Source organism: Pinus tabuliformis, chromosome J (genome assembly GCF_031772625.1).
Source record: "Pinus tabuliformis cultivar Carrire ecotype Pingquan chromosome J, CPIR1, whole genome shotgun sequence".
Classification (NCBI taxonomy): Eukaryota; Viridiplantae; Streptophyta; class Pinopsida; order Pinales; family Pinaceae; genus Pinus; species Pinus tabuliformis.
The window spans coordinates 1,288,909,015-1,288,981,103 of record NC_142295.1 but is presented as its reverse complement, the minus strand read 5'-3'; the positions used below and the strand labels follow the sequence as shown (position 1 = coordinate 1,288,981,103).

The following is a 72,089-nucleotide window of genomic DNA, read 5'->3' as shown; positions in this document are numbered from 1 at the left end:
ATCAACAACTCAAGCAAGAACATGAAGCTACACATACAAACGAATGAGTTGCAGTAGGACCAGGAACAACAGTGGGTGCAACATGCACTCACGGATGAAACTACACTCGTACATGTTAAAGATCCATTCCAGTAGCTGGCACAGAGTAGACATGGTGAGTAGTGTTGTTGATCACATGCAAGGGATTCAACAACATGCATGTCATTGTGCCCAAGCATGCGATCCAATCCATTCAGTACACTCACCAAGGTGAAGACAAGAAGCAATTTCTACTAGAGCTAAACATGTACTTTGGAAATTTTATGCGCATGACCACAAGCACACACTTGAAGATCAGCATAGACACTATGCATCAGTATGTTTTCGGTTCACCCACACCTAAGAAGACCATGTGCATGTTAGTAGACAAGTTGGATGAAGGAGCCATACCAATGCACCAGATGCAATGGAGGCAAGAGTTAGATTCAACGAGATGTCACCATGGGGTGCATGCACACCATCATGGATGACCAAGCTTGGCATCGACTCACCACCTTCGCCATCACAAGCGTGTCAAAGAGTTGGTCTCATCATAACAGACCGAGTGCAAGCGATGTCTTATATGGCTTGCTCAAGCCATGTTGTCTCACATGAGTACATGTGCATTGTAATGAGATGTCTTGTCAAGTGTCGATAATTGGATGTAATAGTCATAGACTAGATGAAGAGTCATGAGGATAAATGAATTGTCACAAAGGGGAATGTCAAGGGTCACCCCATCCTTTGCTATAAATAGCCCCTCATAACTCATTGTAAAGGCTTTTGGTCAGCCAATCTTTCAATAAGACTATCTTGTAGAGAGCTTGGACAGTGTTGTAATGAGCCTTGGCTTCTCCACTACACAGAGCTAGTACATCTCTTTAGAGGAGCAGGCGGTTGTGGCTGTAACATTCCACTACTGGAGCTAGTGGTTGGACATGGATGTATTGTATGACTGGAATATACATTTCTTTATATAATAAGAGCCAACATGTTTCATGCATATGTTGTATTGTATTCCAACTATCTTGTTTACTCTGAATGAAATATGTATTTTCTTTCTTACGCATGCACGTATGGACTATTATGTATGGGTATGTATGAATCTTTTTGACATGTGTTGTTGGTTTAACCATCACTTTGGATTGCCAGCTAAATTTCTTTCCAACTTTTGATGTATCTTTGCTCATGTGTTCCCTTCCCATCCGAGCTCTATTACAGGATGCCAAGGGGTGCACTCATCTCAACCCACATCTGTTAAAACCTCTCATGCACCTTCCTTGACCCATTGCAGTTGTCACACCCTTGCGACCAACAGAGTTATCTTACTTGCCTCTATGCGAAATCACGGTCAAGGCATTACCATATGATCTAATGCTGGGACTCCTACACCAAAGGGTATGAGGTATATATGGGACTTATTACTGTGGAGATCCCCTTACATGTTGGTAGGTCTAGCATTGTCAATAGAACCATTGACACAAGTACATTAGCATTCACCAAGCACGCGAACCTCACTTCTTGAAGGCAAAGCAGACCACTCTCCTGTGCTGACAAGTAAGAGTTGAGGCAAATCCTTAAGACAATGGCAACTGGTCCATTATGCTGGATGGGACTCCCACACCAAATGATGTGAGGTCTAGTTGGGACTTCATACCGAGGTAATCCCCTGAATGTTGGAGGGTCCAACACCGTCATCACCACCATATTCTCAATATTTTTCTCGCTATCATCAATACCAATCGCAATTCTCTCCATACCATTCGCATACACCACAACATCAATTTCACCCTCAATTGACCTCAATTCAACCTTTCCCATTACCAATCACACAAGCACCCAAAATATCCATTCCCACTCAATTACCTGCACACCCATTTCTAATCCCCAATAATAAAACACCTCATTCCACTTATAATGTCGAGGTATTGCAAAATGATTCTCCAGCTGCCATTGAACAACAACGACCGGAAGAAGAAGATTCAGATTAGGTCCCAGAATCATGGATGACTATTGAAGAAGAGAAGTTGTTGGAACTTGAGATTGAAAAGTTTCATGCATGCCTATCACCAGATTATATGAATGGGGATCACATCTCTCAAGAATTGCATGGCATTATAGTAGGAAGCCAAGGAAGAGAAGATTACAGTGAATCTTGGTTCAAGACAATCATTGGATCCCAGTGCTCAATTCTTCAATATTTTTCGACATCGTCTCAATCAAGGCAGTTGGTCTCCCATATATTGGTACATATCAAAGTGTACCTTTCAAACCTGCATATGAGTTTATCTACCATATTTTTACACACATGGTTCCATTGGAAGTATTCATATGCTTGAACGAGATTTATTTTTCAAGTAGAGTAGGACATAAAAAATAAAAAATAAAAAAAGTAAATAGAAAAATAAGTCCTGTTGTGAAAACCATCTTACTGGTGTAATTGGACATGATATTTGCTTGAAAACCAGGAAAATGACGAGCAACGTTCACAATAAGTTCTACAATTTTATGATTGTTTCAACCTTTTATTATGGTTCTTCAAATCACTTTTGGTTCTATGCTCGAGTTGGTTGATGTGGGATTCCTTAAGGCCCACCTTCCAACAGTTATTGCCCCATCGACCTCAATACCTTATTTGGGATCAAGATCAGAGATTATTTGGAGTGCCTTGGAACTTGCATACATCAATGGCAAGCCTCCTCGTTGAAAACAATGGAAATACAACAATGTATCTTGATTGTCAGATCTTGCAAGTGATTCGATTTCAACACATTCATTTGTACCTGTCAAGATGCACTCATATACCTTAACAATCATTTACATTATCAGTGAGTTGTCTCGCATTGGTTAATTATTTTCATCATTGATCGATGATCCAATGATTTCTTTCCATGCTCAACTTCAGCACATTCATTTGCGCCGTAAGAATTGGACCATGAATTTTGGTTTTGATGAAAACTATGGAATCAACAACAACTTGCATCAGTATATTTTATTAGTTTCTTGTAGCAGCATGTTCATCTTTTTGACATTCAACAACAACATAATGGAACCACTACAAATTTTCTTCATTCATTTCCTTTTCAAGCAAATCAATAAAATTGGATCTATTTTTAGTCAACATGCATCATGCTTCATGATTTCTACTTCAACTTGCAGCACACAATCTAAATCAGTGGTTCAGACTCAGATAAAACAAATTTAAGAAGAAGAATAGAAATAGCCATGAAAATTTACATTTTCTGCAACAACTACAAAAAGTTGCAGTTTCTGCAACTATCGTTGTAGCAACATGTTTTAATTTGTAGCAACTTGTTCAGGCCAATTTTGGCACAAATATTGCAAGAAATTGGAGCAGAAATAAAAAATTCTGAGATATTGGGTTTTATCAGAGTATGATAAGTTGAGTAAGATGTAGGCAAATTTCAAAAAAAGAGCAATTTTGAAGTGCATTTCAAGTGAGTTTTTAAGGCAGATTTTCAATTTTTATCACTGTGCACAAATTAAGACAAAATTTGGTATTTTTGAATAGCCACTCCTTTTCTTAATCAAAAGTGGAATTTGAAGGCATGTGGTAGACAAAGTAAAAATACGTTGTTCCCTTTTGAAGCACTCAATTTTGCCTTAAATTGAATTCGTGGCATATGTTCTTGTTGCAACATTGAGCAGTGTGAAGGGTGAAACATGACATAAATTGATTCTACCATATCATGCAAACTGTGCATCCATTTGTCCTGAAAATTTTATGGTAAATGCGTTGTGGTAGGGTAAATAAACACACAAAATTTCAAGAAATTTCAGTATGTATTTTTCGAGAAATTAATCGATTTCACATACAATCATTTCTTACTTTTCTCGAGATCTGAGCAACTGTTGGCTATTTTTTTTGTGGAAAGATGCATAATATTAACAGTAACAACCTCAAAAAAAAATCTGGAGAATCTGATTCACCATTTGAGAGAAATTGGAAAAACAAGTTTGCTACAAGAAGGGAACAATTTCTGGGTAACAAGGTCAAAGTAATGGTCAACACATCATGGAGCAGAGTACCTAAGCCAAATCAACACCAAATTAGGCATCAGATCATGTTCTCTTCTTCAATTCCAACAAGAAAACTTGAGGTAAAACTAGCCTTAAACTTTTTAATTTGTTAAAATTTTTGGAAATTGTAATAAGAAAGCTATTATAAAACATGTGATTTACGTATTTCACCCTATAATGTCCACCTTATCCAAACCATTTTCTCAATCCTTCATTCCTATTCTACTTTGCATGCATAATCATCCCATATAACGATTTCCAGCCCACATTCCTTATTGGATACTCTACAAACCTTGTTATGATTGAATCCCATACCGTGATTGCATAATCTTTTCCTTCATAAGATCTTATGTTTGTCTTGGTAATAATGTTGTCTCCCACCATTCTCCTGTTTAACTTTCTCTTCTCGCTGAAATATAAATTTATTCAAACCTCCTTGATGAACAATTTTACCTTTTTGGCCTTCATATGAGGCTAATTTAAAATATGGAGATGCTTTTCTTAATGAACCTTCATAGTACATGGTTGTAGCACATGATCAAAAAGTACATGCGGCATTGGGATTATGTGTCATATTGTTCATCTTTGGATTTTTAATGGAAGCCAAGAGATGATGAGTACAAAGCCACAAGAAGAAGAAGGTTGCAACAAGTCTTTGTTCACACACTCTTGAAATCACTTGGAAGTATATTTTCTCTTTAATAAATTGTACAACCCTCACCTACAACTCTTATTTTGTGTTATGTGAGACTCATCTTGTCAGAGATTCACAATGGGAAGTTTTTTTGCATTAACAAATAAATCACTCATGTTTCACATGAATATCATTCATTAGTTGGCGAGCTCGTGAAGAAACTATTTGACCACATTATTGAAGTAGGATTGGCTGCTATGAAAAATGTTTCTATGCATGGATGATAAGAAGACAAGCATTATGGGATGCAATTTATGATCATTTCTAGCCATGCTAATGGGATGAATTTCACAAGGATGGACAACAAATTCTATGGAAGTAGTAAGATTCTTGATGTGTTCTTGACAATATGGAATTCTACCAAGGATTGAACAAATTGTGCATAATTAAGTAGTGACAAGAACCTCAGAAATAGTTTCCAATTTATTAAAAAATCTATATTTTAAAAAAGAATGAATTTGTAAAGGCTTTGACAACAATGAAAAAGTACTTTGATGTGCTACTTGTGGGAATCCTTTCCCTTCACACAAGTTGTATATGATAATGTGCAAGGGGATAATAAGTAATGCATGGATGTTTGTTTATTAAGAAAAGAACAATTCAATAGACACCACTTCTACCTCTATAGCATCCATGAGCAACCTCGTATGTGAAGACTTCAAGTTGTTTGACTTTCAAAGGAGGATGGTTATGTCTTCTTTATTACTCTAATTACACAACAAGAAAATATGGAAACAAATAGTTATGCTACCAAATCTATAATTTTGAAAAATAAAGAGAAACAAAAGTGTATCTTATTGAGATAGATGGTCAATATTGATCTCTTGGAGCTTTGGTCAAAGATTTAGTTGAAATGAAAAAATAAAGGAATACCAACAATTGGTTGGATTGTGAAAAATCTTTATTTGCATGAGGAAATGCCAAATCTCCTGTGTGAGGGAATGTTGGGCCTCCAACTTGTCATGATTTTGTTGATGAAAGCATCCATTTTCATATCATTCCATTCACCCATTGTCAGCATTTTTAACCATATTTCTCCATAAACGGACCAAATTCCTGCATACATGTTTACATGGTTTATTATTATTATTTCCAATATTTTTAATGAATTAAGAAGATATTTTCTTAGTTTTACTAATGACAGTTTGGCCAGTTCAAGTTTCTATAGTTTAGTCAAGTTTCCATAGCTATCTCCATGGTTTAGGTAGTAGCACCACTATAGAAGGAAATCCGACACTTGGAATTAGTTTCTAGAAGCTTCAATATGGATTTGTATTGGTCAAATTCCACCCATCTCGCATGTGTAGACCTCTAGCAAAAGATCAAAGGAAAAACGTAGCATTTTTTACCAGTCAACTCTAAATGTGTTTTATGCGCAAATGAAAACGAATTTTGGAAAATGAAAACATGGGTTATTTTTTGAACAGGCCCAATTACATTCCTGGAGAGAAATTTTCTCAAATTCATTACCATTTCAGATATTTTCAGGGTTATTTGGAGATCTATTTTGTAGATTATGTGGATAAACGATTTTCCAATTCATCATTCAACGCACAATCACCAAAAAGATTGAACCAAGCTGTTCTTTAGAAAATACGTGGTAGTGAGATCATTCTTATCATATCTGGGAAATTATTTGATCCAAGGATCCATCAAATAAGATTGAATTTTATTTTCAAAACTAATCTATAAAGATCTCATGACTAGAACTCAAGCAAGAAAATAATGAGTTTGTTAATTGCCTCAAAACTCTATAAATTGCAATCTCTTTGATGAGAAGAGAGATCACATGTCAATGATGAATATTAAATTGTAATTGTTGCTTCTATTTGAAGAAGAAGGACTATTGGTGGAGCTATGAATGAAATTAGTGATTTAAATCAAGTGATCTGAGTTTAATATTCCTCACCCTCATCAGGAGGTACCCTTGTGGAGTTTTGAGATAGTATATTTGTCATTTTAATTTCATTTTTTTAGTATTTTCTTCGATTTAATTTTCAATCTCTTTAGATGTTTGAATTCTCTGTTTTCAATATAGTTTTCTTACTTTCTTTTTTCTCTGACTATTACAGGTTGAGTGCTCAATATAAACTTAAAAATCTGAAAACACTTTCCTTAAAATATTTTCCAAGAATTTATTTCATTTTCATGTTTGTTCTAGTCATCATTTTGATAAGACAGGGAGGCTCATGCACTTGAATTTTTTTTCAACATATCATTGTTTTTCACTCCTTTCTAGAATAGTTTCCAGTTCAAAGTTCTTTAGAATAGTTGTGCTTTTAATTTGATAGTTAGATTTCCTTTCATTGTTTAATATAATAGATTTCAATTTTTGTTTAGTATCTCAATTTCTTTTCCAATTAGAATAGACCTTGAAGTTTTGATAGTATAGTTTGCTTTAAAAGTTCATTTAAATTTCAAAATTTTGAGTTTGAATTCATTGGCCTTTTAAGACAAAACATGCACATATGCTTATCAAAACTTAGTGATAAACAAGTTTAAATCTTGATTTGCAATTAGATTAGTTTCTTTGAATCAAAATTAAATTGTGTAGCACATGCATTGCATGTATACTTCACAATCTCACGTACCCAGATTGACATATAAATGAAAGTAATTTAACAGTCAATTAAATTACCCAATAGCTTATAAGGACCACTCCTTCCATACATCATCAACATGTAGTGCACTATACTCTCCTCCTCGGCTTGGCTTGGCGCTGGGCCCCTCGATGCTTGGTCTCGTGCACTGGCTTGTTATTGCTCGATATCAAACTTGTTATTGGTTCTCAGTCTTGTGGGCTTGTGGTTGTGGTGTGGAGATTAGCCCAAGGGAAATATATTTTCTTTTTAATAAAAACTTGTAAAACTCTGTCATAGGAGGCCCGAGAATGTAAAATTGGCTTATAAAACCAATTTTATTTGCCAAATTTATAAATTTTGCCCCATCATTTTCACATTTTTGTCATTGATTAAACTGGCATTGACAAGTATTTGCGCGATGCTACGAAATCATTAAATCCACAAGCGTTACGAAATTTCCAAACAAGCTCATGATTTGGCACGAAATTATAGGGTTCCAACAAGAACTTGATAGGAGGAGTGGGGAATGTGGAAGGCAATAATCAAATGAAATATATGGAAAATGAAATACAATGTGAGGTGTGAAGGATTTGGATGAGGACGAGAACAAAGATCAGGAGGAGTTCGTGTGGGATTTTGAAATGATCAGCCACATGTCAGGGTTCAATTTTTCCATGTGTTAGATTCTAATCTGAGGGAGGTAGACGAAAATGAGGCTGTACTATTTGTTGGGGTGGACAATGCTTTCCCACCCCAACCCCGTAGAGCAAACCCTATCAACATAATTGCAACATTAACATGATATGATATTGAAATTAACCATAAATGATAATATTAATTGTTGTTAAATTTAGATAGGAAATATATTTGTGAAGAAAGGTGCATGATACATCATTCGGCGAGCTATTGTTTCAAAAAAAGGCTCAGCCAAACATTTTTCTTTGGGTAGACTAAAAATTGAACTGGGGTAAGGAAAGTGACTTGTTGCTTAAGAAAACATCACGGTCAGGTACTTATTTAGTTGAGAGTGGGGTAAAAGTAGCATTCCAACATTTGAAGCTAATGTAATAAGATCACTAATAACACCAATATGATAATATGAATAAATGTGAGTTTCGAAGAGAGTCCCTGTAATATTTGGGCTTTTTGGTTTGCAAAATAACTTACATTCATCAAAAACATCTTGAATTGTTTAAACCCTATAGAATTGGCTCGAGCTGAGAGGATTTATGGATTGGTACATGTTTTAACAAACCGTGGAATGCTTTCCGAAATGATACAAGGCTTATTAACATATGCACTAGCGTGGTGGCCCACAATTTTCACAAATGCTTCAGTAATTGTTCTTTGTATTTAGGAATTCCAAATTTCATTGAAGAAGTCATATTTTGCTTTTATTTTTTATATATTTTAAAGCATATATGTTTTTGTTTTAACCTGAATATTTTTTTTTATATATTGGAGAAATTTATAACAACATAACATTTAGATGATTCCACTAAAACCTAAATTTATTAACTATTTCATAAGATGAATATCAGTTAAATTTGCGAATTCCAAGAGTATTTTTGAGCTATTCTTAAATAAAAAACATAACAAGCCACTACTTAAAAATGGAAGAATATCAGGTTTTGACGTGAAAGACTATTTTTTTCTTTGTTAAGATTGGATACTACTATGCAATCACTCTTTTGGCATTTCTAATAAAATAATGGAAAGAGTTCCTTTTTCCAAAGAGAAAAAGCATTACCTTTCCATTAAAATAATAAAAAGATTGCATTTTTCATGTTCAAAAGATCATACGTTCAGTCCAAAACAAAAACAACAACACTAGTAATTTAAGAGGATGGTGGTTCTTCAATCACACATTAAGACAAGACATCAAAATATAGTCATTACCAAAAACAAATTTATGGGTGTAGTCTAATAAGGTGATTTTTTGCCTTTTCATTGGAATTGGGTGACATGGTTCTTACTGGGATAACATTTTGTCTTTTAAATGGTATTTTTGAATGTAGAAATAGATTCAACATCTTGGAAAATCGCTGGAGCACTCAGTATATACAAACTGTTCAACAACCTAAAACTACAAATTTCTAAATTTCTTGCCCGATATTGGGCAAAAAACAGAATAAAATATACTTGGAAAACGGACAAAAATCCACCTCATTAGGTTGCTTCCTTATCATCAAGAAAGTTCTGACAGAGTAGAATTCTGCATTTAAACAATCTACAATGTGTGTACTCTCTTTGGTGGCAGCATGCTTTCCACCTCATCCCTGGAAATCCCTGCAAATTCTTATCATTAATAAGCCTAAATCCACAAAGACAACCTGCTTTGACATGTGGTCAACGTTTGATTGAACTCTGTAAAGATGTTAAAAATGTGTTTCAACTCCTTTGCCTTTTGAATTTAATGGAAAGATATTTTAATGGAGTTTAAAAGGAGTACTTTTCCTCAATTAACAAGGTAATGAAGTTATTCAAGATAGAATGATCTCTATGTATTTCTGTTTGTTGCAATCATTTGACACTCTACATAGTGAAATTAAGAATTTTTTGTGATCCTAATCCTTGACCATGTCACATATTAAAAAAAAAAATCTTTGTGATAAAAGTGAGTTATGTAACTAGATGCTAAAGCTCTTTGTGTTGGTTCCCATACTCTTGAAATGAAAAATAATAGCCCTAATTACAATGATAACACATGTACGATGCACAACCTTCTCTTTATAAATTTCAGTTTGGACCAATGGAAAAGACACAAATTTCACTATCATAACATGTACAATACTCAACACTCTCCTCTTAAATGTAAGTTTGGACCAAGTGGAAAAGACAAAAATTTCACAAACATGTACAATACTCAACCCTCCCTTCATAGCTGTAAAATTTTGGACAAGTGACAAAGAAATTTTTTTCACTAACATGTACAATACTAAACCCTCCCTTCATAAATGTGAGTCGGACTAGTGGCAAAGACAAAAACTTCACCACCATGACATTTACAATACTCAATCCTCACTTCATAAATGTAAGTTTGGACTGACAAAATTTTCATGAGGATCACAAAAAGTTCATACCTCTAATTCATTATAATAAGGAATGAAGCTTGGGTATGGTATTTCAGACTTAAGCCCCATAATCATGCAAAATATCTTGATTTTAAAAACCACAAATCATAACTAAAGATTCTTTATCCAAATAAGACCAAATAGAACATTGTCTTCTTTAAGGTATATACAACAACACAATACACGATGGACAAACTATGAGCTTGCTAATATTAGGCAGGAAATATATTGTCGAAGGTTATAAATAAACTCATTATAATTATCGAGTAAAATAATAGCAAGTATAAACTTGGAACTAAGGAACTCGAGAAATTTTGAAAAATTAACAACTTGAAGAACTTTAGAAAAAAAAATTCACTAAAATATGGGAAATAATAGAGAGAAATTAGATTTATTTACATCGTTGATTAGTATAATGCAAGACCCAAAGGTCACTAACAATCTACACATTCCAAAAGACAAATTTCAAGAAAACATGAATAAGAAAAGCATCAATATGTTGCTGTTTCAATCAGGCAAATGCAATGTCAGCATTGTTTTGGTGCTAAACAACAACCCATAACAAAAAATCACGTGATCCTAATATGTCCTCTATTCCTGTTACGATCAATAGAAACATTATATACACGGAAGAAAACAGTTGCAACCACTTACCTGATGGATTGATTTACTTGTTATTTAGGTTCCTTGTTTTCTTAAATAGATGGATTGAATGTCTTGAATGACGTAGGTAAGAAAAAAATATTAGGATTTAAACATATGTTTCAAGAATTCATTTTGCAAATCACAAATAACATAGTGATTTTTGCATGATGTATCACCAAATGCAAGGAGTGTACATAAATTTGTCTCGATTCAAAGTATAATTAGAATGCAATACAAATTATTTGTTTGAATTTAATTGTTAAAGAGACAAATTTCATGAAATATTGGGTCACTTATTTCTTATACAAACATGAATTAAAATATATGAGGAGAATGCCTCCAGATTCGAGTATCTATGTTTCATCTGAAGGAAAGATTAAGAGTAGCCAAAATAGTCGCCTCCAATATATGTTGCAGTGGTACAATCATAGCCGGGAAATGGAAGCCATAAAGGAAGGCACACACTAGTTACACTCAGCTTAGAATTCCACCAAATTATCACAAATTGTATTTTTAGGGAAAAGTACAACTATTTGCACTAGTAAAAATAAACTCCGTGCCCCTCCCCCCCCAATTTTGGAACACATCAAAACGCCCCAACTTAGCTCAAAATATCAAAATATAAACTTGTTTGAGAAGTACACCAAATGATCACAACTTCTCTATTTTGGAAAAAGTACAACTGTTTCAACCACTTAACCCAAAATCTTCCAAATTTTGGATGACATCACATGCCTCTAGCTTAGCTCAAAAGCTCAAAAAATTATTTAAAAAATCCACACAACCATCTCATAACATAGATGGAATGAGCTCCTTGAAATGGGTTTGAGAGTTGCCTTGAACCATGTTGTTCAAGTTCTGCTAAGGCTCCAAACATGCCCTACATTGGCTCTTCAATTCCTCCATAGGGTATAAAGTCAGCTGAAACCAAAGCATGATCTTCAGTCCTTTTTTATTGTCATACACATTCTCACTAAGGCTAGGATGCACTCTTCTGCTCAAAAGCTTCTGTAGAGAGTCCTAAATGTTGATTTTGTACTAGTCCAACTATTTTTTTATACCCTCATTTCCACTTACAAGGTCTTCAATTATACCCCTATGGTATTTGATTTTTTTATCAAGACCTTGGCATAGTTCGACATGATTGAGATTACGATCAAAATATTTGGTTTGACAAGAAACTATGGATTTATTCCTGCAGTAAAGACCTGCAATAGCCTCCTGTTGTGGTAAAAACACAACCGCCCCATTATTGATGTGCTCACTTCAAACAATGGGGACCCTTTCTATAAAATTTTGACTAAACACCTTCTAACAATTTTATTTAGTTGATTATCCTATGCTTTTGTTAATTTTTCATTTTTTTGGATTCTTGTTTTGATTGATTTGTTAGAATCAATTTTTTATAAGCTTCCCATTGACATTTGTTTTGTTTCATTTGGTCAACTGGTTTGAAAATGGTACTCCTTTGAAGTCCCATCATTTATCTAGTCTGGGTTAAAAATGCTATTTTTATTCTTTTTATTTATTTTCGGAATGGTTGTAGTTTAGATAATTTCATAACTAATTTCATTAAAATAAAACATTTATATTTAATACTAAATCTTAAATTAATTAAATTAATTATTATATAAAATATAATTAAATTAATTAAATTAAAATGTGATATAAAAAATATATATAAAATAAAAAAGAATTTTATTACATCGCATCGGAGAATTCTTATCGCAACATTTTTAACAAAACCCCGATCCAAAATTTCTTGCGATTGCGAAAAGGATAAAGATTAAAGGACTTGGAGCATTAACTTTAGTTTTCATAAAACTTACGTTTTGTTTTGTTTTAAATTAAGATTCTTACAAATAAGTGAAATGGTAATGGAATGTTAAGAGAAAATGATTTAATATTAAAATAAAAATTAACAATACAAACGATGCATCACATCGCAAATTTCTCATCGCAAATTTCTTATCGGAACATTCTTAAAAAAACTGCGATAACCCTCATTCACCGATATGCGATCACCGAAGTCATAAGGCAATGGGACATTAATTTTGGTGCATGATTCATTTAGTTTTGAGTTTCCAAATTCACTCATACGAGTGGAATAGGAATGAATAAAGAGGTAGGATAGTGGTGGGTTGAAATTAAAATAATTATTTAAGATTTAAATAATTAATTTTAATTTAATTAATATATAAAATTTAATTAAATTAAAAATTAAATATTATTTAAATTAATTAATTTATAAATAGTCAATTATAATAGTTAATTAGATTAATAATTAATTTAGTTTATAATTAATAATTAAATTAGAATTCTAACTTAGGATTAGATTTTAATTAAAATTCTGAATTTTAGCCCAGCAACAAAATTTCTAGATTTATGCCAGATTTGACTTATCAATTTTGGAAGCTCATAGAATGAGTTTTACTTGGCCAAATGAGGTCCAGGATGGCTCATTGGAAAGATAAAATCAAGGAGAACATTTCTGAGGAGGTTTTGTTAATATATTTGGTAATTAATTGGGTCAAAAATCATGCAGAAGATCAAGCTCTGAATTTCTAAAACAAAATCAATTTTCTGAGTTATTTTCTGCATTTTCATTTGTCCAAGCCTCTTCTAATTACGAATCCATTCGCCAATAATATCCTTGGCCAATTAAACCATCCCATGCATCAATAGAGAACTTATATTTTATTTTCAATTATTTATTTAAATAGAATTTGATTGAATTTGTTTTAAATGCCAGAAATGATATTTTGATTTTATTGATTGCATCTTAATTTATTTTGATTTCTTTTTGCAAGAAAACAGTGGAAAAAATATTGAGAAAAGATCTTAATCAATGAGAATGCTCCAACAATTAAAAGATTGGAATTTTGAGCAAATAAAAGTGATTGGGCAGATTTTCTTCAACAAAATTTCATCTCAAGAATTCCTTTGCAAATATTATAAATAGCAGATTGCAGAATGTAATAGGGGTTGCTCTCCTCTGCAATTCTGGAATTCTAAAAGCACTTTTGTAATAGGGATTTGGAGTTGTAGGTGGGAGGAGTGGAATCTCAGATCTGGGGATTATTGAGGTTTTTCTTCTACATCCTGAGTTATGTATAATGAACAGAGTTTGCACTATTGTAGCTTTGGTTTTGAAAGCAGAAGCTTAGACATTGTAAAGGACTATTAGAGACCAGAGTTGGAGAAATGGATTCAATAAATTGGTATTTCGAATACTATTGTTTTAAATGCTGGTTTTATTTTATGATAACAAGAATGGTGTCAATTTACTTACATATTTGTGCACTTTTGTCGATATGGGTAATTTGCTTCTATTTTATGTTGTTATTTATCTCTGCTCTTATGGGCAGAATTCTGATTTCTGAGTAACTATTTACTCATAAGTCTGTCTTTTAATATTGGATGAATATATAGTGATATGTCGTGAACTTCTTCTGCATATTATTGTTTAATAATTCAAGTTATTGATTAAATGATCAATATCATTTTGTTAACTTCTTCCTGAGTGTTGTTGATTGATTATTTCAGTTAAAAGGTCCCAATAGGATGTGTTTGGTATCCATAATGTCAGTTAATTGAACTACTTCATTAACTTGATATTCATTATAAACGAGACATTTAAATTTCAATATTTTAAATATCTGCTCTTGGTTGGGTTAGATCTATATCTGCCTAATTGAGATAGGATTAAGATAGTTTCTTTTGCTTGCATCTTTGGACAAGTTTGCATTTAGAATAATTTCTACATTCTTTTAAGTCATTTTCCCAAAGAGGCAAACTTTAGTAGTGGATTGGTTGAACCCCAAATCAGCTTAAGGATCACTTTCTTGCCTGATCAGCAAGAAGGTTGATCTGATGTCTCTTTTCCATTGGTGAATGAAAGTCATATTTTAAAGCCATTGGAGATTGAGAGAAAGTAACTGGACCTAGTTGAACTAGTCAGAACCACCATTCCAAACAGAAAGGGAGCTGCTTTAAGGTCCGGACTGGGTGGTCATCCCCCATATCGTTGCAGTGATTTTCGAGGCTTCAACACCTCCTCAGTGCGCTGTTAAGGGCCAATGGCATAGATACTCTTTGGGTGATTTACACTAAAATACCTTAGTGCAAGGTCATTTCCAATATATACACATTCAACATAATGATCAATGCTTTATGAAAATAAGGGAAACATAAGAAAGAAAACAAAGTTTTGGAGGACATGGAGGCGATTGAATGTAGACCGAATGTCATATTGTATAATGCCATCATTGATGGGTTTTGTAAAAGAGGTAAGGTGGAAGTTGGTCTTGAGCTACTGGAAATAATTCCTGAGAAGAATACTCTTATCGATGGTTTTTGTTATATTGTGGTTATCAGTGGACTGTGTAAAGATGGAAGGAAGCATTTAAGAGGCAACTAGGGTTTTTCATGACATGTTGGAAAAGGGTTTGGCACCAAATAGTTCCATTTACAATACATTGATAGATGGGTACTACAACAAGGGTGACATGAAAAAATATTTTGAACTGTGAGACACAATTATCCAAAAAGGATTACAACCTAGTGTTTTCACCTATAATCCTCTTATTCATGGGCTTTCCATACAGGGAAAAATTATGAAAGCAAAAACGTTTTTTTGAAATAAATGTCTAATATGGGATTGGCTCATGATGGTATCACTTACAACATAATGATTAATGTTTATTTCAAATAATGGGAGCTAGAGGAGGCATTCAAAATCCATGCCAAAATTCTTAGTAGAGACATCGTTCCCGTTGTTGTCACATACATCTCTCTCATCTATGGAATTTGCAAGGAAGGTAAGACGAAGGACAAAGATTGGTTGTTTAAGAAAATTTCTAAAAATCTTGTGACTCCTAATGTGATTACATACAATACCATGATTGATGGTCGTTACAACAAAGGGAACCTGGAACAGGCCTTTAAGTTCCTAGATGGGATGGACAAGAAAGATATTTTTGTTAACAATGTTACTTACAACACACTTATTCATGAGCTTTGTCAGATCAGACTAATAGAAGAGGCATGAGTGTTTCTACAAAAGATGCGTAGAAAGGGTATAGAATCAAATCATGTTATCTCTAACATTCTTATTACTGGTTACAACAAAGGGGTTAATATGCCAGAGACTTTCTAGGTACGAGAAGAAAAATCAACCAAAGGTCTTAATCAGATTGTTCTCACTTACAATGCCCTCATCCATGGGCTCTACAAGAAAAAATATGGAGAACATGCAACAAAACTCTCGAAAGAAATGGTTAAGAAAAGTTTACCTACAAACGACAATACTTACATTCCAATGATTCAGGAATTCTGTGATGAGAGCTACTGTAATGAGGTTCTTAATAATAAAAAATTGTAGAATAAAGTAAGATGAAGTTATACTTGCCAACAGTGACTCTAGCTTCAAAGTCCATATGTAAGAGGTTTCAACTCAGATGGATCTCCATAACAGTTTAACACATCATACATGATATAATAAAACGAAAATGGAAGTGGAACTAACGGTAAAATAATTTATAATCTCTTTCCATGCAAAATTAGCATTACAAAAATATTTAAATCTTTCTTTGTTGTATGCCATAGCTTCAAGATTAATTGAGAGGGTTCTTTTTGTCTTTTTGTTTGTAGTCTCTAATTAAGAAATATTGCATTGCACATGGGCATTTAGTAAAAGATAAGGGTCCATTGGATATTTTATAGTTTAATCAAAGTTTTATTAGTGACGTATTGTATGCTTGGTTTAAATACTTAGCCGCAAATACACTCAAACATATTTCAAGCAAAGGGCAGGGGTATTTTATACTCAATAAACCCCCAAGGGGGGAATTATATTCAATTATTCATACCTTTGTATGTTTCAATCGTATAATAGGCCCTTTTATATAGAATAGGTAACTATAATGTAATGTCATAATTTAGTTCAACCATATGCATAACTATCTCCCATAATCTCTCCATGAATCTTACAATTAATTCCATAAAATCCTCATTCCTAAATTCTATCCTTGTCCTCATATTTCATTCATATATAGAAATTATGTGTGGTATACTTATATAATTTAGACATATTAATAAAAACTAGGAGTTAATCCTTCATATCCACCCTTGAATATTGAAATTACAAGTATTTATGAAGGGGATGTAAGGTTAACTTGTATTTGTGATTAAGAATGTCTAAATTATGTGAATTTGAGCACACTAATTTGTACATTTATCTATGAAATATGAGGTCAACAAGAGAACATAGGAATGATGATTTTATGGAATCAGTCAAAGACTTTAGGGATAGGTTATGGGAGATATTTATGCATACGGTTGAAACATGAATAACAACTTGATGCATGTTTATTTATGATGTGGTACATGAGATTTTATTAATGAAGTTATCTTGATATACCTCATTTAAATGAGTGCACTGTCCCATATATTTGGAATTGATATGAGAAGGAATAAAATCATTCAAATAAATAAGAAAGGGTTTAAATCTCTATGAGCAATCTCAGTTGAGGGAAATAGAGATCGGAAACTCAATTGGCTCAATATTGTAAAACATGTCAGGTCCTTGTCCCTTATGGTCCCAAAAGGAGCCTCATCTCCTTTATAATTTTTATCCCTGGCCTGAAGTTGATTCTCGAAGTGACGAATAATTTAATTACACAAAGAGATTGTATTACCAACACATTGTTACTCTTGTTCTACTAGTTACATATTTCAAGGGGGATTTTTTGCAGCTCAAATTAAAGAAGTAGGGAAGAGAATTGATTCTAAAGTTCAGTGTACCATAATTGTGCTTTTAAAATAGGCTTGGGGAATGAGTGAGCCTCTCCAGTAATTATTGCATTTCAAAGTAAGCTCAATTAGTGTTCGAGCAAAGAAAACTACTGGAAGAGGCAAGATAAGCCTTTGATGAGAGTGGAATTGATGACCTTGGGCTTTTTTTGTACCAAATTAGTTTGGATGAATTTATGTTGTTTTGTTAATGTCATCATTTCAATCATGTTATATTGATTTCAATCACACATAATTATACTTCCCTTAGTCATTGGATTGGTGAAAGGAAAACTCTGAATCATGGGTCTTGATAGAAACATCAAAATCTAAAATATTTGAGAATAATAGCTTAAATTTTGATCCACTCAAGCTCCACATCTGTAATTGCCAAGACTCTTTGATTATAATCACATGATCTAAAATCTTTGAGAATAGTAGCTTAAATTTTGACCCACTGAAGCTCCATATCTACAATTTCAAAGACTCTTTTATTATAATCACATTTGTTAAATTTCCTAACCCCAGTACTTAGGAAAATTACATCCTAGTAATTTTCCTTTTTAAAATCAATTTAAATTACAACTTACTAAAATAAAATGCGCTACTATAATTTTAAACTAGTAAAAATAAAAAATTTAGTGAAAGAAAATAAAACAATCTCCACGCATACAAACAAAATAATTTTTTCCTTCGAATATTTTTTTATTAAAAAAATATTAAAACATATAAGGGCTTCATTTCTAAGAAAATGTCCCACCAAAGAATTAACTGGAAATATTTACAACAATTAAAAGCCTTTGCAAATCTGCCCCTAAAGAAACCCAATTTGAATTTCTACCTCTTGTACAACCCTCTATACTAAAAAATAAATAACGTAATTTTTAGGCTTTTGAAGAGTGGTCTTCAAAAGAACTTGAACCCTTCTAGAGCATAGCTTATAAATTCAAAATAAAAAATAGCAAGGTTAATAAAGCATCCAACATGAAAACCATGCTTGTTCCTTAGATTCTAAGGTCCTTGGATCATTTTTCCTCAGTAGGAAACTATGGCACTCCAAAGCCCAAAATTTCAAAGAATCTTTGAGAGATTGAAAAAACCGTGAAAATTACCAAACTAAGAGAGGAAATCCCCTTTCATTCATCTAAACATGATGCAGTGTGAATATATAACTTTAGGAGGCTTAGGTTTGCACAAACATCAATCTAATTTACAACTTACTAAAATAAAATGCACTATTGCAATTTTTAACTCGTAAAAATAAAAAAATTAATGGAAGCAAATTAAACAATCTCCACACATGAAAAAAACAGTTTTTTCCTTCAAATATGTTTTCATTAAAATATTTGTCAAAACATATAAGGGCATCCTTCTTGAGAAAATAGCCCACTAAAGAATTCACTAGAAATAATTACAAAAATTAAAAACCTCCCAAATTTGCCCCTGAAGAAACCCAATCTGCATTTTTTCAGCCTTCAAAGCCCCTGATACTAAAAAATAAACATCGTAATTTTTAGGCTTCTGAAGAGTGGTATTCAAAGGCACTTGAACCCTTTTGCAACATAGCTTAACATTATTTTATTTTTTTCTATAAATTCAAGATAAATAATAGCAAGGTTAAATAAGTAGCCAACATGTAAGTGATGCTTGTTCCTAAAACTCTAAGGTCCTTGGATTATTTTTCCTCTATAGAAAAATCTGGCACTCAAAAGCCCAAAATTACCAAGAATAATTGAGAGACTGAACAAACCATGAAAATTACAAAAATAAGAGAATAAATCCCTTTTCATTCATCTAAAAATGTTGCAATGTGAATATACAACATCTAGGAGGCTTCAATTTTCACAAAAACCTCAACAACACACAAGGCACCTTATGAGCCCATTTTCATTAAATTGGTGACACTTAATGAAAATACCCTAACCTTCCTCTTCTGTAAAAATCTTGCAGCTACCATCATAGTCATAGTTTTGGCAAGGAATGAACCGAATGTCACAGTAATTAGGGTTTGGAATGAGCCTACATTGGGAAGCATTCTAGATACTTAGCTAACTCCCCTATTTCATGCAATTTTTTAATTTCCTCAACCCCACCGATGTATTTCCCCCCAATAAGAAAACTAGGCATCGACATAGGCTTCCCCAAAAGATCCTTCAATTCCTCCCAAAAAGGAGAATGCATGGAAATATCCCTTTCATTGACCAATATCTTGAAACCTAGAAGAATCAATTTCACTGTGCAATAATCCTAAATTTTGTTCCTTATTCCTCTCAAGCTCATGAAATACAAAACCACCTTATCTTCTCCCCTTGGTGGAACTATCAATTTAACGTTTTTCAGAGAGGATTCTTTTTGATATGGCCAGTCGTTTAGTTGAGCTCTTGTATGTTATCTACTGGAAAATATTCACCCTCACCTGATTGGACCCTAAAAGATTTTCCTCAGGTACCCTTATCATCTTCTCGACCCTTGCTTGTCGTACTACCCCATACAAACTTTTGAAACGATTATGAAACAAGATTCATCGAATCTATTACAAAAACATGACCACATGCCCGTTTCTAATTGGAAGAAGGACGATGAAAATTGAAGCTTCTGATTGGATGGGGTGAATAATGTTTTCCCACCCCAACCCCACAAAGAAGCGCCTATCTGCATAAATATACTTATATTGAGGTGAATTATAAATTAAGTGGAGCTGGAGATAAACCAACTTAGACTCATCTTAATTCGGGATTTATAAAGGGCCGAGAGTGATAACATAACATGACATTATAAAATATCTTCCATAATAAGCTGGAGAGCGCTTCTCAAGGCAACTGACCTAGGTTCATCTTAAGTTCGGATATACCAAGAGCGGTGAGGGATCAAATCTATTTTCACTCTAAAAGAGGTGTGCATCTCAAGAAATTTGATCCCTCTCGAAGATTAGAGATCAAAAGTTAAAATGGATCTAAGCTGATTTAATTATTAGTTATAATTATAAATATATTTATTAATTTTATTTTATTTTAAATTTTATTTTTGTTTTTATTTAATTTGATTGAGTCAAAATATTTACATAGTATAATAGTACATGACATTACAACATCTCCCATATTACGATAGAGAACGTCTATTTAAACAATAATGAATAAAATATAATATTAATTATATTTCGCATAATTTATTAAAGAAAAATACATTAAAAACTAAAAAAATGAAAATACAATATATTTTAAATCACAATAAAATACATTGTTAATATGTGTATTATTAATATCTGAACTCTATTTAGACTCATTTTCCTAACAAATCAATTATCATTTAATATTGTAAACCAATCACAAATATGTTTACTATTTAAAAAAATAATATAAACATTTTAAATATAAACATTTTCCAAAATTTGAACGTTTAATTTGACACAAATAAAATAAATTATTTGAAAACTATTTTAAATATTAATAATTTGTTAATATGTGTATTATTAATATCTGAACTCTATTTAGACTCATTTTCCTAACAAATCAATTATCATTTAATATTGTAAACCAATCACAAATATGTTTACTATTTAAAAAAATAATATAAACATTTTAAATATAAACATTTTCCAAAATTTGAACGTTTAATTTGACACAAATAAAATAAATTATTTGAAAACTATTTTAAATATTAATAATTCTAAATACTTATAACTATCGCAAAAATTAGTAACTATAAATCTATTTAACTATTCCAAAAATTAATAAATATAAATCCCTATGAAAATTGAATGTAATTTATGAAGTTGTGTAATAATGTAAGAACAACAAAGAAGAGAAGAAAAGTAAAAAATGTTAAAGTCTCATGAAAACTCAATATAATTTATCTACCTGATGCAATTAACATTTTCCAAAATTACGTTTAATTTCACACAAAAAGAGATAAGTTATATTTGAAAACTATTCAAAATATTAATAATTATAAATATCAGTAACTATCTTAATATTAATAATTATAAATCTATTTAACTATCCCAAAAGTTAATAACTATAAATCACTATAAAATGAAATGTAATTTATGAAATTGTATAATATTGTAAAATAAAAATAAAAATTGCACGTCTCATTGAAAAATCAATATAATTTATCAACCATGTAAGAACAATGAAGAATAAAAGTAACCAATGTTATTTTCACAAAAATATTAAAAGGTTTTAGAAATCATACATGCATTTATCAAAATACTAAAATGGTTTAATTTGCAAAATTAAAATACTTAAGATGATTTTTTTAGGAGTTAAATTAAGTGATATAATCAAAAATACATTTTGAACCTATTAAATTAAAAAAACAATTAATCTAACATTTAACTGCATGAAAGAGGGATTATGCTGTGATATTATAGATTAGTGATCTATATAAGTTTAGTTTTAATGGGAAATGTTCATTAAATATAACTTTTATATTTTCACATAAATAGGTTATATTGTTTTTATGTGGGAATTTTTTTTGACTCTTCAATTTGGTAAAACATTTTATGAAGTTTTATAAAGTTTTTTGGAAATTGTTATATTAAAATTCACTTTATTTTTTTTAAATTATAAAACTTTATACTTTTTTATTGAAATTATAAGATTATTTTTATACCATTTATTTATAAATTGTGAAGATTAAATATAAAATATAAATTATAAAAATTATAAAAAATTTATACATATGTATCAATTTAATATATAATATTTATTCATTATTAAAATAAATTTGATACTGATATTTCACAAAATATTAAATTATTTTTAAATAGAAGAGGAATGACCTGTTATAGAGTTTTATGAACTCAACATTTCCGATTACCAAGTGAATACATCATCAAGAAATGCGATAATAAATATTTTAAAAATATTCATAATATATCTATGAACTATATTTATATTAATTTATTATCAAAGTATAATATTATTAATTTATTTAGTACTTAACCATTATCATGAACTTTAACCCTTCACATACTAGATTCACCATCATTCTAGGATATTCATATTAATTGAAATTTGACAATTGCCCTTCTCATGCTCTCTAGGTTCACCATTATTCTAGGATACTCATGTTAATTAAAATTTGACAGTATGGTTTGCCTTTCTCAAGCTACCTCTGCCTTGAAACACGGTTCTCCATGAAGGTCTGTCGTGTATGGAGACTTTCTTCCATTATATTATGGATAATTTTAATACGTAGTACATTGAGTGGACGGAGGTCATATTAACTCCAATAGGAAAAAGGAATAAGTTAAACCACATATCATTGATCACCCAATGTATCTATACCCACTTTTATTTTAAAATCAATTAAATGAAACTATTATCAGGTTGATTTTACTGCCACCAACCTATTAAAACCATTTATCACATTTTCTAATTTATCTAATTTCCTTAAATATATAGTTTCATTCATTTTTAAATGTATAATCATATATTACCATTAATTTGTTAGAACTTTGTATTACATTTTCTAATTTATTTATTTTTTATAAATATAAATATATTTAATGAGGTTTATAATTATATATATTTTAATATAATTTTTGTTAAATTTTTTTACACATAATTTTTTTTAATGATATACTATTATTATAACAATATTTTTTATCATCACATTACTAGTAAGGAATTGAATTTCGAGTGAAAGAAATAACAATTATTCTGCACAACCACCCAAAATATCTCCAATTGATAATATATAATTTAAATATATATATACATTTAAGAAACAATTTAACAAGATTCCTAACTTAGAAATTCACTCTGATTTTATCATAGAAATTCATAACCTATGCATAGGCTTTGTTAGAATATCATGGCTTACTAATACTATATGACCCAAAAACCGTAACTAATTTTTCTATGACATTTTTTTAACGAATCAATTTAACTAAAAAAACATAACTACTTTAAAATAAATCTCAACTTTTAATAAATAATTATTATTAAAAATATTCTAAAATATTTCATAGATATTAAATACCTAATATTCATTTAATAATTAAGTTGAAATTAAAAAAAAACCTCTTCCAAATAAAACACATATCATACTCAAATCTTTACCAAACCCACTATTTAAACACACCTATCATACTCAAATCTTTACCAAACCCACTATTTCATTAATTACATACATTTCAACTAAAACTACCCTTTTACATATTCTTTAGAATGACCTTTCCAAAAAGTATTTCTAAACATTCTAAATCTCTATGTGAACGTGAACAACTTGTACCATAAAGTATTATACAGAGGTTGCATTACATATGTTTGTTGGTAATCTGGTTCATATTTTCAATCTCTATGTGAACGTGAATAACTTGTACCATAAAGTGAATAACTTGCATTACATATATTTGTGGGTAATCTAGTTCATTTTAGTGTATATAGAGAAAATTTAAATTTAAACGAGTTAAAAATTATTTATTAAATTAAAATATAATTTAGGTTATATTTCATTTAATTAATATATTAATAAACTTCACTTTAAATTTATAAATTAAATTTTTTACTTAAAATATATATTATAAATATTTTTTTTTACTTAAAATATATAATTTATTGTTTATAATATAAATGATTGTTTTTAATAAATATAAATAAAATTTATTTTTAAAATAAGAAAATTTAAATAATATTTATTCAATTACAGATTTGATCTTTATTAAATTTTAAATAAGTTATGTTATATTAAATTTAATACCAATTGAATGGATAATCATATCTGGGTAATAATTTTATTAAATTTTTAGATTAATTTTATATTTCAACTTTAATTTTTTTGTTAGATGAATACTTTATTTTGGCTAGCCAGTACAAAAGGAGCTCTGAAGACCCTGGGGAGAATTTGTTTGGGTTGGAGCTAGTCAAACTCTGTAGTGCTTAGGATCTATAATTCGCAATGGTCTAAAGAAGTGACCCAATTCTAGCTAGATGACCTACATCCATGGGCTTGGTAGCAGCATGGTAGACTATGTTATTTTTGATCTCCCTTTATACAACGAAATTATAAATTTTGACATCTTAAACGACCACGAGCCTGACTCTAATCATAGGCCTTTACTTATAACTCTCAATTTTGTCATGCATAGAGATCCCATAGAAGATAATCCTTATAGCCATAAGAACTTAATCTTTGGTAGAAATAAAAATGATCTCTTTCTAAATGAATTAAAAACTAATTTGCTTCCTTTATCTAGTATAGACAACATATAGGACCTCTATCATAATTTTACTACAACCCTCTCATATTCTATTAACAAGTTCTCAATTGAAGTTTCAAGTAATAAAGGAAATAACAAAACCAACCCATGGTATGACAAAGATTGTAAAAGTGTGAGGAGAACAATTAAGGAAGTCGTTGATGAATCTCTTAAAATTGGCAAGATAAAAGCATACAAAGCCCTAACTATAAGGAAAAAAAGGCAGTATATTCGTAAAAGACAAGAGAATCTCTTACACCTCTCTAAGGTAGCTCCTAAAAAATTCTAGAGGCAGATTCTAACTAAGAATACTAAAGATAATAATAAAATTTATTTACACGACTAGAATTCATATCTTAAAAAGCTTTATGAATCTCCAAATGTCATGGATAAATTTGAAACCCTGCTCACAACGAAAGAAGTTTTCTTATTAGAAGACATTGATTTTGGGGTTAAACACCTAGCAAATGGGAAAGCTAAATACATTGAAGGTTACCAGGCAGAAATCTTAAAAATTCGAGGTCCTGTCCTCATCCCCCACATCCACAAGATTTTCAATCAAGCGGTCAAGCAAGGGTTCCCTAAACCATGGACTCAGAGCCTCATTATCCCTATTTTTAAAAGTGGGGATACAAATAACCCCTCTAACTATGAGAAAATTATGATCAAGCCTCTCTTAGCCAAGTTATATGGTATTATTTTGGAAAATAACTTGAGCATATGACTTGAAAGTGAAGGTAAACGGGCTAAAGGCCAAGTGGGTTTTAGAAGGCAACACTCAACAACGGATCACCTCGTTACGCTTAGGATCATTATGGAGGAATGCGGCAATGATAAATCCAATCTCTTTTGTTGCTTTGTGGACTTTAGAAAAGCTTTCAATACGGTTCCTAAAAACAACCTATGAAATATATTAGAAGAGCTAAAGGTTCCTTTCAAGTTGAGAGTTGCCACTATAAGGTTATAAGAGAATATAATTGCCAAGTTAAAGAGAAATGAGGGGTGACCAAAAGATATTAAGTGTAATATCAGAGTTAAATAAGGTTGCCCCCTCTCCCCTACCCTATTTGGCATTTACATTGACAAGCTAGAAGGTTGTTTAGAAGAAGCAGGCTGTGCTGGCATGATTTTAGCTGGGATAGCAATCATACTTCTTCTCTATGTTGACTATATTGTTCTTCTCGCAAGGTGCCCATCGGATCTTGATAAGAAACTTAGACTTCTTAAGGATTTCTGCTCTACCATGTATATGACTGTTAACACTAACAAAACAAAAGTTATGATTATCAAATCCAAGAAGGACACTTACACTAATTTTATGTATGAAAATAGTAACTTGGAGGAAGGGTCTTCTTACAAGTACCTTGGAATTGATATTCATCACAAGCTCAATTGGAACTATAGCATTGAGAAAAGGATTAATGGGCAGTGGAAAGATTATTTTGGTCTTGAAAATAATTGTAAAACGACAAACCTCATAATATGGGATAGAAAGAAGTTCCTCTTTGAAACTTTAGTCACTCATGTTATCTTATATCAATGCGAGGTTTGGGGTTGCAACATCTCCAGAGAATCCTGGACAAAGATTGAGCAAATCCAAGAGCATTTTATAACGCATAACCTCAAAATTAAGAGCAATACACCCTATCCTATTCTCCTTATATAAGTGGGTCTTTCCCTTATCGAGAGCCTAGCTATGACTAGGCTTCTGTTGTACAAGCACAAACTCAATAACATAGGAGACGATAGACTTTCTAAGCTAGCTTTAAATTCCATCCAAAACCACCTAAGGCTCAAACGAGGTTGGTATAAGACACCAGGGCCTGGTTAAACCATTGGGAGATCGACGAGAATGTTGCATTGAAAAACATTAATAACATTAAAAATAATGTTACTTATAAGTTCAAAGAAAAAATGTGGTGTGAGAAAGATTTAGAAGTTAAAAGAAAATTAAGATATTATAAGGATGTCATCAACCCCACCCTAGAAGATCAAACGTATCTCTTTGTTTTAACTAGCTCAAAGGAGAAAAATAATATAGCCAAGATAGAACGAACTCTCATAAGCTCCATAGTGAAACGGGTCATTGGGGAGTTCCTAAAACACCATGGATGGAAAGGATTTGCCATCTCTGTGAGAATATGAACATCGAGGATGAAAATCACTTCCTCTTAGAGTGCCCCACGTACAGCCACATTAGATCTTGGTTTCTTAATCTTTGTTGCAGCACTAACTTTCCTAACCTTTTCCGATGTCAAAATTATAGTAAGCCCGGGAGGCTTCTCTCCAAACTTTTTGAACATAGGAATAAAATCTTAAATCAAACTAAATAATTCGTTTCTTTAGAACCGATAAACCAAAGTTTGGTCTCAAGAGACGTTAACCATCATAATCATCATTATAAACTAATATGTTATATATGTATACTTTTTCAAAAATTTAAAATAACATAAAAATATTATATTTATTTAAAATTAATATTTAAATAGTTTATTTTAACAATAATAATAATAATATTAATGTTAAAATAATATATATAGTAATTATTTAATCTAGATAACCTTATCTTTATTTTTTTTATTATAGTTTTTTAGTGCTTTTTTTTACCTAGTATTAATATTCTGTTATGCTAGTTACAATTAATATTAGATTTGTTTGATATTGACAAATCATTAATTAGGTACGGCACTTGGTTTTGGAATTGTCGAATAAAATAATACAACATGCTCTACAGAGATTTCTTTCCCATTAAAAAATAAATTCATATTTGTATATTAATTTATTAAGTTTGCAGAATGGTACAAGACGAAGTTTCCTCCCTTTGCTGTGCCATATCAATTTTGGCAGTAGCATTATAATTATAGAACATTTTAATATGGAATTTTTGTTTTTTTAAAGCACGGGTTAAATTTTTTATTTAATAATAATTTTTTTTGGAAGGTTGGCAATTAAATTATAATTATTGAACATTTTAACGTGGATTTTTTTATTTTTATTTTCAAAAATAAGTTAATTTTTCTATTTTAATGATAAATTTTGTTTTGAATTTAAAAAAAAAAAATCTTAAAAAAAATTCAATTATGGTTGCACTATGATTATTGCGAGGGAAATTGGATTTTACTTTTGGTTTCACAAATAAATTAAAATTTTTAAGCAAATTTCCTAATGTAATGTAAATTTTAGTTTGAATTAAAGAAATTTAGATTATAGTTAGAGTATTTTGAATAAAAAAAATCCAAGTAAGGTTAGATTTTGATTCTATAAAAAAAAATTGAATTTATTACAAGAATTTTTTATTTGGATTGTCTAGAGGCTCTATTTTTCAGTGTACGTTTTGAGTCTATAACAAGACTCATCCTCATGACCAATGTGCAAAGAAGATAAAGGAGCGAGGAAATAAATAAGGGAGAGATTCCAGAAAAAAAGAGAGCCGACGAGCAAATTCAAAGGATGAAAAACCCCAAGAAAAAAAAACTACAAAAAATAAAATAAACACAATATCTAAATGTGATATTAAATTTAATTCATTTTTATTTTTATTTTTATTTTTGTTATTTAAATTTAACTTATTAATAATTCTTAATTTGTTATTTTTACAAATTATTTAAAAATATTATATTCTTATTTTATTAAAAATAAAGATTAAAAGATAAAGTTAATAATAATAATATTTTATTGTTAGTATTCATAGCAAAGTTATTAGTAATAATCTTCATATTACTAATAAAATACTTTATAATCCTAATAATAAAGTTTATTATTATTAATTTTATAGTTTAATATTAACATTAATTAATAAAATACTAACTATAATAAAAATTAGTTTAGGAGTAATTTCAAATAAAGGTAAACATGAGGGAGGAAAATACATGAGAGAGAGCAATAAGGAAGGAGCTAATAGGTGATATTAGGATTGAATGTGACACTATTGACAACAGGAATAAAGGTAAAACGGGGGCCAAAAATATCCAAAAATGGAGAGGGATTAACCTATCAAGGGGAGGGGGAGGGTATTAATGGAGAAAAGGGGTTGGGGGGCGGGGGGGTGTTGGTGGGAGGAGGGTGGACGGGCTCAAGGAAGGAGGGAGGGAGGAAAATGATATGTTTTGCAGAAGAGTAAGGGAATCCAGTTTCTTCTTACTTCCAATCCCCCATCCCTATTGAGATTGTGAGGGTGCTTAATGATTTCAAGCACCTCACGAAATTTTCTTTTATACTTACAGTTTTCATTAGCAATAACTTTAGTGTCTTCCAAGAAGATATGGTGACAAGTCTTAGTCAAATGTTCGGCCAATGCTGAAGATCACGTTCTGCCATTGTTGATATCGACGCCATGCTCTTTAAGTTTAATCCTAAAGGTCCTTCATGTTTCTCAAATATAACAATTTCTGCAAGAACATGTGACTTCATAAACACCCTTATATTGGAGTTGTTCGGGAGTGGATTTCACGGGCCTCATCTTTTGTATTATTGTTGTCATTTGCTTGAAAGAGGTTTCAATATCTTTCTTTCTTATAAACTTAGCTAGCTTGTCTGTGACCCCTTGAATGTATGGTAGATAAGCCCTTCTACTAGAAACATTTGTTTCAGGTTGTCTATCCTTGCTTCCAGAGCTAGCTCTTTTAATGCTCTTGATGATGTTTGTGTTTTTATATTCAATGTGTGCAAAGACCTTCTTTAAATATTGAATTTCTTCTTTAGTGTGAGAGGAATCAATATTATGAAATATCTTATGAAAATAGTCTTGAGAACCCCCATCTTTTGCGCCGAGTGATGGTGTGAGTTCGCATGAAGGTAGTTATCGGTATGTGCTTTCTTTCTGAACACCTTATGTCCTAAAGATCCATCTTCATTCCTTATGAGGATAATTTCTAAGAACGAGATACTATTGTTTTCCTCAACCTCCATTGTGAACTTGATATTTTTAGATACACTATAGAGGTGGTCTAGAAAATTACTTAACTCCTTGTCTCCATGAGGCCAATTTACATTGGTTTCATCAACAAATCTGAACCAAAATTTGGTCTTTGACGAGAAAGTTTCAAGATCTTTCTTTTAAAACTTTTCCATAAAGAGGTTGGTTACTATAGGGGACATCGGGGATCCCATAGCTACCCGAGATGTTTTTTCAACGAATTCACCTTGGAAGGAGAAGAAAGTAGAGCAAAGAAATATTCTGCCAGCTTTGTAGTTTGGGGATCCATGACCTCTATCACAACTTGAACAACTTCCTCCAAAGGGATTTTAGTGAAGAGATGGACAACATGAAAACTTACAATTTTATCCCCAAGATCTAGTTTTACTTTTTTGATGAATTCCACATATTGGTTGGAGTCTTTAATGAATGAGCTTGTATTACAAACCACATGAGTCAATTTGCTAACAACATACTTTTCCAATGCATATGTGGGTGCCCCAATAGTGTTGATAATAGGTTTGAGGGGGGCACCAACCTTATGGATCTTGGGGGCTCCATAAATTCGCGGGGTGATTTCACTGTTAGGCAACAGGTGCTTCTTCATTATATCATCCAAGTTTGAATCTGCGATGGATTTTTTAAATGATTTTGGTAATCTTAGAAATAGGGTTATGTTTTTGCATCTTGTAGCTACCACTATTATATAGGTGGTCTTTCATTTTGGCGGTGTATTCTTCTTTGTGCATAACCAAAGTTTCCCCACATTTTTTTGTTGTCAAGATTACAATGTTTTCATTATTTCTTAAACTTTTTAGGGTTCTTAATTTCTCATGGTTTAGATTGTTTTTGGGAGGCCTTGCCTTTCTTACAATTATAGGACACTCTTGTCTGACCTGCTCTCTATCTTCATCCCTAAGAGCTTGAAGCCAATCCTGAAGACTACATATAATTTCTTCTAAAGGAATCTAATTGGGGGCTAAGGCAAAGTTGAGTCCTTTATTTAGGACTTCTACTTCTTCCTTACTTAATTCATATGAGGAAATATTAACGAATTTTTTGTTTAAAATGTTATGGGGTGAGTTAGACAATTGGTTAATTGTATTGGGCTTCTCCTTATTGTTTTTATTACCTATGCCATCAACGACGCTCCTTTCGCTGCTCAAATTTGACTTGGTAGGCTTGTCGAGGAGGACATCATTATCTTCACTACTTTTCGTAAGCTCAATGGTGTTTTCTTTAATATTTGAAAGTCATTGGATGTTATTGTTAAGGTCATCATTCTTTATCAGCGAAAGTGTCTTGTCTCCTAAACCATGAAAGGCGTTCCTTTTGATGCTCAAATTTGATTTTGTCTTACTCGAACGCTTGCCGAGGAGGAAAGCATTGTCTTCTTTACTTTTCGAAAGCTTAGTGCTATTCTGAACAACACTGATAGTATAAACTAAGGGCTTACAAGAAATGAATCAAACAATGCTGTCCTTCACAATCAAGAAAACTGGATCATGATACCAAACTAAGATGATGAAGGTATTTTGAATTTTACAAGAGACAAGACATTGTCACTAATCAAGAATGATGAACTTAACAATAACATCCAACATCTTCCAAATATTGAAACAAACAACACTGAGATTTCAAAAAGTATAGAAGAAAATGTTTTCCTCCTCGGTAAGCGTTCCAGTAAGACATAATCAAATTTGAGTAGCGAAAGAAACATCGTTGATGGTTTAGGAGATAAGACACTGTCGCTGATCAAGAACGATGACCTTAACAATAACATCCAATGACATTAAAATATTAAAGCAAACAACATTGAGATTATGAAAAGTAGTGAAGACAATGATGTCCTCCTCGGCAAGCGTCCCAAATCAAATTTGAGCAGTGAAAGGAGTGTCGTTGATGGATTAGGTAATAATAACAATAAGGAGAAGCCCAATAAAACTAACCAATTGTCTAACTCACCCCCTAACGTTTTTGTTTAAAAATTCGTTAATATTTCCTCATATGAATTAAGGAAGGAAGAAGTAGAAGTCTTAAATAAAGGACCCAACTTTTCCTTAGCCCTCAATTAGATTCCATTAGAAGAAATTATATGCAGTCTTGAAGATGGGGTTCAATCTCTTAGTGATGAAGATAGAGAGTAGGCCAGACAGGAGTGTGCTGTAATCTTAAGAAATTCAAGGCCTCCCAAAATCAATCTAAACCATGAGAAATTTAGAGCCCTAAAAAGTTTAAGGAATAATGTAAACATTGTAATCTTGAAAGCAGAGAAAGGTGAGGTGACTGTGGTTATGGAAAAAGAAGACTACACCACCAAAATGAAATACCACCTATATAACTATGGTAGGTACAAGAGGCTAAAAGATAACCTTATTTTTAAGATTAGAAAAATCATTAAAAAGACCATCAAGGCTTCAAACTTGGATGATAGAATGAAGAAGCGTCTATGGCCTGGCAGTGAAATCACCTCGCGAATTTATGGATCCCCCAAGATTCTTATGGTTGGTGACCCCCTAAAACCTACTGTCAACACTACTGGGGCACCCACATATGCATTGGAAAAATATGTCGCTAGCAAATTGGCTCCCCTAATTGGTAATACAAACTCATTCATTAAAGACTCCAACCAATATGTAGAATTCACCAGAAAATTAAAACTGGATCATAGGGATAAAATTGTAATTTTTGATGTTGTCCAAATCTTCACTAAAATCCCTTTGGAGGAAGTTGTTCAAGTTGTGAAAGAGGTCACGGATCCCCAAACTACAAAGCTAGTAGCAATATGTTTTCATTCCACTTTCTTCTCCTTCTAAGGTGAATTCGTTGAAAACATATCTGGGGTAGCTATGGGATCCTCACTGTCCCCCTATAGTAGCCAACCTCTTTATTGAGAAGTTTGAAAATAAATCTCCTGACACTTTCCTGTTGAAACCCAAATTTTGGTTCGGATTCGTTGATGACACCAATGTAAATTGGCCTCATGGAGAGAAGGAGTTAAGTAACTTTTTAGACCACCTCAAGAGTATATCTAAAGATATCAAGTTCACAATGGAGGTTGAGGAAAACAATAGTATCCCTTTCTCAGACATTTTCCTCATAAGGAATGAAGATGGATCTTTAGGAAATAAGGTGTTCAAAAGGAAAGCACATATCGATAACTACCTTCATGCAGACTCACACCATCACCCAACACAAAAGATGAGGGTTCTAAAGGCTCTTTTCACAAGAGCTTTCACAGTGTCAGATTCCTCTCACACTGAAGAAGAAATTGAATATTTAAAGAAGGTACTTGCACACATTGAATATAAAAACACAGACATCGTCAAGAGCATTAGAAGAGTTAGATTCGGAAGCAAGGATAGACAACCTAAAACAAATGTTTCTAGCAGAAGAGCTTATCTACCATACATTCAAGGGGTCACAGACAAGATGGCTAAGGTTCTAAAGAGAAAGATATTGCAACCTCTTTCAAGCCCATGATGACAATAAGACAAAAGTCGAGACCCATGTAAGACACTCTTGATCAACTCCAATATAAAGGTGTTTATAAAGTCATATGTTCTTGTGGAAATTTTTATATTGGAGAAACAACAAGGACCTTCAAGATTAGACTTAAAGAGCTTGGTGTCGAATCAAAAATTGCAGAACGTGTTCTTCAACACTAGATGAGCATTCAACTAATACTTCTCTCCATATCTGCTTGGAAGACACTAATGTTATTGCTAATGAAAACCATAAGTATAAAAAAAAAATTCGTGAGGCGCTTGAAATCATTAAGCAACCTCACCATCTCAATAGGGATGGGGGATTGGAAGTAAGTAGAAACTGGATTCCCTTACTCTCTCGCAAAACATAATCCTTGTCCTCCTTCCCTCCTTCCTTAATCCCCCCCTCGCCACCCCCTTTTTTTCTCCATTAATACACTCCCCCTCTCCCTCACAAGTTAATCCCTTTCCATTTTTGGATATTTTTAGCCCCCATCATGCCTTTATTCCCCCTATCAATATTGTCACATTCAATCCTAAATCACCTATTAGCTCCTTCCTTATTTCTCCCTCTCATGTATTTTCCTGCCCCTTTTGTTTACCTTTATCTGAAATTATTCCTAAAGTGATTATTATTATAGTTATTATTTTATTAATTATAATTAATATTAAACTATAAAATTAATAATAATAACTTTATTATTATTATTATAAATAATTTTATTAGTACTATGAAGATTATTACTAATAACTTTGTTATGAATACTAACAATAAACTATTATTATTATTAACTTTATCTTTTAATATTTATTCTTAATAAAATAAGACTATAGTATTTTTAAATAAATTATAAAAATAATATTTTAAGAATTATTAATAAGTTAAATTTCAATAAAAAATAAAAATAGAAATTAATTAAAAAAATAAAAAATAAAAACTAATTAAAAATTTAATATCACATTTAGATATTGCATTTATTCTATTTTTTTGTTTTTTTTCCTACATTTTTTCATCATGTGGATTTGTTGGTCGACTCTCCTATGATTGTTGAAGTGATTAATCCCCGGAGAATACAGGGTGTTAAGAACAAAGAAATTGTTAGAGGTTCCATTCCTAGTAGTAAGATCCTTGGTATTTGGAAAAGAATCTTTGCAAGAAGGATGGCTAGAGATTCATTGGAAATACACTAGCCCCTGTTAATTCATAATATTGGGTCAGAATATTTTTTTTTTTCAATTCCACGGATTACTCCCCATATTACCTACTGTAAAGAAAGGAGGAGCCGTATGAGGTGGGAATCTCATGTACGGTTTTGAAGCGGAGATATTTCAATGGAATGAATGACCGTAACAAATGTCAGCTCAATCAGAAGGGGAATATGCAGAAGCTTTAAAAAATTATTATGAAGCTATGCAACTGGAAACTGATCCTTATGATCGAAGTTATATACTATATAATATAGGTCTTGTGCATACAAGTAATGGGGAACATACGAAGGCTTTGGAATATTATTTCCAAGCATTAGAACGGAACCCATCCTTACCACAAGCTCTTAATAATACGGCCTTGATCTGTCATTACGTGCGACTATCTATACCATAGAATAAGTTAGTTAATAACTACTATGAGTAAAGACAAAAGAAAAGGCTTTCTACATATGCACCGTCCCAAGTAACGATATTTTATTAGCTGTAGTGAAAAAAACTCTCATAGGAGCCCGAATATGAATAGATAGAACCTAAATATTCCATGGATAATAAATTCAATTGATGATGGAAGCACCATAAAGATCAATTATTGAAAGAAGGTTCGGGCTGATACGATCAAATCTGCTCATTGACAAGAATCAGGAATCAACTTATGTAATAGAGTTGATCTACTAAGCTATTGACTTGTGCCTATTTTGCCTTAGGTGGATGGTTCACGGGTACAACCTTTTTGACTTCATGGTATACTCACGGATTGGCCAGTTCCTATCTGGAAGGTTGTAATTTCCTAACTGCCACAGTTTCTACTCCTGCTAATATTTTAGCACATTCTTTGCTGCTATTATGGGGTCCCGAAGCACAAGGAGATTTGACTCGTTGGTGTCAATTAGGTTGTCTATGGACCTTCGTTGCTCTTCACGGTGCTTTCGGTCTAATAGGTTTCATGTTACGTCAATTTGAACTTGCTCGGTCTGTACAATTGCGACCTTATAATGCAATTGCATTCTCTGCTCCAATTGTTGTCTTTGTTTCTGTATTTTTGATCTATCCATTGGGACAGTCCGGTTGGTTTTTCGCACCTAGTTTTGGTGTAGCATCTATTTTCCGTTTTATCCTCTTCTTTCAAGGTTTTCATAATTGGACCTTGAGACTTTACTCTTCCCCCTTCCTTTCCCCTTACCACTCTCCTTCCATCCTTCCTTACCGCTATAGAGCCTTTCCCCTTCCTTGACTTTAGTCTTTTTCTTGGTAGTTAGCTTTTCTTTTCATTTTAGATCTCTTTTATTGCAAGTACTTTCCTTGCCCTAGGAAGGACAAGACCTCCGGACCTTTTTCAGCTTTTCATTTTGAAGTTGAACACATCACTTGTGCATACACTTTACACCCTAAATTCTTTGCTTGGTTCATGACCCCAGGCTCAGCCCTAAAATAGACCATATAACTTAACACACATAAGCCTCCCTTGAGGCCAAAAAGAATATTGTAGTGAAGTTAGGATTGTGGGGATAGGTATCCAAAGAACTCGCCACAATCATCTTACATTTGAGACATAGTGGTTGACTTTTAGGAGACTTCAAATCCTTTCTAACGGATACGGTCAGAACTCATTTAGCAACAGGCGCGCTCTTCGGAGTGGATAATGCCAAGGTTGGGACCGGAAGTGTTATTGATACTCCTAGCTCTTTCACTACTGAAGATCCCCCGACCGTTTGATTTCAGCTTGAAGGCAAGGTAACCTGTTGCACGTATCTGTGAAGAGGTAGCTTAGCGGCCATTCTACTGGGTATCTTTACCCAGGTGGCTCTCACAGGAGGGAGGGCACCTGAGACATATTTCTATGGGCCTTTGGGACTTCATAACCCATTGTCTCCTAGTTATAACTATCTCATTCATACCTTCACTCATCTATGCAGGGGACCTAATCCCCCCTATTGTTAGTTGATTGGAAGGCCCTTTGCCATAGCTTAGGACTTGTTTGAGCGCTATTAGTTGATATCTTAGGCTAGAGTATTTTGGTTTTTATAGGACGGAGCTTGGATTAGGCTACTTTTCTCTTTATTAAAACACACTTGAAACCACTTGTTGCACCACCTGAGCACGTAGTGTTGGTTGTGTGATCACTTTATTTGCTTAATTCATTTCTTTGATACTTTAGCCTTTGATAGACTTATTGCATCTTAGGAGTTATACCTGCATATAGGAATCATATCTCCCCCAAGGAGACTCTCTCGTAGACTCAGAGGCCTTCATCCTTTTCTTATTCCTGGACGTATTATATCCCCTGCTCGATGAGTTTGGGTTCCTCCGCCCAGCCCACCTTTGGGCACTTCATCCACGGATTCGGGAAGTGAATCTTCCTCAGATTTAGAGTCATCATCCCCTTCGAGGTCTTCAGGTTCAGCTGTTCCTGGAACTAGTTCCCTTTCAACTAGTTCATCTTCCTCTAACCCGAGTTCCATACCGGTCTCTACCATGGAAGGAACTAATGCTAACCAACCCGTTTTGCCTTACATGGCGGGGTTTCATCTCCCAGATTTGACCAAACTCATCAACGATCCCATCTGGCATGATACCACTTGGCCCAATATGCCAACTAAGCTACCCTCAGATATCCCTAAATTTGAGGGTCGTGCTGGATAAGATCCTTCCACTCATTTCATATCTTTCCACCCTTGGTGTTCCTCTAATAGCATCACGGAAGACTCTGTTAGATTAAGGTTGTTTCAACACAATCTCATGGGTGCGGCTGCCAAATGATCTATTTCTCAACCATCCCATTCTCATACAACCTTTGAGTCCATAGCTAAGGTTTTCTTAATGCCCTACTATTCTTATTCGCCTCTACTAAAGTAAGGAAAATTTCATTACAGATCCCGTTACGGCATGGCATTACTGATCTATCCATCTCGTTACAACGCCATATATATGTCATTACGCTTTCTTATCAATGCATATATGGGGATATGTCATTACGCTTTAAGGTTAGCTTAATAGTACTAACCATACAGAAGAGATTGCTGGCTGACGTCTTTGGTGGGTGAGCTACTGGTCAATTCACTAGTGAAAACCAACCAACCATCCCACTTCTCTTCTTCCTCTCCCTTATGGTCAAGCCCTTGCCGGTCCTCGCCTATTCTTGTATTTTCTTGCCTTTTCTTTCTTGATTGAAACTTGTCTTTCTTTCTTGATTGAAACTTGTCTTTCTTTCTTGAGGTTTTGTCGAATAAGAATTTATGGAAACCTCCGCCTCCCAAAATGGCCAAATTAGTAGGGTGAGCCTGCCGAACTCTCGACTATAAGGCCGCCATCGAAATCTGTTCAAACCTCCACAGCTATCTGATATGATATGAAATGCATAATGACATATATAATGAGATATCTCTTTGTATATGATATTCTTCTCCAGTTCCTCTCATATATTGAGAGCGATGGCGGCCTTATTAGTCGAGCGTTCATTCCTCACCCTGTTGGACCTCTCCCTTTTGGTCGAGCCTGCTGTCGCACCCTCACCATATGAATAGTGAGTTACCCCTAAGTAATATGGGGCCCTCTCCCTTCCTCTGGTCTTTAGAGCGGTTCGGTTCCCTCACCCTCGCTTAGTTGTCCAAGCAAACTGGGTGAACCGACCATTGCTTACTGAAATAGTCTAGTTCTCATCCAAGCCAGTAGCTCACTGAACCAATAGAATAGCTCACCCTACCTCCTAAGCTAGTTGTTGGGCCGGTAATCCATACCGACTAAGCTACTAATATCTTCAGGTCGCCTCACCCGAAACCTCACTGAATTCGGAAAAACTTCCAATTGCTACGCCTTAAGAGGAGGTTCAGTGCTCTCTATCGGTCGGTATGGGCATATGTAATATTGGTGCATCCGTGTTTTGGAGTTACTCATATATATACTCTGAAAACGCTGATAAGAACCATGCGCCTGCCTATCTATATGAACGGGATAGGGGAGCCCCGCTCTTAAGACGGGGAGAGTTTAGTTAGCTGTCTCCGTACATACTTCCTTCAGCACCCTGCCAATCAATAAGGTGCTCCCAAGCGACACCTAACCGAGGCTAGGAAACAGTTACCCCGCTTCCTTCTTCCGGTTAAGGGGCTTTGGGTACAAATAAAGGCAGGCAGGTACTTCTGCTGGTACGACACTGTTTTGAAGGATTGATTACCACTTTTTGCATTCATTCAGTCATTGGGAAGGAAGAAGCAAGCGAACACTTTGAACATTCATGGGAAAGAAGGGATGGATCTCTTCCCTTTCTTTCATAAACCTCCTTTCAATCACACCTTTCATAAAGTCACCAACCCCGTATGTCGGGTCTAACCACAAGCTGAGCCGGAGTTACATGTATGGATTCATGCATGAATGCTAGCAGGAACTAGGCCTCCTCTTTCCGCCCTTTCGATAGGGAATAGTTATAGATAGAGATGAATGAGATGAACTACTTCGCGCTCTGTTCTGTAGGCCCAGGACATAAGGTTTTTGATACTTTCTACCACTTTATACCTACCGAACTGAACTATACTTTCTGAGAATCAATCCCTTCCTCCCTCTCTAATAAGAGGCCAAAGTATCTAAACAACACAGCAAGCTATCTATGATACAAACCCCCCTAAGATGGATAGCTTAGAAGATTTGGCTATATATGATCTTATCAAATTAAAACTTTTTACTAACTAATGGAGATCCAATGGCACATTCGATCAAAATTTATGATACATGTATTGGTTGTACCCAACGCGTACGAGCTTGTCCCACAGATGTATTGGAAATGATACCTTGGGAAGGATGTAAAGCTAAGCAAATTGCTTCTGCTCGAAGAACAGAAGACTGTGCAGGTTGTAAGCGGTGTGAATCCGCTTGTCCAACAAATTTCTTGAGTGTACGTGTTTATTTATGGCATGAGACAACGCACAGTATGGGTCTATCTTACTGATCAATATGCACAATAAAAAAGGTTAAATCCATTTCATATTAATATATATATATATATATATATATATATATATATTATCTCTCCCTTATTTATTCCCTTGCTCCTTTCTCTTCTTTGCACATTGGTCTTGAGGATGAATCTTGTTATAGACTCGAAACATAGAGTGAAAAATAGACACGATGGACAATATAAATTTACCATTTAAATTTAATTTGATAAAATTGATTTTATAAATACTTCAATATTTGGTAAAACTGTGAATCTCAAAACTTTCTCATTTATATATATATATATATATATATATTTTTCTTTTTAGCTAAATTGTAAATCATATTATTGAATTATTGTTATAATTTTTTTTTTCTAAATGAGTATAAATTGTAGTTTCTGTTAATTCATTAATTTATTTTATTAAATTATAATTTTTGTTATATAATTATTTTTATTAAATTTCAAATATATTTAATTCATGAAAACATATAATTTTTCATTTTTTTTAATAAATTATAATTTATATTATGTGTATTATATAATGAGATTTTTTAGTTAAAATTCTATTTTTCGTACCTTCAAATAATAGTATAATTTTCTTTTATTTTTAATGGTTTTATAAATTTTTAAATTAATTTTAATTTATATTATGAGTTTATTTTATTGAAATATTATTCTTTATAATTAGTAAAGAGTATATTTTTCTTTTTCTTATTAAACTTATAATTCAGGTTAAGAGATTATCTTTATCAAAATTCCATTTCATAATCATAGGGATTATGTTTAATCCTTTTCAAAGAAAGTGTATTTTTCATTTACAAATTGTCTTTATTCTTTTTCCAATAAAAAGTATATTTATTATTTGCAATTCGTTTCTATTTTTTCAATTAAAGAATATGGCAATTCGTTTCTATTTTTTCGATTAAAGAATATGGTAAAAGTTGCTTTACGAAATATATATGAAAATTAAAATTAAAAAAAAATTTATTCGTTTGAAAATTACAAATTAAAAATAAAGTTTCAAATTTATTTCATTTTATTTTTAATTGATTAAGGAAATTATCAAAATTTTATTAGTTAAAATATGTTTCACAATCTTATTTCTTTTTTTTTTCTTTATTTCTTAATTTTGACTTTTTTTGAGAGTGCATGCGAATCTATATAGGCTCTTTAAATGGAGGCACTGGAAACATTAGAGCCTGATATGGAGCCTTCATTATGTTGAGGCGATTTCATGCCAACACTCCTTGCCCTATCCATAGGGACTTTGATCATGCCACTACTGCAACCATGGCATATTGCGATGATTTCACATATGCTAAGATTCTTGCCTTAGTTTTTGAATGGTTCCCTAACCTCGGACACAATATAGTAGACATAATCAATGCATATGTATTGTAGAGCTTTAATGGTACATGTAATCCCTCTTAAGCCAAGTTCTAGTAGATAACCATGAAGCCCGCATAGATCTATGCAACAAAGAATCAATACATGACTATGGAGCACCATGATTTGGCCATGTGATCAGGGCATATTGAAGCCATCCTCCTCAGAAGAAAAGGAATTGGATCATGCGGAACACTTGGAACTCAAAGTCAATATGACTTTTCTATAGGCTTCAACAACACTATATGATTTTGTGATAGCAACGATTAACTTTTTCGTCTATTGTAAATTAAAAAGAAATATATATGCACGCATTGAGTCAAAGAGATAATTGATTCCAAGGTTAGGTGGAAATGCTACATGGGATGGAAAGAAAAGGGGAAAAAGGCCAAATGGCATGGGGATCATTGGCTTGCAAGACTAACTAGTGATGACTGGGCCAACCACCAAAAAAATTAGAAGACAAAGGACAACTAGAGTTATGCTGACTGGTTAAAAGGAAATGAGGTCAAACTAGAAAATAATCTCTGAGACGAATTCAGATAGGGAGGGTTCAGACCTATTGGTGATGGGAAGGGGGAAGATTATCCTGGTAACCTTTTGAGCCAGTGCAAAATTTGGCTTGGTAACTCTTGGAGGCAGCATAAAGTTTGATTTGGTAAATTTGGAGGTAGCATAGAGCTTGGATGTGTCAAGAGAGCAGTCCCCTTATGCCCTATAATTTGGCTCATGGGTGATGTTGCATAATAAACCTAGTTGCAGTCATCTACGATTTGGAGAAAAACCATCATCCCTAACTCAACCATTATTTTCAATTGAGATAAGTGTCCCTCTTACGTCAATTTGTAGAGTGAATCTTCCTGTTTACTCCAGGTTAAATTGAAATGATGTTATAGTATAATAGCCATATTATGTGCCACCAATGTTCATGTATATATGGAACATGGTTGTATAAAATTAATAGTTATAGTTGTTTGTTGATATAACCCTTTTGGTTTTTCCATTGCTTGGCGAGTGCACCCAGGAAGCTAAGTCAGGCATAGGTTTTGAGTTTTCAACGTAGCTAATGTGTTTTAATTTTGTTTATAATTTGAAAAAAAAATGGCAAAGGCTTAAGGCTTACATTTCGAACTCTCATGCATAATATATTTGGTAGTTCTTATATTGTTTCATTCTTGTGGGGTTCTTTTGACTGAAAACTACATAGGTCATATGATTTAATTTCATCAGTGCTTTCTATTCTTGAGTTAGCCTCCTATGTTTATGCTCCAATTGAATATTCATAGTTTTCTATTACCCTATTTACTTATTTGTGTTCTATTCTCGCTGATTCTTTCTGTGAATTGTGGATTGGAGATTGGGTTTGTTGTACACATGTACAAAATTTATTCATTGGGTTTATGTTTTTTTGTTTCCGAATATGTTTTAGTTTCTTTCTCAATTGAATTTGTTCTGAAATTGCCTCTTTGAGTTAAAGCCTTCATACTTACTTTGATAATCAAAATATGAAAGGAGCATCTAAGCCTTCTTCAAGCAAAAAAAATTGCATGTGAATGAGCTTAGATACTCTGTTCTATTTTATGATAGGCATTTGAACCTTTTTTGTTACAATAGATTTCAAGTGGAATTTTTTGTATGAGAATACAATTTCACACATCGCTGAATATATATATATGTGTGTGTGTACACACACACAGATATATATATATATATATATATATATATATATATATATATATATATGTAGACATATATATATATATATATATATATATATATATATATATATATATATATATATATATATATATATATATATATATATATATGGGTTGTTGGATAAAGGTCCTTGGGCTTCATGTAACTCCATTGTCCTCTGAAATTATATTCACCTTGTTGGAGAATAGGTTATCCATTTATTCGATTTATTATGGCATATCTGAGAGAGAATTGATGTTTTATAGGATTAGTTTTAGATTTAAACCAAATGGCAACTTAGTGTTCCAAAACGCCTTTGTGATTCTTGCTATCATAATACATTATAAATTAGTATTCTGGATGAATTCAAACAAAATCTTACAGTATGTCAGTAACCATGGAGTTATGGAAAACACTTGTTACTCATTGGTGAGATATATGAATATCCACCTAAACTCAATGGAAATGACCATATTTTTGTGTATAGATGTTGACAAACTATCAATACAAGTGATAGTTATAATGCTTCCCTCTTAGTCATGTGGATACTCCTTTGAACAATAAAGTAGATCTCGTATAGAGTGTAAAATAATCCTTCCCAAGATATTGAATGATACTCAAATAGCTATCCATATGAATTCTAACATGCAGGTCAGTATGGTATTTTTTTTTGGCTCCATTGCTTGAGTTCTTTCACGTAGGCTGGTTCAAAAATGTTTTATTGGTATGTGCAAAATGAGTACACAATAGATCTATAGAAAATAAATTGAATGTATACACTATTGTAATGAAATGTTAGGCATAACACTTCAATAAATAACTATTCACCATGCAGAATCTACAAGGCCCTCAATAGGATTTCACTCTTTATTCCAACCACAGATGCAAGAACTTATTCAACATTAGATAAGTCACATATATTACATAATCATCAAGATAAGAGGCGGTTCTTTCAAATTTGTTTGCGCAAGATTCATATTTTCCATCGAAGATAAAGCTGTATCCCTACACAACATATAAGGTTAAAATGTTCTATCCATTTCATAATTTTCATTTGATTAGATTCTTTTGTTCAATCACCATAGGAAACACCCATTTATAGTTCCAAAAATAAAACAAATATTGTTGTTAACCATGAATACAAATAAATTAAAGGTTGTAAGAATTCATCCTTGTGAGATAATGATACAATTGTTGGGTTGTGTCATTATTCGTTAATTTTCTCCATCTGCATATAACCGAGTTCCTTTGTACACTATTGGTAATGGAGAAAAGTGACTTCAAAATAGGGAATTGTTCCAATAAATGTGGGGAAGCAAGTAAGAAATTAGCATATGAAATTTATGTCATGAATTCCTTTATAAACATACACGTATTCATTCCCTATTAAGTGTTCAGGAAAATAAAACGATTTTGGTTGTAATTGCTTTTGTTTCCCATGTTGGACTGTTTTTTACAGAAAATTCATCTCATACAATTTTCCTTGATGCTACACCCCATACAACTTTGTGTGCCATAAAATCAGATAGTCATTCATGATGTACGTGAAGAAAATGGTTGTGCGATACACTATTGATGGGAGATAAATAAAAGAATAAAATTGTGGAGTAAGAAATAAGTTGAAGGGAAGAGGGAGATCTCTTTGTAATCTTGTAGGATAATTTCACGATATAAATAATTTTTCCCTCATTGAAGTTACCAAAATGGAAGTGGTGAGAGGTATTAGACAAATAACATACCCAATTAAATAGCCTTCAACCCAAAATAAGAGGAATTAAATCAATAAAATGAATCTTGATTCAATATCCAGAATACATATAGTTAGACATTAGTAGTAAGTTATAAATCCTTTACCATGGATGTAGAGTGTTGGTTGAGCATTGAGAAATAATGATTATTGATTGGTATCAAAACCATTTATTTTAGCTAATGAATAGCTTTGGAATAATTCCAATTACAATTTAGGATATACTGAAGCCACCATGGTTGGAAAATGGTGACAATTAAATCATGGTAATTGTAGCCATTTACACATAGTAGGTGATATACAATTGCTTTGTTGGAATTCTTTGAGCGCTATTGAGGGGAGGGGGGGTGAATCAGTAGTGCGATATATACATATATAATTTTTAGCAATTTAAACTTCAATTACCGAATCAAACATATGTTAACCAACAGCTAATAAACATCATAGCATGTGAATCACATAAAAATCAATGAAAACCATAAGAAACTACAAAATAATAAACATGCACATAACATCAATCACACATGGGACACAAGATTTCTGGTGGAAACCCTTTCGGTAGAAAAATCACCCTTTCTTATGTTGCACTGCTATGAATTTCTATTATGTTAAGCAATTGGTCATTTACGTAGCTTGCTAACTCCCATCATCATGGAGACTCGAGATCATGTACAATATTCCAACATCGATTAGCTAGGAGACTTGATACTACTGATCAACTTAGAATACTTTTCTCTCTATGAATCTACAAACTACCATCCACTAAAGGCCATCAAGATCAATGATCCTTGACCAACTTGATTGGACTATCCAACTACCAATGGATGAGAAACTATTCCTTTCACTGAAGCTTCAATATCACTGCTCCTATCTCATGAAGTCATTACTCCTATACCACAATGCAAACCTCCTTTAGTCTATTTTCATATTGGATACAAGACGCTCTACTCAACAACAATTAAGCTTTGCATACATTCTCTTCGGAACAATATCTCATCATCAAATCAAAATAAAACTCCACAAAACATATGCTCTCCAAATAGAAAAATTGTGGCCACAAGAAATATGAAAATACTCAAATCCTCACAAGAAAATAATGTTGCATAATATAATCAACAACAAAAGACACCATGTCTATGTTCTAAATATATCAACAAATCCTACAGAAAATAAGTGTGAGAATCATCAACATGAACACTACCCAACATCATACAAAACTCTCCAAGTAATCTCTACTCTAGCAACATCAAATTTGAACTATTTTTAATCATGCTTTAGATATGCTCATTATGCAGCAATAAACACTCATAGATTGAAGCATATATTCTCTCCAATAGGTTTGAAGCATCAACACTCTATGCAACCTTCTCTTACTAATACTCAACATCCAACCTCACTCAGCTCCAAGTAAATTATATAAAAAATGTAGGGCGAAATTGACCTTGGGGCTAAGATCAAAGGTGCACAAATTGGACCAAATCAATCCACTAAGACCACTACCTGTGCACTAAATTCATTCACATCATTGGAGGACTATTTTGAATCATTTCCGACTTTTTCAACAAATTTTGGAAACCTATAGGAATTTCCAAGCTAATTTTCTTCCGAACAACACGAGGAATGCGGAGGATATCTCATGAAATTCCTTAGTTGCACGCATGAAACTGTTTAAAAATGACTGGAAGCTACAATCACTCTCACAGGCTTGTCTCCATGTGACTGAGACGTTTTAGTCGCTCTCATGAGCCTGTAATGGAGTAACTCGAGCAAGGAATAGGGGAAAACATAAACTCTCAGCTTTGAACCTCTGACACTTATTGGATCATCTTGTCTAGCTCCTATACAAGCCTTCAAACCTATAACATAGAATCTGACACATCTACAAGTGGATCAAACATGTCTCCCAATTTTCACTGGAAAATTGACCTTGAAGGCCAATAAACAAGGTTGGTAAGAGTGCCAACAAGTCATCCGCTCTCCAAAGTTCATCTCCACAAGCTGCAACATCTCTGACAAACTTGCAATACTCTGTAGCACCACCATCTAGCCATCATATCACTACAACAAGTCATCCTCATAATCATAGACATGAAGACCTAGATGAAGAACTAATTTCCAACTCAACTAGTGTGCCAAAAACCATCAATCATACCAATGGAAACATTACCAACATGAGTGACATCATATTGTTGACATCAATGCCAACATAACCATATCAATGTCAACTCAAATAGTTGCGACCATGCTACAATGAACGAAATCTACACATAAGCTAGGCTATAATATGATTGACATCAATGCCAACATGAGCTAGTTGCAATCATGAACTCTTGCCAACATCAACTAATGGATTCATGCTTACCATAATGCCAACAATCTCCCCATGGATGCCAACAATCTCCCCCTTTGGAATTGATGGTAACCACACATAAAATCCATACCATCATTCTCTATCTCTCCCCCTTTGACATCAATGGAAAAGGGACAACTCCATATGAATACGAAGCAATAACTATAACATAAAAATTGGAGTAATACATCTATATATGGCTCAAAAATAATGCATATCAAAGAACATCCATGCCTCCATCATCATCCTATATCTCTCCACATATTAGTAGCAACAAACAAAAAATATACGAATCATAATCTAGAGCAGCATACCAACCAACAACTACTAGAAGCAAGAAATAATATGCCAACATAAGTCAACCATAATCAACATATGCAACATCATCATAACATGTATTAACATCCACATGAGGAAACCACACACAATCTCCCCCATAAATACATATAATCATATCTACAACGTAAGTACATGGCTCCATGAGCATTTTACATAGATTTTCAATGAATTACATAACTTCTATGATCATATCCTATGGACCAATGACTCAAATACATAATACATTATGAATATTACATCATCATTAGCCCTTACATATGGCTTCAATATGGCTCCATAAGACTCCTCCAAAACAAACTTATCATCATGATGACTCAACTACTATTGACTGGACTCTCAACCAACACATAATGATGAATCAATGGAAACTACATGGTTGTAAAATCATCACACAACATCTCATACATGGTTGGTCCATGTCACAAGTCATCTCAATACATATTGAAATGATGATCAAAATCTATGAATGCCTTAACATATTTTCAACAAGCTATTAGTGGAAACCAAAAGCATATACATGGATGAAAAATGTGCTCTTGTTTACTCATGAAAACACATAAAAATCTACCATAAATTATTGAGTGAAAAACAATGAAGAAAATGTTGAATATAACATGTAAATCCATATCATGCATAACTCCCCCTAAGCTAATATACCTCCAACAGACAGCTTGATCCTGTGGACCTGGATGTGCATGAGGTTTAAATGAACTCATCAAATGCAATTGTAATATCGTACTCATCAAGTGACCAAATTATCCCCCTGAGGTTTTGCACCTCTTATGAATTTTGTAGTCCTCTATAAGTATGCATGAATAATCATGGACTTCAGGAAGGAATTCTCTTCACTAGTTGAAGAGTTGTTGATCCTTCTTCTTCCACATGGTCTTGGGCTACTTCTTATCCTCCTTCACTTGCTTTCTTTCTTGATTCACTGTTTTTGTGTTAGATTCTCTTTGTTTTTGCTTCTTTTGACGATTTTTCCTTGTGTAGTGATGCAACAAACAATCTCTTGCCATATGGCCAAATCTATGGCATATATAACATTCCACATGGCCAAGAGGATGAAATATTCTTCTTTTCATGCCAGATCTAAACCTTTCATGAAGTGTCTCTCCTCCAATGGTTAGACCTGCAATCTATTGCCTTATGGCCAAACAGGTGACATGAGTGACAATAACCTTAAAAAGCATAATTATACCTGCTATCCATTCTCCTTGGTTGTTGATATTGTTGAAATATTTGTTGTTTTGGCCTATACATTTTTCTCCAGTAATTAGCTACAACATGCCCACACTTGTGACAGTTGTAGCTTTGTACCTCATGCATCAAAGGAACAAAAGGACTTTTCTTCCTTTGAAATCTAATGGAGCATCCACGATCATCTCTAGGAGCAAAATGTCTTATGAATGTAGGTTCTCCTTGGAATTTTCTTCTCTGCTCCTAGTTTTGTTGTTTGATCTGCTATTGGTTCTACTTGTGTTTCTGCTATTATTTCTTTTGTTTTCTATTTGGTTGTTGGATCTACTTCTTGTTTTCTTGGATCTGAATTTTGTTGCTAGTATTGTTTGCTATAGGTTTCTTGGATTCTTCTTTGATATTTTTTTCTGCATGAAAATTGGACTCACCCTTTTGAAATCCAAGGTCATATTTATCCAATAGTGATCTTTGGATCTCAGGAAAATTATCCAAGGCTACAATACTCTTCTCCATATTTCTCTATTTTCTCAAGGGAACCACTTCTGCTTCTGATTTCTCAACCTCTTCTACTTTCACTTAGTATTGCTTCCACATACCTTCCTCAAATTTTTTTGATTCATCCAACTTAACCATTAAGCTAACAATTTCTTCCTTGAGTTTGGCATCCTTGTCATCACATATTTGCAATAGTTTTTCTTGTTCCTTGCATGCAACTATTAATCTAGAAATATCAGCTCTAAGACCTTTAATGACATTCTAATTTTCATTACGTGCTTCAACATGATCTAAATGTGACTCACCAAAATTATAACTCAAATAAAATAATTAATAATTATACCTTTGGATTCATGATTTTTTTTATCTCTTCTCATCATCTGTTGAATCATCTGCATTAGAAGAATGAGACTCTTGTGGTTGAGCTTCTTGTTTTTGAAAGCCCATTTTTTTGTTCTTCTTCTTTTTCGACTTCTTGTTTCACTTCTCATTTTCCTTATTGTTGTTGGTACCATCACCAATATGAATTCTAGCTTGTCCCACATTTCTTTGGCATGTTTAACACATACTAGTCTCTTCATATCATCATCATTTAGATTCTTGTAGACTATGCACCATGCTTGTGCATCTTGCTACAAAACTTCATCCGCAATTGGATCTTTAACACAACCTTCACATAATAATCTCCAAATGTTAGATCCACAAGATAATAATTGAGATTATATATTTTTGTGCCATACCATGTAACTTGCAGTAGTGAGGACAACCATTTAAAAAAAAATTAATTTCTTCCAACAAACCCCAGATCTACTCTCCAACGATCCAGTTGTAACCAAAATCACTACTCTGATACGAATTGTTGGAAATATTTTAGTACTACTGAGAGGTGGGGGCGCGGGGGGGGGGGGGGGGGTGGGGTGGGTGAATCATTAGTGTGATATATATATATATATATATATATATATATATACTTTTACTAATTTAAACTTCAATTACTAAATCAAACATATGTTAACCAACAACTAGTAAACATCATAGAATGTACATCACATAAAGATAACTGAAAACCATAAGAAACTACAAAAAAATAAGAATGCATATCACATCAATCACACATGAGATCCTATATTTCTGATGGAAAACCTTCTAGGAGAAAAACCACCCTTGTTGCTGCTACTCTTCTCTGAATTCCTATTATTTCAAGAAATTGGTCATTTACATAGCTTGTTAACTCCCATCGGCATGAGGACTCGACCTCATGTAGAATATGCCAACATCGATCAACTAGGAGACTTGATACTACTAATCAGCTTAAAATACTTTGTTCTCTACAGATCTACAGACTACCATCCGCTGAAGGCCACCACGATCAATGATACTTTCCCAAATCTGATTGGACTATCCAACTACCATTGGATTAGAAATTGTTCCTTTTGCTGAAGCTTCGATATCACTACTCCTCTCTCATGAAGTCATTGCTACTCTACCACTATGTGGACCTCCTTTCATATATTTTCATACTGGATCCAAGACACTCTGCTCAACAAGAATTCAGATCTGCATACATGCTCTCAGCAACAATATATCATCATCAAATCAAAATAAAACTCCAAAAAAATATGCTCTCCAAATAGAAAATTTGTGGCTACAACAAATCTGAAAACACTCATATCCTCACAAAAAAATAATGTTGCATAATACAATAATAAAAAATAGACACTATGGTTATGTGCCAAATGTATCAGCAACTCGTGTAGACAATAAGTGTGAGAATCATCAACATGAACACTATCCATCATCATACAAAAATATCCAAGCAATCTTTACTCTAGCAACATCAAATCTGAACTATTTTGAATCATGCTTCAAATTTGTTCATTGTGCAGCAATAAACGCTCATAGACTGAATAATACATGCTCTCGAATAGGTCTAAAGAATAAATGCTCTATGTAACCTTCTCTTACTCACTCATACTCAACATCCAACCTCACTTAGCTCCAATATCAAGTATATAAAACATGTAGGGAAAAATTGAGCTTGGGGATAAGATAAAATATGCAAAAAATATACCAAATCAATTCATTAAGACCACTGCTTGTGCACTAAATGCATTCACATCATTGGAGGACCATGTCAAACCATTTATGAAATTTTCAACTAATTCTGGAAGCCTCTAGGAATTTCCAAGCTAATTTTATTCCGAACAATGTGAAGAATGGAGAGAAAATCTCATGAAATTCCTCGGTTGCATGAATGACACTGTCTAAAATTAATTGTAAGCTATAATCACTCTCACAGTCCTGTCTCCATGCGACTAGGACATTTTAGTCACTCTCATGAGCCTGTAAGAGAGCGATTGGCGTAGAGCATAGGGGAAAGCCAAAACTCTCAGCTTTGAACCTATGCCACTTGTTGGGTCATATTTTCTAGCTCCTATACAAGCCTCCAAACATTTGAAATAGCCTATGACACATCTGTAAGTGGATAAAACATGTCTCCCAAGTTTCACTAGAAAATTGACCTTGAAGGCTAACAGACAAGGTTGGCAAGAGTTCCAACAAGTCCTTTACTCTCGAACAATCATCTCCACAACTTCAACACTTCTGACAAACCTGCAATAATTTGTAGCACAATCATCAAGCCATCACATCACTACAAAAATTCATCCTCATAATCATAGACATGAAGACCTATATGAAGAACTAGTTTGAACTCAACTAGTGTGCCAACAACCATTAATCATACCAATGCCAACATCTAACCACCATGAGTGACATCATATTGTTGACATCAATGCCAACACGACCATCTCAATGTCAACTCAGCTAGCTGAAACCATGCTACAATGAATTACATCTACACATAAGATAAGATACAATATGGTTGAAATCATTGCCAACATGAGATAGCTGCCATCATGAACTCATGGCAACATCAACGAACTGGATCCATTATTACCATAACGCCAACAATCTCCCCATGGATGCCAACATGATTATGTGTAGGTTGTTGAGATTTTTTGTCATTAATGTCAAGCCAAGGTGGTTAAGAATTAAGTTCAATAAACCAGGGCATCCAAATCCATTTCCATTGATATGAATCTTAATACATGTCTGAAAGATTCTTTTGAGAAGAGGGTCATAGTAACATCATCATTAACAACTTGATCACGTGACACAATTGTTGAGGAAACTTGTTTCAATGATGTAGAGTTCTATAAGAAAAATAAAATTTGGTATGGCCTATTGAAGACAATGGAAGAAGAAACTGCATGAAAGGAGAAGGGTATCAACATACTTTTGCATCCTACTCTAAATAGAAGTTTTATTGAAATTACTAAATTTATGAATGGTTCTTTGATATATCCAAACATGGTATTTGGAGGGGCGAGTTTGAAGGATGTAGTAGAGGAACATACTCTTGAATTTGATAGATTGATGCATACAAAAAAAATTAGACCTCAAAAACATAACCGGTCTCATGTAATCAACTCCACTTAGTGACCACTCACTCTGGTTATTAGTGGGTAAGGAGGGACCCTTGTTACAAGTGGTATCTGAGCTCTCAGGTTCAAAACTTAGACCTAATGGGATCTACCGCTAAAGGAATGGGATTCTAAAGGTGTAACCATACTTATGGAATTGAATATACACCACAAGGATGCTCTTAGCATGATGGAAACTTATTGAACCTTAGGAATACATGTGTTAACTTAGCCATTGGAAAAATTGCATGTATGATTTTATACATAACTTTGGTACTACTATTAGGTATGCATGTGATAATAAGTTATATTTGAAGTGGTTTTCAGGTGTGGGTCCACGAAGATAGGATTTGTTGCATATTACCCTCCTACACTCCATTTCAAGGCTTTAGAGCTAGTGAATACACCTAGAGTACTTCTCTTACAACTCTTCAATTACCCAAATCTTTATCTTTCTTTGGTGACCCATCACATAGATACAAATATCCTTCTCTATTAACGTAACACCCATAGGAAAATATTCCTCTAATCATGCAAGAGACCCACATTCAAATGATACAAAGAATCTGATATGATTGCAGGTACATTTCTGAGTTAATCCTTTGGAGAAACATAGTGGGAGCAATATCTAGTCTCTGAATTTCGATTTTTCTTGACAAAATTATTTTGTTTTGTACATGATCTTGATTTTACTCCCACCCTCAGTATTTGTACTTTCAGTACTCTTGTTGCATCCCATTTGATAAATTAATGAATACATGTTAGTTTTACCTTCACTTCCATTTTGTTCCACATCATGGAATAACACAATGTTGCTATTCTTATCCTCATCCAGAACGTTTCTCTATCTGATTGCCTCATGAAATATATTGGCTTCAAGTGTATCAACAGGTTGGTTCTCCTCTCTCTCTATTTCTACATTTTCCACTCTAATATTATTTTTATCTATATCCATGTTGCTACTCTTTATCTCTTGTGGAATATTTGGATCCAGTGAGATTCTTTATTTTTGTATCAGCCATAGATATTACTTCATCTTATCAATATTTTCTTTTGTAGTCATTAATTGAGCATTGAATTTTACACTATTTGATTTCCTAGTAGTCAAGGTGTTATAACATTGCATATTTGTTTTTATAAAGCATCTCTACTAAAATGTTGGTAACAGTTCCACATTGTACCATATTTGCTAAACCATTTTTTTAGATGAAATTCTGCATTGGGTGTAACAATATTATCTCCTCCAAGGGAGGTGGGTAGATACATACAATTTACACTTTTGAGCCTTCCCAAATTCGTAGCATAGGTACCTATTTATATCAACTACTCCCGAGCACTTTATCTACATGCCGTAGGGGTAATGCATCACAATCTAGGGTAATGGATGATATATAAGTTTACTTTCATTTCTCCACTTTTGGAATTGTCTTACCATCGACAACCATTATATCAAAGTATTCTATGAGGAAGACAAATAGACATTGATGAAGTTATATGCTATTTTAGAATTGGTCGATATTGTTACATGGGATATTTAATAAAACCATTAATCGTAAGCATTATTGGCTGAGAGATTCTAGTTATAATTGTTAATGAGATGTCGGGGAAAAATATTCTCCTCCTCAATTGATGTTGACTTCTTCATTTTATTGGCCTTCATTATTTGAATAGATTATTTGATTACATAAATATTTTGAATTATATTTTTTGGTGTTATCACCCTCATTGAATCAGTTAAAACTTAAGACAATATATAGATGAGAGATGTATTTCCTTCTTGGTGAGATGCTTCACCTTTGGTAGAAAAATTTCAAAGGCATAACTCTATGTCTTTCTTATAGCCTCTTGATGGTTCCATTGGCTACATGCACCATAAGAAAAAATCCAATGAGGTAGCATAGACTCTAGGTCACAGATTATTGGACAAAACGAGTCTCATTTCACTTCTTCCTTGGATGTTAGAAAAGTTGATGAGTTACAAATTTGCTAGTTTAGGTATTCTTTGTTGTGGCCCTTAAAAGCCTTTGTTGTTTTGTTCTTTTGGACTCTTTATGACGGATGGTATTTTTTTCAACTTGTCTTTCTAGTCTTTTATTTATTTTATAATGCTTAAGGAGATGTTTACTGATTGTTGTAAATTTAAAATTTGATAGACCATTAATATTTAAATTAATCTAAATTGAATGTTGTGGTGTTTTAAAACCAAACCCATGAAGGGTCATTAACCATGTTTATACAATTAGAGAAACATACAAGATAAGAGACACCATAGAGTTATTTGCATGCATTGGATGGACCCCATGACTTGTATGATAGGAAGCACATTATTCGGAACTTAGCAAAAAACAAATGTTTGTTCGTAGGTAGCACTATGATTATGGGTTGCATTTGGATTATATGCTAACTTGAGTTTCCTACAAGTTCTGCGATGAATTCTCCTTTTATGGATATGAAAGTATAAAACTTTTATCAATGCTAAGGAGTTTGTGAGGTTGCAGGTGCAATGATAAGCTTGCCATAGTAAGAAGGTTAAATCTTGGTAAATGTTTAAATAACTAATTTAAGATGATAATGGTAATTTCGTTGGAGAGATGGCTTTCATCACTTATTAGTAATGGGATATAGATTGAATTCTAATAGTTGAAATTACAGGATAATGGGTATGACTAATGTATATGTGTGTGTGAGAGACATAATATTAAATAAAGCTTATGAAATTTTTGTGTGAAAGGCTACAGGGAAACATGTTTGAGCTCACTTGGTAAACCATTGATTATGTATTTTTATTGTTATTATACTGAGTGTGTGTGGTAGCACATGGGAGGAATATAAGACTTGAAGGCTCAGCTCAGGGAATTAGAAACTAAGCTTATGATATGTAAATCATAGATAAAGAAACTTGAGAAGCAACATCAAGAACTACTAGATTGGAATGAGGATATGTAGGAACACTTGCAGAAATTGACATGCCGGGTTCAACCTTTAGTGCAGGGAAGTAATGATGGACGAAAAGGACCCCGTGAGAATGAGAAGGAAAGAAAACCTATCTGATGTTGATCTTGTGGGAAATAGAACATAAAATGAGATTGTTTGCACAGGCTGAAAAGGAAGGGAAATTGATTTTGCTATATATGTATATACATGGTTGATGATTAACAGTGCCATGTGTTTTGGACTCGAGACATGGAGTAAAATTTTGGACTACTTGTTGATATTGTTATGTTATTCCTTTAAACTTTGAGCTTGTGACTAGATGTTTAATGATTGTTGAATATGCATGGCCATGTTATTTTGATTGTATTTTCTCTTATGATTGCGATTATATATTTCATTTGCTTTTGAGATGTTTCTTTTATTGTTGCCTCTTGCATCTTATACTGATTTTATAATTGAACATTAATCACATACTTGGTGACTTGAAGCAAGTTGGTTGAGGTGGAAAGGAAGCCACTAATCCCTCAAAAAGGGGGAAAAACATAAATCCCATATGGAATATGAAGATGATAATAAGTACAATGAAAACATAAGTGGTTATAAAAATTGTTGCATGAACACAAAGTAATATCCAAAGAGGTTGATTGAGTCCATGGAAAGAATGGACAACAAAATGGTAAAAGGGAGTCATATTAACCCTAAACTTATTGCACATGTACTTATTAATTGCATACATGATGATATATGTATAGATATACACATGAAAATGTTGTTATGTTTGATAGGATTTTCAAGGATTATTCGAAAGGAAGGACGATTGATTACAAATTGCTTGAAAAGAGGAATATGAACATGACTCTTTGATCATCGAAAAAAATAGAGGCAGTATGGTTCAGTTCACATAAATAGAGATAGTGTGGTATGTGGATTCTATGTACAATGTGTAATGTGTTGAGTCATGTGTATATGTACATGTATTGTACATGTGTATATGTATATGTCATACTATGTCATATGTGCTTGTATTTTCCTATGTCTACGCGATATTGAGTTATGTGTATGTTATGTTGTGTAACTTGTTTGGGGTAGGCATGTATGAGACTGTCTTGGCCTGCATGTTATATATTATTTCGGGTGGAGGGAAGATAACCTCTGGATTCCTAATATTTATGTTGGCGTAACACTACCCAGTTTTGTAGGGACTAGCTGGTTTTGGTAGTGCCCATCGAGTGGGATTATCTAGCATGAATATGGGGTTGGTAGTGTTATATCATTTTTTGGTTTTGATTAGATAGAATATTTCAAAAAATGTTAAGTTAGGATATGGACATAACAATAGTGAATAAAATGTTAGTTTAAAAGATATTTTGATGATGATGTCCATATCAAAGAAAATGTTAGATTAGTTGCTCTAAAAAATGAAGGCAAAAAGAAAATCTTAAGTAGAAATAAACCAAATAAACTCTGAAAGTGAGCAACTCCAAATGCCACTACTCTGTTTCTGCAAAATACTGGTTATGTGCAGCTTGTTTTTAAAATGCCATAACCCATGATAGTCAAAATATTTAATCTTGACTGTTTCATGCTTTAAATTTCAAGTTATAGTTAGAAAATAAATATCTGTCCAAACTGTTTAATCTTGGTAGATCAGTAGTTAGGTAGAGAATAATAAGGTGCTCATCAGTTAAATCTGAGCCGTTGGAAATTATAAGGGTAGATTTAGATAGTTTACTTTTGTTAAATAGGAAGAAAGGATAAGGGTTTTCTAGCTTAAATGCACCCGTTAAGTGAAGAAAAAAATGATAGAATAAGCGAAGGGTAAGTAGAGAAAGATTGCAGAAGTTTAATGGTTGATTGAACAAAATGTACATTCATCATGTTTCTATGCCCAGGAGGCAATTATACAAGGCAAATGAAGGATTACGAAGTCAAGTAATTAACTTCCCATTCATCCTCATTCATTCCTATATTCACTAATTTCCCCTTCCTACCTTCATTCAATTCATAATCATTCGTTTCCATTAAAAATCCCTTTTCCTATGGTAAAAACCCTTTTTACCTAGGAAAAGTAAAAACACCATGAAAACTCCCTTTTTACATAAAAACATCTTTTCCCTAAGTATTGATGAATATATGTCAAGAGAAAATAATTCCATTATGCTTAGCCCATTCTTCCTTTCCATTCATATTTTTCATATTAACATTAACATATAGTATTAAATCCATAATATTTGCCTTTTCTTGTATAAATATTAACTCCTTTATAATACCCCGAAACCCTTAGTTTTATAATAAAACTATACATTTAGTACAAATATCGCATCGCAACATCGAAAGGGCTGGGGGGCCTTTAAATATGCATATACCATAGTTTTTGTTAAAAACTATGTGTTATATATATATATCGCATCGGCGGGATCTGCAACCCGTTAAACATGCATATAACATAGTTTTATTAATAAAACTATGTATTAACACAGTGCATCACATATCAGCGGATTGAAAGTTTTCCATATAAATAACCCTCCCCGCATTGCAAACTCCGATTGTGATATGCAATGGGAAGCCCGGACCCATCCCATATATATATTACATTTCATATCATATTGCATCTGCTTCCCTCGCAGCCTCCCACTATACCATGACCCTTTTCCCATTGTGATGAGATATGGACCCGACCCATATATATATTGCAGCTCATGCCACACCGTATCTAGCCTCATTGCACATCCCGTTCGATGCATACATCCTCCACCTTTGCGATATCCGATCTTCGATCGCGATGAGAGCCCGAACCCGTCCATACATATATTCCAGTTAACGGCCATGTCGCGTCCACCCTTTGTTATATGTATTTGTGATGGGCCAACCCCTGCCTAAATCCGATAGTGATATTCGATATTAGTCGGACTCGATGTTATTATCGGCTCAGGTTAATAAAATTTCAAGTCCGTATAATTATGTATTTTGAAGGTTTCCTGTGTTAAATTGTTTTTCAATTTAAATGCAGAAATGACCCAAAGCTTCCATTTCACCCCTAATCTGGGTTTTAACCATGATTAAGTCATTCCTGCAAGAATTAATCCCTCTGTATTCCTATTATCCACTCCACCTCTATTTAGCTTTGCCCGATAATCCAAAAAGAAGACTATTTTAACTGTTTAAATGCCATTTTCCCTGTTTTACCTGTTTTACACAATGCAGCTCAATAATTCCCCTGCGGCTCATTTAAGCCATCATTTAGCCTCTGATATGCCCTAGACTCCTTCCGATAACCTTCCAAGTTCAGCAGAGCCATCACGACCTCCTCTGTCACCATATTTTTTAATGAGTTATGTGTTTTGCAGGTAAGAGGAACGTTGTTTTGTGTTAGGGTCCCACCCTAACCCCCTTATTTATGTAATGGGATCACGTCATAGTCAAGAGTCAATAAAGCCCATATTAATAATTGTAAGTGGTTAACCCGCAGTTAATGACGGGACCACAGTTAGTTGCAAATGGGCCGTAGTATTAGATAGATGGTATTAATAAAACCCACGGTATTGATTCGTGGTATTGCATGTATGAGTCATATATAAAGGATAGAGACTCCCTGCGAGGAGTATCGTGTCTTATTTTGTAATCGAGCTCTGCTCTATCGGAGGTTGCCCCCTCGAAGAGGCAAGTGAACATTACTCTTTGAATAAAAAAATCATTGTTGTTCTGTGTTCTAGGTATCTTCTCTTTGCATATTCTGTAATTGGGTATCGTTTTGCAGGTTAAGAGCATAACAAGTGGTATCAGAGCACTTTCCAGGGCCGATGGGATCCCCATTTCTTAGCAATTTTTTTTTTTTTTGGCTAGAGACGTGTTCCGGCGTCTTTAAACCATGGGATCTGTCATTGAGCGCATAAACCTACAGATTTGGGGAGGCTTGCACGCAGGAAATACAAGAGGTGGTCACGTCTGTTGGACTCCCTTGTAACCCCTGTGGGTACCCCTTCGAGTAGTAGCGCATTAGACAGAACCGCGCACGGACTGTCTTCCACGTACCCTCTGGGTATATCGGAAGCCCCCTAGGCTCCCTTGAAACTTCACCATAGATAAACCGTCGGCCATCTTGCGGCTACAGTACACCGAGAACAGCACTCGGAGAGATTACTCGCTCGTACGATAGGGTAGTCGGGTGGTACGGCTAAGGGTACGGTCGATCCTCCTTAGTTAGAGCCCTGAAACATTGGGTCGAGTACTACTGCCAGACCCTTATGTATATTGCAATCTGTAGCACCTGACACTCCTCAAGACCATAGTTCCCTTTTCTATCAAGGGATCACACATCATCTCCCATTGCAGGACATTCGGGCTTTCAGAAGACGTATGCTCGCACCAGAAGATCATTTTTTTGGACAGGCATGAAAAAGGACATCCTTACTTTCGTAGCAGAATGCGATGTCTGTTAACGCCACAAAGGGGAAACCGTCAACACACTAGGCACATTACAACCATTGCCCATTCCGGCATCAATTTGGACGGAGGTTTCTATGGATTTCATTACAGGTCTTCCAAAGTCAGGGAACAAGTCAGTCATCATGGTGGTTGTGGACCGACTGTCGAAGTATGCTCATTTCTACGCCCCACCCCACCCGTTTACACCAACTTTGGTCGCTCAATCTTTCATGGATCAGATCTTCAAATTGCATGGCATGACCACTTCTATTGTGTCCGACCGCGACCCGATCTTCACCAGTAATTTTTGGCAGGAACTCTTCAGGATACAAGGCACTCAACTAAAACTCAGTACTTCCTATCATCCGCAAACGGATGGTCAAACCGAAGCCGTCAACAAATGTCTAGAAACCTACATTAGGTGTTTCACTTCAGAAAAGCAACACCTTTGGGTACAATGGTTACCTCTGGCTGAATGGTGGTATAACACCAACTATCATGCCACCACCAAAATGACTCCCTATGAAGCAGTATATGGTCAACTCCCACCTTCACCTACTTCGTATCTCAAGGGGTGCTCAAAAGTACAAGCAGTGGATCAACTCCTACAACACCGCGCAACCATGCTCGCCCATCTTAGATAAAATCTTCATCAAGCTCAGAACCGCATGAAGCAACAGGTAGACCAGCATCACTCAGAGCGCCAATTTCAAGAAGGGGATCAGGTCTTTTTACGGCTACAACCATATAAGCAAACATCACTCAAAGACAAGGGGTGTCAGAAACTATCTCCCAAATTCTACGGACCATATCAAGTACTTCAGTGCATTGGAGAAGTGGCTTACAAGTTGGCCTTGCCACCTACTGCAAAAATCCATCCAGTTTTCCATGTCTCATGCCTCAAGAAAGTGATTGGGAACAATTGCAGAATTCAGACCAGTCTACCTGAATTGGACGAAGAAGGGTCCATCTGGCCTCAACCCGAACAGGTCCTAGACACATGAGATAAGCAACTGCGCGGCCGCATGATTAAGGAAGTCCTCGTAAAATGGAAAGACACCTCTCCAGAAGATGCAACTTGGGAACCAGCCACTATTCTTCAGCAGTTTCCATAGCTTTAGCCTTGAGGACAAGGCTAGTCTTAAGGGGGAGGGCATGTTAGGGTCCCACCCTAACCCCCTTATTTATGTAATGGGATCACGTCATAGTCAAGAATCAATAAAGCCCATATTAATAATTGTAAGTGGTTAACCCACAATTAATGACGGGACCACAGTTAGTTGCAAATGGGCCGTAGTATTAGATAGATGGTATTAATAAAACCCACGGTATTGATCCGTGGTATTACATGTATGAGTCATATATAAAGGATAGAGACTCCCTGCGAGGAGTATCGTATCTTATTTTGTAATCGAGCTCTGCTCTATCGGAGGTTGCCCCCTCGAAGAGGCAAGTGAACATTACTCTCTGAATAATAAAATCATTGCTGTTAAGAGCATAACATTTTGGGTTTATAAACAGCAAGCCTGCATAATTGCTTGAAGAAAAAATGAGCGATTTACTGTGAAAAACACAGTAAAAACTGAAATGCGCAGTCAAAATCACTCAGCAGGGTTAAAACAAATTCATAGAGGTCAAATAATATTAGTGAAAGGATTTAAATGAATAAATCAGCCAGCGCAAAGGATACCAACAACAAATCAGCTAAAGGGGCAAAATATCAGACAATGAAGGCAGCACAGCCTGAATAAAGGGGACAACAAGAACTAGTTCAAACATCTCCCCCTATCTTCTTGCCATGAAGATCTTTTCCTTTCCTTGAATAAATCTTGAACAATTTTAAGATATTTGTAGTTTTATTGTTGTATAAATAACTCCTTTTTTAATTGTAAATGGTTAAGGGTTCAAGATTCATAGCTCATTGCTTGTAAAAATCTTTGCCTGTTTATACAAATTTGAACCTGGAACCCACCTTTGAAAGAAGATTTTGCAGACACTTGATGTGATCGGTCTTTCTGGAACATTAATACAAAGCAAAGGATTCTGAATATGGTCTTGCACAATTTATGTTATCATGTAAGCTTTTCCAGTTTTTCAATCATTTTGTATTTCTTCATATGCTTATGATTTGTAGAGATATCTAGGTAGGAACAATTAGAGTTTCAATTGATTCCTATAAGCTCCTGAAATGATCATCTATTAAGAGATTGGATTAATGCAACTGTTTGTGTAGCTAATCCCCTCTAATCAATAATCATTGACATCTTGTGTAAGCATTAAGTATACTGCCTTGAATCTTCAGAACATAGTTCATAAGGTTTTCCAACTTATGATTGTTTTGTTTTACAGTCTGGAAACTATGATAATCATATTTTTGTTGTCTTTTACTCACCACTATTTTGGTCTATGTCATTGTGTAATGCTTTATAATAGCCCTTTGCTGAAGTATTACTATACCCCAAAGGATTAGTTACATTAATTCTAAATCTGTCTTCATTCATTGGTCTTCCAAAAAACTTAAACCAAAAACCTCCAAAACAATTATTTTATATTCTCTGGCATTGGTAGACTGACCTACTACTATCTCAGAGGTACAACATCAGACTGGCACCATTGCCGGGGATTCGAATTTCATTTAAGTTTCCATTGGGACAAAGATATTCATTCATTCTTTTCCTTTAAAAGTGATTAAAGAATTTAGAAGGTTAAAATCATTCACCTTGGCGACTCCACACTCCCAAGCTAGAACCTTATAAACATACCAGATCTCATTAAGAAGGTGACATAGTTAGTCCTTTGTTAGATCCTGAAAATATTTTGAGAAAATCCAGATCTAAAAGGGGACACCAACCATCTTCTTCTTCCTCTTCAATCCTACAAACTAAAGAAGTAGAATCATTTGACCCCTTTAGTAATATCCTAGCTGATCTTGATTACTCCCATTCATCACCTAGGATTGCTGAACTTCTAAATAGAGGAGTTGGTTTTAAGTCAGCATACCTTATTCATTCATTAGAATATCATCCTAGACCCACACTACCACCAGGATCACCTAAAATTGAATCTGATTTGGGTGTCAATCTACCAGAATACAAACCCACAGATTTCATATCCCCTACCACCTATCATTTTCCTTCCATTTTTGATCAACTTGAAGCTTCTTCTTCTGAACAACCTGAAGAGACCTTTTCTGTATATACCAATCCTCTCTTTGAATCAAAAGAAGGTATTCATTTACAAGTCCCAAAGCTAGTTCTCAAGACTCCTTTGAATTTTTTCAGGAGATCTCCTCCTCCTTCACCTCCAACTAGTTCACCAACTCCTAAAACACCATCTTCTTCCTCTTCATCCTCTACATCCACACAAACACCTCACACTCCACCTAAACAACCTCATATACCTCAAACACCTCATATTCCTCAAGCACCTCATACACCATCTGCTGTCATGGCTTTCCGACCAATTGTACAGGCTAGATATGCTACCTTAGTCTTACTTAATAACCTTGATGCATTCCCAGCTGGATATTTAAAATACCTTCCCAAGTACAATGGATAAACTGGTCCCTCAGCTGAAGACCATCTTCAAGCTTTCCTTGACTTTGCAGACAATATGAATGTTGAAGAAGAAAATGTTTATATGAGATTGTTTGTACAAGCATTAGAAGGAAACGTGAGGATTTGGTTTAGGCAGTTACCAACAGCTTCCATTAGAAATTAGGATGAGCTTACAACCACATTCAAAAATCAGTGGGGTGTCAAAAAGGATCCTCTTTATTTCCTCACAGAATTTGAAGAGCTTAAAAGGAAATTTGGTGAACCAGCAGCAGATTTTATCAAAATATTCAACAAACTCTATCATAAATGTCTGCTGATTGTAAGCCTCCTGTAGTAGCAGCTAAATCTAAATTTTCTAAATCTTTCGATGATGACTTTGTTGTTATGCTACATGAGAGAACTTCAAGAAATCTTGAAGATATGCAAACAAACGCTATAGAAGTAGAGGCAAATAGGGCAACTTCAACTTCTTTAAAACTTAAGGAAGAAAAGGCCCAAAGAAAACTCAAAACTGCTTAAGAAGCCTCTAGTTCCTCAAAGACTAAGTCAAAAGACTCAAAAATAGATGAAATAACATCTCTTCTTAGAAACCTATCGAACAGGATTTCAAATATTGGGACCCAACCTAGGACCATACAACAAACAGTTGCTAGACCTCAAAACCAAAATCAAGATCAGTATAAAAGAAACCAACCACTACAAATTCTCCAGAGACTTACAAATGATCAACAGGTTCCTACTCCACTATTGATAGATGACCAACAGCCTGATGATAATACTATGACAATTACTTAAGATATTAATAGTATGGATTCTTCTTCTTCCAATCAAACAACCATCATTCCTATCACATAATAGAATCAGGTTCAAGAGGATCAGGAAGCTGCACAGGTATCTAAATATCATACTTTTTCTGAATTTTTAATTGAAAAATTAAACAAAAGGTATGATCTCATGCCTAGGTTCGGTCTTGGGAGACCTCCAAAGGAAACTCCAGTGATTGAACCACGTACCAAGACTATTGAAGCTCAAACAAATCTTATTTAGCCCTTAGATTAGTCAATTGATACTTCCTAAGCTGGTAAAAAAATTTTGACTGCATTTAATGTTGAAAAAGAATTAGAGAGGGTTAAGATCCCAATTCCATTGTCAGAACTTTCTAAAAACCTTAGTTACAAAAGCCAAGTCAGAAATTGGATATAAAACACCACAGTTGATGCTGAAGGTGATGTTATAAGTTTGCAAGATGAAAAACCAGCAGTAGTTTTTGGCCCTAGTTCAGACATGATAGATGAGATAGTGCCTCCTTTCTATATAACTCTTAAAACAAATGACTCCATGTTATACAATTGTATGCTTGATTCAGGAGCATCACACAACCTTATGCTGAAATCAATCATGTACCTTTTGAAATTAGATATCACTAAATCCTACCATGAACTGTACACCTTTGATTCCAAAAGGGTGCCCTATTTAGGATTGATCAAGGATTTAGTGGTTACCCTTGCCCAAATTTTGGTAAAAGGTGTAGTACTTGACATTGTTGTTACAGATATCCCTCCCTAGTTTGGAGTGCTCCTTTCTACATCATGTTGTGCCAAACTATGGGGAACTCTACAGATGGACATGTCATATGCTACTATTCCTGTTTATGGAGGAGAGCAATTGAGATTATATAGAGAGGTAAGATTTTCACATACTGTTTGTAAGATTGACCAGCCAAGGAACCATCCAATTTATGCAATAGATCAAGACTTTGGTTCCTTTTAGCTCACTTCAAGTCAACATAAAACTCAAGTCAAAGTTGAAGAAGTAGTTGAAAGTCCTGAACCAAAACAAACTGATATTTGGAAACTGTTCTTTGATGGCTCTTGCACAAAATATGGGGCAGGAGATGGAGTTGTTTTAATTTCCCTTGAAAAGGAAAATATAACACAATCATGTAAATTATATTTTGAAGTTATGATAATGTTGCTAAATACGAAGCTTTCCTTTTAGGATTGTAGCTAGCCAAAAGTTCAGAATTTAAGTGTTTTTGCCGATTCTAAACTTACTGTTAAACAAGTAAAGAATGTTTGTCAGACCAAGCACCATAGAATTTGGTCCTAGCAAAATGAGGTATGGGATTCAGTTGAAAATATTTTTGATGCCTTTAATTTAACTCACATTCCCAAAGATCAAAATGTTCACACAGATGCCTTAGCTATCTCTGCCAGCACTTTAAAAATCCCTGATCATACTGATGTACTCTATCAAATTCAAGTCAAATATAGGCCCTCTATCCCTGATAACCTCAAACATTGGAAAATATTTGAAGATGATGAAAAATTAAAAATGTTTCTCCAAGTAATAGATGATTTTTCATTTCTGCAAATTGATGATGACAGAACTGAAAACATAGAAAGAACTGAAAACGCAGAATGAAATGAAAACCAAGAAGGGAACAAAACTTCAAATTTTAAAGCCCAGATTGCTAATCAAGACAATATCCAACTATAAAAATAATTTTATTCCAAAGGGACTCATTCCTTTAGAAAAATTATTCGATTAGAATGATGTTTTGCAAAACCCGCAGTGTATTTCTTCAGAAGATAAAGTAGAGGATATTAACATTGAAACCGTTGAAGATGTAAACAACATCAAATTAAGTGCATCTTTAGACCTAGAAATCAAAACACAGTATTTTAAGTTATTGCAAAATTATAAAGACGTGTTTGCCTGGAATTACGCTAATTTGAAAACCTATGACACATCTTTAATACAACACAAGATCCCTCTGAAGCTAGAAGAAAAACCATATCAACAGAAGCTTAGAAGGACAAATCTAGCTCTTCTACCCACTATAGAAAGAGAGATTAAGAAAATGTTAGATGTGCAGATCATCCTCCCTCTTAGATATTCTAATTGGGTTGCAAATCTAGTTCCTGTTAGAAAGAAAAATGGAGAAATAAGACTCTGCGTGGATTTTAGAAATCTGAATAAGGAATCATTAAAAGATAATTATCCTTTGCCCAAAATGGACCACTCACTGCAAATGGTTTCAGGATCACAAAGACTGTCTATGCTTGATGGTTTTTCAGGCTATAATCAGGTAAATGTTGATATAACAGACAGAGAGAAGACAACCTTTACAACACCCTAGGGTACATTCATGTACGGAAGGATGCCATTTGGATTAGCAAATGCTGGAGCAACGTTTCAGAGAGCAATGGGCATTGCTTTCATGGGTCAGGTAAATAAATTTGTGGTTATTTATCTTGATGAGATAACTGTTTTTTCTAAATCTGATCAGAAACATTTAAAGCACTTGATGAAGGTTTTTGATAGGTGTAGAAAATTTGGAATATCACTGAACCCAAAGAAGTCCTTGTTTGCCATCAAAGAAGGAAAATCGTTGGGACATATAATTTCAAAGGAGGGCATAGTAATTGATCCCAAATGAGTATCTACCATAGAATCATTGACCTTGCCTAGAAATAGAAAGGAGATTCAATCTTTTCTAGGCAAGATTAATTTTCTAAGGAGATTCGTTCCCAATTATGCAGAGATAGTGAAGGATATAACAAGCATGCTCTGAAAGGATCACGAAGTCAAATGGACTCCCTCTTTTAGGCATACATTTGAACAAATAAAAAGGGAAATCTCTGAAGCTCCCACCTTAGCCAACCCCGATTATACCAAGCCATTTAGTATTTTCTCTTTTTCCTCTGAAACAACTCTTGCCGCTATTATTTTACATAAAAATGAAGATTCCCATGACCAACCCATAGCCTTTTTCAGTAAGGTTATGAGAGATACTGAGCTGAAGTATGACATCATTGAGAAGCAAGCCTATGCCCTCATTCAAGCCCTAAAATCATTCAGAATGTATGTCTTACACTCACTTATTACTGCTTATGTCCCAAAAAGTGCTGTCAAAATTGTCTTAACCTAGCCAGACACCGATGGGAAAAGAGGTAGATGGATCACTCAAATTTTGGAATTTGATCTAACTATCAAGACTACCAAGTTAGTAAAAGGACAAGGATTAGCTAAGCTTTTAGCTGAATCTAACTGCAAAGTACTTGGAATCAATTTTGTTTTAGGAATACAAGGGAAGAATCCAAAAGAACCTTCCTTTCAGTATCAAGGGAAGAATAGAAAAGAACCTTCTGTCCTTGCAGAAGGGGAGAATCCACAAGAACCTTCCCTTCATCCTATAGGAGAGAATCCACAGGAACCTCTACCTTCAAAGCAGATCAATCCTATACACATTGATTAGAAATATTTGTTGTCAAATCGATATCAAGATATTGTTAATTTCTTGATCAATTTTGAGTGTCCAGCATCATTCTCCAAAACCCAGTGTAAAACCCTCAAGTCGAAATCAGTCAAGTACTGCATTATTAATGCAAATTTATACTGGAAAAATCCACTTAACATTTTGTTATTATGTTTAACAGAATCAGAAACTGAAGGCATCATTGATCAGTTCATACAGGATTTTGTGGGGGTCACTATGTTTGGAGAGCAACAACATACAATATTTTGAGGGGAGGATTTTATTGGCCCACATTCTTCTTGCAAGTAGGGGCAAAGGTAAGAAGTTGTGTTCCTTGCCAAATGTTTGCTGGAAAACATAAATTAGTAGCTCTTCCACTTGTTCCATCAATAGTTTCAACTCCTTTTTCTCAATGGGGATTAGATTTTATTGGATAGATTCACCCCACTTCTAGTAATCAGCATAAATGGATCCTCATTGCAACATATTACTTTACTAAATGGGTGGAAGCAATTCCAGTTAGAAATGCTACTGATGCAGTAGTAATCAAGTTTGTTGAGGAGAACATCTTATCTAGATTTGATTGCCCAAATCAAATTGTAACTGATAATGAAACATCTCTTTCTAGTGTTAAAATGGTTGACTTTTTCCAGAAATATCAGATTTTTCTACATCATTCAACTCCATATTACCCTCAGGGTAATGGTCTTGTAAAATCATCAAACAAGAGTTTGGTAAAGGTAATAAAAAAGATACTAGCTTATCATAGAAAAGTTGGGATTCACATTTGATTTATGCAGTATGGGCAAACAAAATTACTCCAAAAATATCAACTGGAAAATCTCCATTTCAATTAGTCTATGGTAAAGATGCAATCTTCTCTACCAATTTGGCTTTCCCTATTTTAAAGTTTCTGCAGGATGCAATAGATGAACCTGATGATTTTTTAAGAAGAATCAATTAGATTATTGAACTTAATGAAAACAGAGATGAAGTTCATTACAAATTACAGAAATATCAGAATAAGATAAAGGTCTTGTTTGATAGAAGAGCCAAGGAAAGGGACTTTAAGGAAGGTGATATAGTTCTAAGATGGGATTCCAGGAAAGTAGAGAAAGGAAAGCATGGAAAATTCGACAATCTATGGTTTAGACCTTTAACAATTTCTAAAGTAAAGGGTAACAACACTTTTGTGCTGCAAAATCTTGAGGGGAAATATTCCACTTATCCTGTAAATGGAAGGTTTCTCAAAAATTATATTCAATACTAAGAAGGTGAAATAGCTTTCATTGTAAATACTCCGGTTTTCTTTCTCTTTCCAAAATGTTAGAGTGATATTTTTACAGCAAGGACTCCATAGCTTGAGGAGAAGGCACATGGATTTGCCGGTTCTCTACATTCTAGAGGAGAAAGCAGTCCCTAGATGGAGCCAATGTTGTAGCATTTTTTGGTTTTGATTAGATAGAATATTTCAAAAAATGTTAAGTTAGCATATGGACATAACAATAGTGAATAAAATGTTAGTTTAAAAAATATTTTGATGATGATGTCCATATCAAAGAAAATGTTAGGTTAGTTTCTCTAAAAAATGAAGGCAAAAAGAAAATGTTAGGTGGAAATAAAACAAATAAACTCTGAAAGTGAGCAAGTCCAAATGCCACTACTCTGTTTCTGAAAAATAATGGTCATGTGCAGCTTGTTTTTAAAATACCATAACCCATGACAAGTCAAAACAGTTTAATCTTGACTGTTTCATGCTTTAAATTTCATGTTATATTTAGAGAATAAATATTTGTCCAAACTGTTTAATCTTGACAGATCAGTAGTTAGGTAGAGAATAATAAGGTGATCATCAGTTTAATCAGAGCCCTTGGAAGTTATAAGGGTAGATTTAGATAGTTTATTTTTGTTAAATAAGAAGACAGGATAAGGGTTTGCTAGCTTAAATGCACCCATTAAGTGAAGAAAGAATGATAGAATAAGCGAAGGGTAAGTAGAGAAAGGTTGCAAAAGTTTAATGGTTGATTGAACAAAATGTACATTCGTCATGTTTCTATGCCCAGGAGGCAATTATACAAGGCAAATGAAGGATTACAAAGTCAAGTAATTAACTTCCCATTCATCCTCATTCATTCCTATATTCACTAATTTCCCTTTACTACCTTCATTTAGTTCATAATCATTTGTTTCCATTAAAATCCCTTTTCCTATGGTAAAAACCCTTTTTACCTAAGAAAATTAAAAACACCATGAAAACTCCCTTTTTACATAAAAACATCTTTTCCCTAAGTATTGACGAATATATGTCAAGAGAAAATAATTCCATTATGATTAGCCCATTCTTCCTTTCCATTCATATTTTTAATATTAACATTAACATATAGTACTAAATCCATAATGTTTCCCTTTTCCCGTATAAATATTAACTCCTTTATAATACCCCTAAACCCTTAGTTTTATAATAAAGCTATACATTTCATACAAATATCGCATCGCAACATCGACAGGGCCGGGGGGCCTTTAAATATGCATATACCATAGTTTTTGTTAAAAACTATGTATTATATATATATATATATATATATATATATATATATATATATATATATATATGTATATGTATGTATGTATGTATATATATATATATATATATATGTATGTATGTATTTGTATATATATATATATATATATATATAGTTTTTAACAAAAACTATGGTATATACCATAGTTTTTGTTAAAAACTATGTATTATATATATATATATATATATATATATATATATATATATATATATATATATATATATATATATATATCGCATTGGCGGGATCTGCAACCCTTTAAACATGCATATACCATAGTTTTATTAATAAAACTATGTATTAACATAGTGCATCGCATATCAGCGGATTGAAATTTTTCCATATAAATAACCCTCCCCGCATTGCAAACTCCGATTGCGATATGTGATGGGAAGCACAGACTCGTCCCATATATATATTACATTTCAAATCATATCGCATCCGCTTCCCTCGCAGCCTCCCACTATACCATAACCCTTTTCCCATTGCAATCTCCAATTGCGATGGGATACGGACCCAACCCAGATATATATATTGCACCTCATGCCACATCGCATTCGGCCTCATTGTACGTCTCGTTCGATGCATACATCCTCTGCCTTTGCGATATCTGATCTCTGATCACGATGAGAGCCTGGACTTGACCGTACATATATTCTAGTTAACCGCCATGTCCCATATACCCTTTGTTATATGTCTTTGCGATGGGCCAACCCTTGCCTAAATCCTATAGCGATATGCGATATTAGCTGAACCCAATGTTATTATCAGCTTGGGTTAATAAAATTTCAAGTCCGTATAATTGTGTTTTGTGAAGGTTTCCCGTGTAAAATCGTTTTTCAATTTAAATGTGGAAATGGCCCAAAGCCTCCATTTCACCCCTAATATGGGTTTTTACCATGATTAAGTCATTCCCACCAGAATTAATCCCTCTATATTCCTATTATCCACTCCACCTCTATTCAGCTTTGCCCGATAATCCGAAAAGAAGATTGTTTTAACTGTTTAAATGCCATTTTCCCCTGTTTCGCCTGTTTTACACAACGCAGCTCAATAATTCGTCTGTGGCTCATTTAAGCCATATTTAGCCTCCGATATGCCCCAGAATCTTTCCGATAACCTTCAAAGCTCAACAGAGCCATCACAAACTCCTTTGTCGCCATATTTTTTAATGAGTTTTGTGTTTTGCAGGTAAGAGGGACAATGTTTCAGGTTTATAAACAGCAAGCCTGCATAACTGTTTGAAGAACAAAATGAGCGATTTACTGTGAAAAACATAGTAAAAACTGGAATGTGCAGTCAAAATCACTCAGCAGGGTTAAAACAAATTCACGAAGGTTAAGGAATATCAGTAAAAGGATTTAATTGAGTAAATCAGCCAGCATGAGGGATACCAACAACAAATCAGCTGAAGGGGCAAAATATCAGACAATGAAGCCAGCACAGCCTGAATAAAGGGGATAGCAAGAAGCAGTTCAAACAACTCCCCCTATCTTCTTGCCATGAAGATATTTTCCTTTCCTTGAATAAATCTTGAACAGTTTTAAGATATTTGTAGTTTTATTTTTGTATAAATAACTCCTTTTCTGAATTGTAAATGGTTCGGAGTTCAAGATTCATAGCTCATTGCTTGTAAAAGTCTTTGACTATTTATACTACTTTGAACTTGGAAGCCACCTTTGAAATAAGCTTTTGTAGACACTTGATGTAATTGGTCTTTCTGGAACCTTAATACAAAGAAAAGGATTCTGAATATGGTCTTGGACAGTTTGTGTTATCCTGTAAGTTTTTCTAGTTTTTCAATCATTTTGTATTTCTTCATATGCTTATGACTTGCAGAGATATCTAGGTAGGAACAATTAGAGTTTCAATGGATTCCTATAAGCTCCTGAAGTGATCATCTATTAAGAGATTGGATTAATGCAACTATTTGTGTAGCTAATCCCTTCTAATCAATAAATCATCAACATCTTGTGTAAGCATTAAGTATACTACCTTGAATCTTCAGAACGTAGTTCAGAAGGTTTTCCAACTTATG

At 33.7% G+C, this 72,089-nt stretch overlaps 1 pseudogene; it reads right to left on the bottom strand.

Annotated features, from left to right (window-relative positions):
• Positions 1-19,699: 19,699 nt before the first annotated feature.
• LOC149231985 (uncharacterized protein At5g39865-like) lies at positions 19,700-36,440 on the bottom strand (annotated as a pseudogene).
• Positions 36,441-72,089: the final 35,649 nt, after the last annotated feature.